The sequence below is a fragment of the Phoca vitulina genome, unplaced genomic scaffold (genome assembly GCF_004348235.1).
Source record: "Phoca vitulina isolate PV1807 unplaced genomic scaffold, GSC_HSeal_1.0 scaffold27, whole genome shotgun sequence".
NCBI lineage: Eukaryota > Metazoa > Chordata > Mammalia > Carnivora > Phocidae > Phoca > Phoca vitulina.
In genome coordinates this window covers 16,391,216-16,462,763 of record NW_022589730.1, presented here as the reverse complement: position 1 = coordinate 16,462,763, position 71,548 = coordinate 16,391,216, and the positions used below count along the sequence as shown (strand labels likewise).

The 71,548-nt window shown below is 46.9% G+C and overlaps 1 protein-coding gene across 1 annotated transcript; it reads left to right on the top strand.

Moving 5' to 3' along the window:
* Positions 1-32,313: 32,313 nt before the first annotated feature.
* Positions 32,314-62,654, top strand: LOC116643682 (O-acyltransferase like protein-like). The gene is made up of 11 exons (XM_032422593.1): positions 32,314-32,338; positions 33,667-33,846; positions 34,627-34,729; positions 40,309-40,410; positions 45,606-45,771; positions 47,380-47,459; positions 54,688-54,801; positions 56,559-56,691; positions 59,184-59,370; positions 62,059-62,201; positions 62,460-62,654. The coding sequence occupies exons 1-11, from the start codon at positions 32,314-32,316 to the stop codon at positions 62,583-62,585; spliced, it is 1,359 nt and encodes a 452-aa protein (XP_032278484.1). The 3' UTR covers positions 62,586-62,654.
* Positions 62,655-71,548: the final 8,894 nt, after the last annotated feature.

The following is a 71,548-nucleotide window of genomic DNA, read 5'->3' as shown; positions in this document are numbered from 1 at the left end:
GCCTTCATGGAGCTTCCAGGCTGTAGGAGAGGGGGACACAGAAGTAGACAGTTGGAGCGTGAGGAGGTAAAGAGAGTCTATAAAGGTGATGAGGGAGCACAGAGAACAGGCACTTCTCACCTACAGAGATGCCCAGGAGGACTTCCTGGAAAAGCCAACACCTCCTTAGAGCAGGAAGATAATGCCCAGGAGGAGGTGGGGACAGGGGGCCCAGCATGAGCAAAGGAACAGAGGTGAGAGATTGTGGAGTGTATGCAAGGAAGGGGGCTCTGGTCTGAATGTTTGTGTCGACCCCCAAACCCATATGTTGAAATCCTAAGCCCCAAAGATGATGGTATTTGGGAGTGGGGCTTTGTGGAGGTGATTCGGTCCTGAGGGTGGAGGCTTTGTAAATGGAATTTGTGTCTTTATAGAAGTGACCCCAGAGAGGCCCCTCCCCGCCTCCACCCTGTTGGGGCACAGGGAGAAGGCACTAGCTATGGCCCTGGAAGGGGGGCCTTCACCAGAACGCGACTGTTGGAGCCTTGATCTTGGACTTCCCGGCCCGGAGACCCGTGAGAAATGAATTCTTGTTGTTGATAAGCCACCCGGTCTGGGGTGTTTCGTTATAGCAGTCCCAGCAGACTCAGACCAAGGGGAGAGGTCTGGGATGCTGGAGGTTGCTGTAAAGCTAATGAGCGGGAAGTACAACTGAGTTACGACCACGCACAGGTGTGGATGTGTCCCGGCTGTGTAAATAAGGTTTGCCTCACATTTTAAATGTAGTTAGGGAGCTTACTATTTAAAGAAAGCCTTTCTGGAAGGAGGATATTTACACCGTGAGGAATCCAGAGCCACACATTTGATGTTTCCTTCAAGTAGATGAGCACCGTTACCATGGTCTTTCGTCGGCATCCTTTCCTTCCCAGGATGTGTGTCTAAGCCCCCACGTGAGGATGCAGGAGCTTATTTGTCTTACGTCAGAGCTGCCTCTTTCCGTGGGGGAGTTCATTACCTCCACGCCTCCGTGATCACATTCACGGCCGGAGGACACATTCACAGATGCATAAGATATCCAGGTGATCACAAAGAAGCCCTTCTTTGCTTATGATTTATCTGACTGTTTCATAGGTCGGATTCATAACGATTCTTGGAAAAAACCGACCATTGCCGCTTAACATCCTCCGTATATCTTTTAAACCCAGAAGACCATCTAGCTAGGGAAAATCCGGCCTACCCGTGGTAGGCGGCAGTGTTAATCTGCATGGCTAAAGGAAGCCAGGTGGTCAGCGGCCCCCACATTCACAGCGCGAGTTTAGTGAACAATCACAAGTTGTGTATAAATCGGTTTCCATGGTTTGTTCATCTCAGCTGCTCTGCAGGTGGCTGAGGACACACAGTTTATCTCTGCACATTATGGAATGAGCCATGTCACATTTTCCCCTAGCATATTAGACACGAGTGTTTCATAAATATAAGGCTCTGTGTCGAAGACGGGAGTTTTACCCTGACAGGTTAAGGGACAATGATGGTCCTGGCTTTATTATTTTGTCTTCTGTCTTTTCTGTTTCAATTACCTTTTGTGTTGCCCGCAGGAAACATTTCTCTCAAATGCATGCAAGACACCGATGAATTCCTTTCCGATTTGAATTCAGTGGAGCCCAAAGAATACGCTCTAAGAAGTAAGTAGGTTTTTCTGTCCTGTTGGTTAGGTGAACACAGGGCAATCTGAGCTTTGGGCCGGGAGGATTCTAGAAAAACTCTTGGTGATTAAAAACACAGAACCAAAGAGGGAAGGCAAAATGAGCCTCAACTTACAAATTGCTCCAGGGCTCAAGGAGGGAGGTGCAATTTTTATTGCACAAGAGCAAGAGAGGACGTGGTATTTAATTCTAGCCAGAAGGAATCTCATGAGGACCAACCTCTTAATGAGACGAGAACTGTTTATAAATTGTAAGATGCTGTTTACTATTATCGAACTTGGTAGCATTTTACTGTCGTATGAGATAACGTACTAATTTCTTTTTCTAGATGTTTAGTCTGCTTTTGATAATGAATTACTTCATTATTTAGGGAGCAAGTTTTACCCATTATGTACTTGACAATAAATTCTGAGGAGTCTGTTGGTGAAGGCCCTGGCCCACACCGGAAGAAGTTTGACTCTAGCCAAAGCTCTTTGCATGTCAGAGGCCGCCATAATTTATTTTTTGTTAGTTTCCCCAAATTATTCTCACAACTAAAGGGACACATACCTTCCTGCCAGAAAGGGGCAGGAAATCAGCGAGGTAACCTCTCCTGGAGAATGATCCACTGTGGATGCTGAAGAAAACCACTAACAAGAAGCAACGTAAAAACTCAACTCTTTCCAAAGCCAGAAAAACCGCCCTGGGGATTTCCATTTGCATTTGAACGCATGACTAATTTATTTTGTATTGGAAAACAGTAGCAAATACACATCATATAGAGAGACAAAAGTTTTTTTCTTTTTTTTTAAGATTTTATTTATTTATTTGACAGAGAGAACAAGTAGGCAGAGAGGCAGGCAGAAGGAGAGGGAGAAGCAGTCTCCCCGCTGAGCAAGGAGCCCGATACGGGGCTGGATCCCGGGACTCCAGGATCATGACCTGAGCCGAAGGCAGATGCTTAACCGACTGAGCCACCCAGGCGCCCCGGAGAGACAAAAGTTTTGATCTAATATGGGGGAATTCAAAATAGCACACACGATTGGAAGCAATTGCCACTCAACACTGGATTACACGTCCTGATATTTAATGAGACATTGGAAAACATATAAATCCAACTAATTCAATGGCCATCTTCAAATCCCATTTTAGAATTGATGATGTTTTGTTAGAACAATTGCTGAAACCAAACAGGAAACATGCTGACAAACCTGGGCCATACATGCTGGCCAAGAAAACCCCAGGGTTCAGGGACCGGCTGAGACCGCTGGTGATGAGGTGGTGGTGCATGTTGTCATTGTTAGTCACACAGCCATGCTGACACTCTGTTTGCCTTACAAGTTACTCTGGTCGTGTTCAACAATATTCTGTCGGTAGGGGCCTGGAAATTGAAAATCTTTTTTTTTTTCAGTGAAAAAAGTTTCCCAAAGGTGAATGGTCCAAGAAAGACTCAAATGATTTATATAAGTGGGATAGATGACCATTAGTTAATTTAATAGAGGAATACTACCTGTAGTTGTTGTCTTGATTTGCTTTCTAATGCACCAGAAAACACTGGACACTGTTGCTTTGACATTTTGCCTGAGAGTTTTGAGCACAGAGCGTGGTTCTGACCTTCCTTCTCAGCGTGGTTTTCCTGACACTCATGTGGATGGAGAAATGAGGAGTCGATATTTAGAGAGCACTTTTACACGGAGGACGGCTCCCAGCCTGTGCAAGGGTCGTCCTACTGAGTTCCAGCAGCCCCACTATGAACAGGGAGTTTTCTCTATTTTATAAATGAGAAAAGGGAACCACAGCCCAAAATAAGTGGGAGAGATAGGATTTGAGCCCAGGTCATAGGATTCTCAAGCTTGCACTTACAATCACTGCCTAAAATAAGCAACGAGAGAAACAAGAAAAAATATGGCAAAAAGGAATAAAGCAGAAGCACACGGGCCAATGTGGGGGGAATATGCAGAAAGAACATCAAGAAAGGAAGTTGTAGAAGAATACATGCGGGACATAAAGGGGTCAAACATGAAATTAAGGTGCTGTGTTGCTCAGGGAGACAGGCGTATGTCAGACAGACAGTGGAAAGAGATGCGTGAGAATGATGATCTCCAAATTGAGTTAGACGTCGCCTCCGAGTGGGACCAGCTGGTCAGGCTGGAGCTGCGATTGGGGTCCCGTCAGATCTCAGATGATGAGTCACGTTTCACTTTTTCAGCTGGGCGATAGGAACATAGGTGTTTCTTATTTGTGTCTTTTTTAACACATTAAATGTCATGTAATCGTGTGTTAAAATTCCATGCCCAACCTGAAGCCCAGAGAGGACAGCAGCAGGACCTCAGAATACAACGGGGAGAGAGGGTTCCGGAAACTCAGGCAGGGAGGTTTGGTGTTGTAGGAGGGAGCTGGAGTCGTGGCTGTTCAGGGCAGGGGAGAGACTGACCTTAGAGCCAGCCGTGGGTGAGGACTCCAGCTGTGGGGTGGGGGAGCTACGGTAACGGGTGTGGATGTGGCTGGAGGGACGAGTTTGGTGCCGGGACTCTAAACTGAGTTCCATCTCCCCCTTTCCATCATCCTTTTCCAGTTGCTTTCCAACACATGTCCATCATCTTAAAGGGAACAAAATCCATCAAACACTATTTGTGTGCTTTGATTTTTGCCACCCTCTTGGGTTACTGTCTGATTTTATCCCCCTTTTGTTGCTGAAATCCTCAGGCCAGTATTCTGGCCCCTCTCCTCCTTTCGTTTTTTTCTTTGTTTGTTTGTTTGTTTCTTATTTTGCTTTTAAACTCCATAATCCACTGCAATCTACATTCAGTCTCATATCACATACAAACCTCGCCCCCTAAAAGACCTCTGGCCTCCTCCCTCCTGGCTAATCATTTCCCCCCCTCTCAGTGGCCTTTCTCCTTGAGCACTCTGGCATTATCTGCCTTCCTCCTTACATGCACCCATTTCTAATTCAGAGGCGGCCCCCTGTCTGGGATGTCCCTCATCTGCGGCGATTGCTCCTCTCCTCCTTTCTCTCTCTATCCGACCACCTGCACCTTCCCACCTGCTTCTTTCCTCATTGTACTTTTCTGGTAAACAAGGCATATTTTAGAGGCAGGCTGCTGACCCACGGACACTGTGCTAGGCTGATGGTCCTGACGCCTGCGTCAGTCCAGAACCAGCTGTGCGCCTGGCCTCACCCAAGCGACGTTACTTTGCTAAACGACTTTCCCCACCTATGAGATGGGGAGGCTGTGTTTCTCAAACTCTGACAATCTGCAGCAGCTTTAAAGATGTGTTGATTCCTTTTGCCCGGGGGTCTGCTCCAGCTGGTCTGCAGGGGCTTGCAAGAGCCATTTGTTAAATTTTCAAGCTGGTTGTCAAACGCAGTTACTTTTAAGGGTTGAATCACTGAAATTGACAAGTTACGGTAAGAACAAAGGTAATGAATACTCAAAATTCACCACTTCCTTGTTCTTTTACTACTCATTACTCTTGAAGTCACTCGTGTCGGCTGTGCTGGTATGGTAGAAAGGGTGGAAACATGCTGCTGGGCACATCGTCTGCCAGCCCCGGGTTCAGGACTGTCAGGCTGGGAGCTGGAGGTCAGCCGTGGCTGAAGTGTATTCGCCACGGAAGTTGGCAATCACTCCAGATTGGGGCTTGATTTAGTGTTTTTTGTTGACTGTCTGGACGTCTAAGAAATTGATGGAGAAAATGTTACAAGTGCAAATTCAACTTGAAAGAGTCTTAGGTCTATGGCCATTACATTATAAATAGCACCTGAAATCTGTCATCCAATTCAGCAAAAACGTTGCTCATGTCATTGACAGTTGAGTGAAGTTCTGACATACATCTTTCTGGTTTCACATCTGTATTACTCATTAACGTGGACAAAAATAATCACCCGACATTCATCCTGGGACTACACTCATTGGTCAATGGAAACCAGAGGTTGGCTATAGATATGAGAGTTTGCAAACATCAGGGAAAGCCTTCTGGGAGAATCAGTTGGCTATATGTAGAATTTATAATAAGGAATATTATTGATTTCATAATTAATTTGTAATTTACGTGTGTTATGGGCTGAACTGTGTTCCCCCAAAATTCATATGTTGAAGTCCTAACCCTAGTACTTTATTTTAGAATGGGACTCTATTTGGAGGTAGGTCTTTAAGGAGATCTTAAATGAGGTAGAATGAGGTGATGAGAGTGGGTCTTAATCCCATCTGACTGGTGTCCTTATGGGAAGAGGCGATGAGGACACAGACACACTCACAGGAAGGACCAAGTGAAGACACAGGAAGATGATAGCCATCTATAAGTCAAGGAGAGAGGACTCAGAAGAAACCAACCCTGTTGACGCCTGGCTCTTGGACTTCTGACTCCAGGACTGTGAGGAAATCCATTTCCTTTGTTTAAGCCACCTCATCTGTGGTGTTTCATCATGGCGGCCTGAGGACCTTAGTACAGTGTGCCACACATCTTTTACATGAGTATAACTTATAATAATCTCTCTATATTGTATATATACACATTCTCGTTTGGGGTAGAGAGCAGCTTGTTAGACATTTACCACCACTGCCGAAGCCCCACCCAACTGCTAGTTGAATCTCTAGGAGCTGAACCTAAGAATCTGAATTTCAAGGAAGCTTCTTGTATGAATTTTGATAATTGTGATGGTTAATTGAAAATAGGGCCATTTACTGGTAATTGCCGGTAAAAACATAAGTCAGACAAGTTACCAAAAGTAGACACAAACTCAACCCCCTCATATTAGTTAGGCCTCCTGCAACAAAGTACACAGACTGGGGGACTTAAAGAAGAGAAATTAATTTTCTCACAGTTCTGGAGGCTGGAAGTTCAGGGTCAAGGTGCTGGGAGGGTTGGTTTCCTCTGAGACTTCTGTCCTTGGTTTGCGGATGGCCGATGACACCTTCTCCTTGGTGTCACTCTGTATGTACAAATATCTGTGTATATGGACGCTAGTCAGATGGAATTAGGCCCCACCCTAACGGCCCTGTTTTCACTTAATCACCTTTTATTATTTTTATTATTATTATTTTGAGAGAGAGAGAGGTGGGAGGGGCAGAGGGACTCTGAGGGAGAGAATCCTAAGCAGGCTCCACACTCAGGGCCGAGCCTGACGTGGGGCTCAATCCCATGACCTGAGATCATGACCTGAACCAAAATCAAGAGTCGGATGCTTAACTGAGCCACCCAAGTCCCCAACCACCTTTTTTAAAATACCCTAACTCCAAGGATAGTCACAGGCTGAGATGCTGAAGGTTAGGGTAACAAATGAATATTGGGGGAAATATTCAGTTCAGCCCGTAACACCGTGTAAAGTCCATTTTGGACTTCTAAACTCCAGAACAAAGCCACAAAGTTCTGGTAATTTGTTTTAGCAGCCATAGGAAACTCATACAGATTTGCAGGAAGCTTACTTTTATTAGTTTGGCCACACAGCTCAGTGACCACATTCCTTGTTGTTTGTCCTGTCCTTTTTCTCTATCACCATTTTCCATTCTATGCCCCCACATCTCTTTGTTTTTCTTGCTATGTTTTAAATATTGGACCATAATGTGGAATGGTGGATTTATAGAATTTAGATGTAGATGTATCTATATATCCATGTATCCCTTTGGGTTGTTCTTTTTGGGTACTTACTCCTTTTGGCTTTATATATGTTCTAGAATAGTGATTTCATGTCTCTTGTCCTGTCCTGTCTTTTCTCTGGAAGAAGGGCTCCTGGAAGCAAAGGCTTGTGGTTTATGCCCTTTCATATAGGCACTTGGTATATATGCAGTCAGATGCTCTACCCTTGACCTATAACCCCATAGGCACTTGGTATATATGTATATAATTTAATGAGCAGATGACCAGAATACATAATAGAAACTCTATTAAAAGGAGACACTGAAGTCGTATTATGTTTCTTTGGTCCTAGTAGACAGCTGATTGGTTATTTCTGCAGATCTTTTGCCATGGCCCACCAGGTTCTCCGACATCCATTATCCTGGGACCCCATCTCTTTATAAACTTATCACACCTACCCTGAGCACATGGCTGCTTCTTACCTCCAGGCCCACAGCATCCCCAACCAGTTCACACACACATCTTTGGTTTGGATTAGAATACCCTGGAGAGTGTTGTGGGTTGAATTGTGTCCTCCAAAAAGATATATTGACATACCCTAACCCCTGGTACCTGTGAATGTGATCCTATTTGGAAATAGGGTCTTCGTGGATCTGCTCAATTTAGGATGAAATCATGCTGGGTGAGGCAGTGCCCTAAGACAATGACTGGTGTCTTTGTAAGAGAGAAATTTATACACAGAGACCCACAGGGAGAATTGCCGTATAAGGACAGAGGCAGAGATCGGAGTGATGCATCTACAAGCTAAGGAACACCAAGGATTGCCAGCAACCACTAGAAGTCAGGAAAGAGGCATGAACAGATTCTCCCTCAGAGTCTCCAAAAGGAACCAACCCCACTGACCCTGTGATTCCAGACTTCTGATCTCCAGCACTGTGGCACAATACATGTCTGTTGTTATAAGCTACCCAGTTTGTGGAAATTAGGACAGCACTAGAAAACAAATACAGAAAACTATGGGCTCCCAAACACACTCTCCAGATTAAAAAAGTATGCATCTATTTCTGAGATGAAAAACAAAACAAACAAAACAAGCGGTCTCGGGTAGATCCTGGAACTCATTTTCTTCGAGATGTATCAGGCCCACCCATGACCATTTCATAAAATCCACCCAGACCATTTATAACACCGTCTGCAGCAGAGGCGTTTCAGGGGATGCTATTTATATGGAATGAAAACTGCTCAGCAGAGCGAGGCCCCCCTTGGGTTCACATGATGTCTGCATGTTCCTGCACTTAATTCCTCAGGGACGGAATGGGGGAGGGGAGGCCTCTGGTTCCCAAGCAGTCTGTGCGGCTTTTCATTTCCTGTTTTCTCTAATCTCATAACATCCTTGAAATCTTCCCCAAGCAGTTATTTGTGCTTTAAAATTTTTTAACCCCTCAAGTCCCTTCTCCCTGGTCCCCAGGTCAAATTTCTCCGCCCAGCCTGATGGCGGGGTTGCTGAGCTTCCTCCTCTGATAACTGACTCCCTCTGGCTTCATCTTTCATCTCTTGGAATAATTATTTCCTGTCTCCTCTCTGTGTGTCTCATCTTCTTTCCCGGAAGGCAAGGCCCATCGAGCTAGCTGGTCACTGGTCCCAGCTGAGCCTTTGTTCTCTTGTTATCACTGGAGGACTGACCATCAACTTGACTTGGATTCTCAGACGTTGCCTCTTTTCCCATCTGGCTGTCGGTCTGGAGGGTATTTTACGCCACGGGTACTGGAGCTAAGGACAGAAAAATTGCTGAAACAAATAAAATCTTCTAGTAGAGAAAGGGTGAAGGGTGGCATCCGCTGAAATCTCTGGATTAGGCTGGAACATGGCCCCCCAAATGACATTGACATTCTCGTTCCTGAGACCTGTGAACCTTACCTAATATGGAAACAAGATCTTTGCCCATATGATTAAGTTAAAGATCTTGAGATGGGGGAGATTATCCCTAAAGGTGATCACATGTACCCTTAGAAATGGGAGGCAGAGGGAGATTTAACACACAGAAGGGAAGGTGATGTACATAGAGGCAGACATCAGAGTGATGTGGCCACAAGCCAAGGGATGTCAGCAGCCGTGAGATGCTGGAAGGGGCAGAGAATGGGTTCTTTCCTGGAGCCTCCAGGAGTGTAGCCCTGCTGACATCTTGATTTGTGCCCAGTGATACTGATTTTGGATTTCTGGCCTCCAAAATTGTGGGAGAACAAATATCTGTGGTTTTAAGCCACCAAGTATGTGGGAATTTGTAATATCAGTCACAGAAAACTAATATACCTGCTATTCTTGGTCTCTGAGTCCAAGATTAATAGTTGACCAGACACAGGGGGACTACCAGAAGGTGTTTGTAAAAAGCTGCTTTAGGAACTTTGGATATCAAATTGGTAGCACACGAAGATCGCTTTCTTGCTAATAAGGAGATCTTTGGCAATAGATGGCTGGCATTCTATGTGTATGTCCTGTATCATCAACTATAGTGCAAGGACTATTCAATTCTCGTTTTTAAAATTCTCCAATGTAACACAGCAATCTGGGAGGTGCTTAGTAAATATTTGCTGATAATGCTGTAGATGATCATTACTTTCAGGATTTATTTGTGGCTTAGCATTCTAGAAGCTTCTGCTGCCTTCAGCTTCATGGTATAAGTGCATCCGTATTTTAAAATATAAGACCACTGACCAGGGTCTGTCTTTCCTCCTTTCAAACCCAGAAGTTAATCAACTCCACATTTTAATATCCACATATTATCACCACCATGTGAGAAAGCATATCTGTCTGCCAATTAGCCCAGCAGAATTGAAACGAGTTGTTTTTCATCTTTTGGAAATGAAAACCTGAAACAACGGCCATGTGATTTGAAGTAACAGGTGGGATTAATCATTAGTTTATCCTATGCGTCCCTCCCAAGACAATCATAATGTATTTTTATTTGGATAGCACCCATGGCCCAGCATCTCGGGCTCCTGATAGAAACCAATTAAGCAGGAGGCAAGAAAAGGGCAACTTGTCCGTTTGAGTTCATAATCAGAAAGGAAGCAAATGCAATTGAAAATTTGCATGCATCCAAAATAACCTCAGCCAGAAAACCATAAATCCAATCAGTTTACAAAGCAGAACACCAACTGGGAAAAAAAAAAAAGAAGAAGAATTTGATCTTCTCAAGTGAATAATTGGATATCTCTCTATACTAGTCCTTTAGAGTTTTATCTAAGGGTAAAGTCAGGCTCAGTATTGACATCTCTCTTGTTTTTATCTCCTAGGACTCTTATAGTTCCAGATCCTTAAACTTCAGGCTACAGCATTTGGGATACTCAGTGATAGAGAAAGGAATCGGGAATCATTTAGCTTATCTCTAATAAACACATCCAGTTTTTTAAATTGTTGCTGGTTTTCTTGACACACAGAGGACCTCAAAATACATTCATGGAGCTGGATTTGGGGCATTTAAGTTTAATTTTTTCAAGGTGTAATTCAATCCAGCAAATGTTTTTAGAGGTCCTCCTCTGAAATATCCATTAATGGAAACAGGACCCCTCCCTCACATGGGAGACAGACAGGTGAACCATTACATGCCTTTTAGTGTGATACACCAAGCAAGAGTCTAGACAGCTTCCCAGGGGAGACCACCCTTCTGCCGAGACCCAAAGGATGATTTAGCATTTTCCAGGCAGACAGGAAGGACATTCCAGGCAGAAAAACAGACAAGTGCAGGCCTGGTGAGTTCTGTATAATGGAGCAGAGGAAATGGGTGTGGGCGTGGGAGGATGAGCTTGGAGAGGCAGGTCCGGTCACGAAGGGCCTTTTAAACCACCCTCAGGAGTCTGGAATTAATCCTAAAGATCAGAACAATTGGGCCTGGCTGCACAGAGCATCACCTGGGAAAATTTAAAAAACCAGTTAATGCCCAAGCCACACCCTGACTTCATTCTTCATGAGGGTGAAGCCTGGGTCTTAGTATTTTTTAAAGATGCCCCAGGGGATTCTCATGTCTGCCCAGGCTTGAGCATCACAGCTCTAGGTAAGAGGTCTGCAGTTTCCCTCTAAAGGACCAGATAGTAAATACTTTGCTTTTGTGGGCCACACAGCCTCTGTTGCAACTACTGAACCCTGCCTTTATCTAGAAAGCAGCGTTAACAACACGTGAGCAAATGAGATGCTATATTCCTATAAAATTTTACTTACAAAAAATAGGGCCACAGTGTGCCAACTCCTACTCTAGATGATGACAACTGAAGAATTTATTTTAAATATACACTGATTTTTTAAATTTTTAATATTTTATTGTTTATATATTATACTTACTGAATAATATATGAATCTATTCTCACTGTAAAAGAATCAAAACAGCACAGACCAAGTTTAAGTAGTTTTTTGTTCCCTCATTTAATTCTCAGTCCCCTTCTTGGATGACAGTTGTTATCAATGGGTGTATATCCTTCTAGAACTTTCCAGAACCTTCTTGCATTTTTGTGTATATATATCTACTAGAAAGATATTGTTTTGGGGCGCCTGGGTGGCTCAGTCATTAAGCATCTGCCTTCGGCTCAGGTCATGATCCCAGGATCCTGGGATCGAGCCCTGCGTCGGGCTCCCTGCTCAGTGGAGAACCTGCTTCTCCCTCTCCCACTCCCGTGCTTGTGTTTTCTCTCTCGCTGTGTCTCTCTCTGTCAAATAAATAAATAAAATCTTTTAAAAATATATTATTTTGTTTTGTAAAATTGAAAAATATATTTATTATTCTTTTTAAAGAAAGATTTATTTATTTGAGAGAGAGAGAACACTCGAGCAGGGGGTGGGGCAGAGGGAGACAGAGAATCCTCAAGCAGACTCCCCACTGAGCATGGAAGCTCACCAGATAGGAAGGCCAATGACCTGCTGAGCCCGGGTCTCTCTGCCAGTTGGGTCCATTCCGCTGCCACCCAGCTGACCACCAATAGAAGAACGAAGCCCAAGGTTTGCTTTGGGCCTTGACTTACTCCACACTAGCACTGGGAGCGGTTGGACCTCATGTCACACGGAGTGGGAGGGTAGAGTGACAACAGCTTCCTGGGACCCTGCCAACTTCTGTGGTGACAGGAAAGAGCACCTTGATTTTCTGTCAAGACTATGCACAGTTGGGGAGTGGTAATTCTCCAGCATCTAGTTGCTGTTCCCAGGGACGATAGCTTCTAGGAGCCCAAACGGAGAGAAGCATTTCTTCATATTCTTACTAACACTTAATTCCATCAACCTTATAATTCTTTAGCCATCAGATGAGTAGAAAAGAATGGTGTCTAACTGTGGTTTGCTGGGGAGGCTGAACAACTTTCTCAGATTTATTGGATCCTGGGATTTCCTTCTCCAAGAGTTGCCTGTTCACGTCCTTTGCAGATTTTAAATTAGCTTCTTTGACTTTTAAAAAATTACTGATTTGTAAGGGTTCTTTATATAATCCGAATGCAATGCTTCATCCAAGTTTTTAATACGGTAAATATGTCCTCTTCTCCGAGAGTTACATTTAACTTTGTTCATGGTGCCTGAGAACAATGGTAAAGAAGGGAGGGACGTGGTCAGTCTTGTAATTCAGACAGTTTAGCTTAAAAGATGGTTGCTGGTTACAAATGACCAAGTGAATGCCAGCTCCAAGGTTCTGCGTGTGGTCGGAGATAGAGAGTCATACCCAGGGGAGGGAATAAGGGAGGCTCAGTTATTGTCATTACAGCAACAACCTGGAATACTTAGAATCATTTAAAAGAGGCCAGTGATAACAGACCCCTGCTGGCTGAGCCCAAGAAGCCTGAGCAGCAGAACTGGCCAGAAGAGTCAGGAGCACATGGTGAAAGTCAGGTTACCCCGGATTGCTCATCAAGGAATGTTTGCCTAGTTCTGGCAGGGAGGTTTTTAAAATCATGTATTATTATTATTTTTTTTAAAGGCACACATGCAGCAGAATGCAGTTCCTTCCATCTGATTTTTAGGTTAACTCTCAGAAACCCAATTGTTAGTAAAGACAAAGACAGAAACGCAAGAAGAGATGCATAATCTGCCAAGCTGTATGTGGAGTTTTTCTCCCCACTCATTCTAAGGACTATCATTATCTTTAGTTATATATAAGAACTTATATACCAAACTGACAAACAAAAATGGGGTATTTTTGTGTATTTTAGAGGGCAAGAGGCTATGGGTTCAGGTCAAGATGGATTTGAATACATAGCTCTGATCATTACTAGCTAGTTTAAATACCCAGCTCTGATTCTCATGAGCAATTAAAAAGGGGCAGATTTATATTGCTGTTTACATTATTTACCATCTTTTGCCTCCATTTATGAATCTGTAAAATGGAGATTAAAATGATTACTCATAATCTCATAGGATTGTGTGAGGGGTAGAAGAGACAATGGACAGAAGGCATTCAAAACAGTGCCTGGCACCTACTAGACTCCATATGTTGATTGTTGTTGGCATAATGTGAGGATCTGGCTCTGGCAACAGAGGTCATACCAAGTAATTTTAAGGGAAAGTGATCAACTGGACCATATTAATCAAGCTTAAAAGAAAATCCAACTGTATCCTATTTACTATATTCTCGAAGCTAATGACAGTGAATTGAACAAATATGTATCCTACATGAAGCTGAATTATTGGAACAGATGGTCATCAAAGATTTAAAATAAACACAGTAGGGGAGCGTGGGTGGCTCAGTCAGTTGAGTTGGTTTCCGCTCAGGTCATGCTCTCAGGATCGTGAGGACGAGCCCCACGCTGGGCTCTGTGGTCAGAGGGGAGTTTGCTTGAGATTCTCTTCCTCTCCTTCTCCCTCTCTCTTTCAAATAAATAAATAAATCTTTAAAAAATAATAAAAATAAATACAATAAATAGAATCAGAGAGCTAATGGAGAACATTGGTAACACAAAGTGTGAATAAGAAATCATAAAGTCAAGGGGCGCGTGGGTGGCTCAGTTGGTTAAGCATCTGACTCTTGATTTCAGCTCAGTCATGATCTCAGGGTCCTGGGATGGAGCCCCACGTGTGGGCTCCATGCTCAATGGGGAGTCTGCTTAAGGATTCTCTCCCTCACCCTCCACCCCTCCCCCGACTCACGTGCATTCTCTCTCAAATAAATAAATAAATCTTTTAAAAAATCATAAAATCAAGAGGGACTATTAGAGTAAAACTAGTTGAAATAGATAAGTAGCACAATAAATGGGATAAGTAGTAAGTAAGGTAGATGGAGGCCAAGGACCATGAGGAGCTGGAAGATTCATTTAGGAGAACTCTGCAAATATAGCCGGAAGGGATAAAGAGCTGGGAAACAAAACACTGAGAGATTTTGGGGCCAGAAGTGCCGTTGAAGGAGAAATGTAACCAAACAAGCAAAAGGAAGAAATATTTAACAAATAATAGCAATATTTTTTCCAGAATTAAAAGAAGATAAAAGACGTCAGATTGAAATGGTTTACAGAGCGCCAAACAAGACTGATAAAGAAAATTCACATCCCAGCGTACCCGTCAGGACCCACCTAAACTTAAGAACATGAAAAACAATGAGGAAATGGTAAAAATTTCCAGAAAGAAAGATAATCAGACACATGACTTCGAAACAACAAAGGCAGAGCTAAAAGAGAAACGCTACGTGTATGGAAACTGAGTAACATGTTACAGAGAACCCCTGTGTCACAAAAAGACCTGATAGTGGAGGGTTCACAACATGCTCACAAAACACTTAGAACGCTGGGTGACAGTGAAAACACCAGCTACCAAAATTAAAAATTCTAAAAATGGAAAAGCTGCCCAACACTCTCTAATAAATAAATAAAATCTTTTTAAAAAATAAAAATAAAATGAAAATGCTATCCAGGTGTTTTAACTTTCATTTCTCTAATTACAAAGAACTCAGGATATTTTTGTTTGTCAGCCAGCCATTGAAGTTTTCTCTTCTGTGAAGTACTGTGTGTATCCTTTGCCCATTGTTAATGGATTTGCTCTTTGATGTGCAAGAGCTCCTTGTTACTCTAAATACTGGTCCTTGTCTACCTGAGTCACTGAAAACATTTAGACTCAGTAGGTTATCTGTGCGTTCCTTATCCACAGCGTCCTTTTTTGGGCAGACATCCATTCTTCTGAGCCTTCACTTTCTGTTCCAGTCTTTCGACAATCTTTGTTCTAGTCAAGACTGGCTACATAATTGGCAGGGCTAATGCAAAATGAAAAGGCACGGCCTCTTGTTTAAAAATTATTAAGAATGTCGAGATGGTGACAGCAGATCACACTTAAAGCAAGCGTGGGGTCCGTGTGACTGCACAGGTCACATGCCCATGAAGCCAGTCCTGGTTCTAATACCGGAACCATATGGTTTTTATTATTATGGATCTGTAGTATATTGCCTATCTGCCTTTAGTCTTCTTTTGTTTTTTGGGTTTTTTTTTTAAGATTTTATTTATTCATTTGAGAGAGAGCACGAGCTGGGGGAGGGGGATGGGCAGAGGGAGAAGCAGGCTCCCCGCTGAGCTGAGAGCCCAAAGTGGGGCTCTCGATCCCAGGAGGCTGGGATCATGACCTGAGCTGAAACCAGACCCTTAACCAACTGAGCCACCCAGGGGCCCCTGCCTTTAGTCTTCTTGTCAAAGTTGAGCTAGTTAATTTGTAGACCATTAAGGATTCATACAAATTTCAGAAAATTTGTATTCAGAAAATTTCAGAAAAAGTTTATTGAGCTCCTTGGAATATCCAACTAAAATATTGATTGAAATTGCTTCAAATTTATAGATTATATGGGGTAAGTTGACATCAGTTTTGTATTAAGCCATCATTGGATGTCATGCAAATTACTCCAGTCTTTTTTTTGTGTCCTTACGTGAGATTTTACATTTTTCCTTGGTAATCTTAAATCGTATAAACAATTCCTATTCTATTTTTACTACTTCCGTGTTTCAACTCTATACAAACTTTTTTTTTTTTTTTTAAGATTTTATTTATTTATTTGAGAGAGAGCGCACACATGAGCAGGGGCAGAGGGAGAGGGAGAAGCAGACTCCCTCGCTGAGCAGGGAGCCTTTTATGGGACTCAATCCCAGGACCCTGAGATCATGACCTGAGCTGAAATCAGACCCTTAACCAACTGAGCCACCCAGGCGCCCCTGGATAGCATTTTAACTTTCTTTTTTTTTTCTTTCTTAAATAAGCTCTACACTCAATGTGGGTCTTGAACTCATGACCCTGAGATCAAGAGTTGTATGCTCTACTAACTGAGACAGCTAGGCGCCCCTGGATAGCATTTCATATCCATTCATTGCCAAAAACATGAAAGCTGGACGATGCAAAGAAGAAATAGGCATTGGCATCTCTGGGGAGGGTAATACTGGGGGAGTCCCTCTGGAGCACAATCTGGTGGGATTTACCAGTATTTGTCTACTTTATGACTCAACAGTCCCACTCACGGTTGTATATCTGGTGTGTGTTATCTGAGCGAAAGCCTCACGTAGGTCTGTATGGAGACGTTCGGGGTGTTTCTGTGGGTTGGAGGCCATCTCTGTGTCCATCACCCGGGGAATGGCTGAGTCTAAGATTCTGATGAATTATTACAAGTAGTTAGAAGGTCTGAGCATAGTAACACCATAAATATAGCATGAATAACACCACAGACGTAGCCCTGAGTGACATGTGTAGAAACAGGAGATCCGAAGCACAAATTCATTTATATAAATTATAAATACACTTACACAAAACAAGAACACCTACGAATGAGAGGACAGATGTCAAACGTAGGGGGTGGGGGTAACAGGGAAGGGAGAGAGGAAGGGAGAGATGAAGAAAAATGAAAGGAGGGGCGCCTGGGTGGCTCAGTCAGTTAAACGTCTGCCTTTGGCTCAGGTCATGATCCCGGGGTCCTGGGATCGAGCCCCGCATTGGGCTCCCTGCTCAGTGGAGAGTCTTCTCCCTCTCCCTCTGCCTGCCGCTCCCCCTGCTTGTACTCTCTCTCTCTCTGTGTCAAATAAATAAATAAAATCTTTTAAAAAAAAGAAAAATGAAAGGAAATGAATTCTTTAAAGTGAAGGACCCAAGAACACATACGAACATAAACAAAAGAGCTTTGTAGGACCAGGGTGAAGAGTGCCATTAACAGGGGAACGTGGTGACTGTTCTACTCCTGAAGGAGCAAAAAAAAAAAAAAAAAAAACCTGTCTAAAATAAGGTCCCACAAAACTGGATAAAAAATGTTAAAGACTGAGTATTTTCTCCTGGCTGTATGGGAGAGAAAGAAAAGCTACCAATTTTTAGCTACGTCTTTTGACTCCCTCAAAGCATTTATTATTTAAAAGCATTCATATTCCTAATTTTTTTTCAGCAACAGACCAGGCAACCAACATGATAACATACATCACTGTTGTCCCTCAGTGAAGACAGGGGCTGTGGATACAAGATGCGGGCTCACAGAGTGGCATCTAGATGCATCTGTCTCTCTTCTTTTTTCCGTCATTTCAGATTGATTGCTTTAGGAGGTGGAACTGAGTGCCTATAAATTCATTTGAAAGTAACAGAAAGAAGCTAACCTTGCCTACTTCTTTTGCTTTGGAATTCAGTGTACGACTCCGTCGGGAAGCTTGGGAGCAACGTTCTTCACGGAAACGTGGACAGGCTGGGATCGTACAGCGAGTGCCTCTCCACGCGCGCTCCGTCGGGGGGCTTCCGAGGGCGGTACTGCAAGGTGCATGTCCTGCAGGTGAGCGCGGCGGGGGCGCACTCGCGCTCTCGGGGGACGGCTGAACTGCGTGATAGGGAACCCCGTACAAGCCCGTCGCTTGTTTCTCTTAATAAAAAAGCCCAAAACTCTAAAGATGTTTGGCAAAACGTTAAAACTAAATTGCAAACGGCTGCACTTGCATGTTCTGAGTGCGGGACGTTGCAGGAGGCGGTTGTCCACAAACCGCCTGGGCCTTCAGACATTCCTCCCGCCCCATCGTATGGGGCAAACCTTCTGGACAACCTTCGTGTGGAATCCAAGGTCAAGTCCCAGCCAATGTTTTTGGCCATTAACTCCTGACTCACCATCCGTTTTTGGAATACCAAAAGGTATCTAAGAGCTCTGAGATAGGAATTTGAGGTTATTTTAGCAGATGGGCCCAGACTTCTATGAACATCACTGCATGTGCCTGAGGTCACAGGGCTTATTATCTTCAAAGCATGATAGTTCTTTTACTGCTGGAAAATAAAACCAGGAGCAACCCAGCCTCCTGTTAAATACAAAAATAGACTTTATGACATCACACCACACTAACATAAAAATAACGGGTTGGCTAGAAACAGTCACATAAAATAGCAAGAAGAAATCCAAGCTCTCTAATATAAATGCTATAAAACGGTCTTGCAATGGTTAACCACTGGAGATAGAGAAATTATCACCCAACTCTACTTGTCCCACTGAGGGTTATGATAATGATTGCTTGAGAGTTTAATCAGTGTGTACAAATGTTGTATCTTATTTTTGAAGCAGATTAATGGTTTTGATATCAGAGCAAAAGGTCAGGCCTACACAATTATGTAAGTTACATGTTTAGAAGAAGCATTCCCGAAATTTTTATTTACGATTTGATCTTTTCTTTATTGGGACAGGCATTCTAATCACGGGCTTGACTGATGAATAAAATCTTTACTTGAGATGTTGTGTCCTGTCACAGAGAAATCGCCACTTGGCAATTCTGTTGGAAATCGTAGGGCCGTCAAATCTTAATATGACCCGTTCCGGGGGGGCAAGGGGGGGACAGATGCATGGGGGCAGATCCCACACTGGTGGTGGCTTTGTAAACAATCAGCTGCGAGCTTTGATTTCAAGATGAGTGCATCTGATCTTCTGTAAATTTAACTCGAACCACTCTGTAACGGGACAGCCATCTCCAAAGACGTCAGCAAACTTCTTTCAATACCTTTCTCTCCTCTGTCCTAATCTTAATTCTCGGGCAGCCCACAGCAGAGGCCTTAGAAAAGATGGTGCACGTATGCTCTGAACATTAAAATGAAAGAGCGTTGTGGCATTGTGTTTTCCAGGACGGAGCCGAATACAGCGTGGGTGTGTGTGTCCCTGATTCTTGCGCCGAAGAGGATGTGACTGTGATGTCTCAGTTGGGTAGGTCCGAAAGATACCCAGGGAAACTATTGTCTTAGCATAAAGTTTGAAGACTCCCAACTCCTTGGAGCCAAGAAAGGCCATTCCTTCAGGAATGACCAACCTTTCATCCTGATAAGTCCAATACCCAGAGAACAATGGCATTTTGGGGATTTGGGAATGGAGGCCAAGGGATAGGAAAGGAGTAGGTAGGAAGGAGGAGAAAGAATAAAGAGAAGGTAAGGGCTGAATCTTCACACAATCAAAGTTGAAATGTAAACAATCTTCCAGGTGCCCACAGTGGCCCGGTTAGGCCTGAAGAGAGCAGGTGGGCCGTGTCGTGTGAATGTTCTCTGCTGTGGCCCATGTGTGGGAATCTGTCAGGTGCCAATTCCAGAAGGCCGTTCTGAACTGGGATTGTGTGCAGCTGATGTGTCGTCATGGATTAGCGCTAGGAGCCCCGCATTTGGTCCTGATTGTCACCTCGCAGCTGTGTGATCCTGGGCAAATCACTTAATCTCCCCACATTTTAGTCACTTCCTCTGCACGGAGAGGGGTGGACCTGGAAGTTCAGTGTGGCTCCAACTCCCTGCGGCCTTGCAGGCTCTTCTGACCTTCGCCTCACAGAATGAATACACTTCAGTTCACATGGAAACTGGTTTGGTTTCCTCTAATTCTTTCAAAATGTTCAAAGAAAGAGTTCTAAAGCCCAGAAGTTTTACTGCTAGCATCTTTTGTATTTATTCCGGTCATCCAAATAAGAACCGACACGACACATTAAAAGGAAGACACTGGTTCTCTATACTGACTGGACACTTCTGACACTAAATGTGTGTGTCTCCCCCCCTCACATTCCCCAATTCTGACACTACCTAGAGAGAGTGCTGACCCCACAGGTTAAGGGCTCATTCCCACAAGACTCTCCCCCACTAAAGACACCAATCCCAAGTAGTGGGTCCTGAGGTTACCCACACTTCTGTTTGACGTGGCTACAAATCAGGGGTTCCCATAGTATCTTCCACAGGTCTGATAATTCACCCTCATGGTTCACAGAATGCAGAGAAACAGTTTACTATTACTGGCTTATTATAAAGGAAGAGCCAAATGGAAGAGATGCACAGGACAAGCTATTGGGAAGGGACGCAGAGCTTCCTCACCCTCTCAGGGTGACCCTCCAACCCAGCACCTCGATGTGTTCACCAGCCCAGAAGCTCTCAGAACCCCTTTGTGTAGGGTTTTCATGGAGGTTCCATTATGTAGGCACAATGGATTAAATCACTGGCCATTGGTGATTGACTCAATCTCTGGCCCTCCCGGAGGTGGGGGATGGGGCTGGAAGTTCCAATCTAATCCCAGGACTGGTTCCTCTGTCAACCAGCCCCTTCCTCCTGGAGTCATCTTGTTAGCATCAACTCAAGTCTGGTTGAAAGGAGCTTATTATGAATAAGAGCACACCCTCCTCCTACCCCTCTCACTCAGGAAATTCCAAGGGCTTTATGAGCTCCATGCCAGGAACCCAGGCTGAAGGCCAAATATAGGTTTCTTATTATATCACAATATCACACACGTATTAAACGTCTTCCTTTAAGTGTTGATATTGCGGTTAGTTTTCAATAACCTGACACTGTCCTCTGAATTTATGATTATCCCTCCAGATTCGGGTCCAGTCTCTGTCTCCCTAGACAAATATTTTATGTGCTGTTAAAAAGAAAACCAATTGCTATGAATTAAATCTCAATTTCAGTTCTGGTTGGCGAGGCCATCAATATCCTAGCAACGAAGATGAATGTGCAAAGTTGTTATTAGATTAGCATTTCAAGTGAATAAGTGGCTCACTCAGTCTGAGTTAATGTTCATTATTATTTAAGAGATTTATCAATTAGCCTCATTTTTTCTGGCTAATGCTAAGCTGATTAGCCAGAGTTGACATTAGAATAAAGTGGAAGGTGAGACGCTATTATCAATACAAAGATATCTTGATTGTCTTTGAGGACCTGGGAAAAGGAAGGGCCCTGCCTGGGGCGGGCCGGGCTGACAGGGGTAGATGTATTAGGGGAGCTTCCTCGGCCGTTCCCTAAAGCTTTTTGGTGGAGTTGCCATTATTTCCTTTACAGCTGTGGGGACAGCCTGCCCACCTGTGGTGCCCTGTAGCTAGCTGTCTGCAGGCCTCGCTCCCCCAGAGCAGGAGAGCAGGGGCTTCCCAGGTGGGCACCGACGCAGACAGGCCTACAAGAAACAAGCCCAAGGGGCGCCTGGGTGGCTCAGTTGTTAAGCGTCTGCCTTCGGCTCAGGTCATGATCCCAGGGTCCTGGGATCGAGCCCCACATCTGGCTCCCTGCTCAGCAGGGAGTCTGCTTCTCCCTCTCCCTCTCCCCCTGCTTGTGTTCCCTCTCTCGCTGTGTCTCTCTCTGTCAAATAAATAAATAAAATCTTTAAAAAAAAGAAATGAGCCCAAGATTGCAGAGAGAGGAAAGACGATTCTGGGCAGGGCAGAAGGTATTACTTCCAGGCAAAAAAACTGCACCGTGTGGTTGCCATAGGATCTTATAACATTTCAGTCACCTAACTCGATGTGAGTTCTTGAGAATGAAAATATGTCACACGGGGGTGTTGAGAGTGTGGACCGAAAGGAAGCCAACCTCAAAGTAGGTTAGTATTTATTCGTTGTCTTCCTGAGGACAGTGGCCCAGGAGACAGTAACTCAGGTTGCCCCGAGGAAGGGCTCCGAAGCCCGTCAGCTACAGGGGATTCTATGCGGGAAGCAAAAGGGGGACGCACGCTTGCAAGCAGTTCTCCAAATACGTGTGAGTCACAAGGCATAATTTGTTCAGTTGTAAAAATCAAGGTTTTCTGATTTCCACAGGGACACGTGGAAATTTTTTTTAAATTAATTTATTTATTTGACAGAGAGAGACACAGTGAGAGCAGGAACACAAGCAGGGGGAGAGGGAGAGGGAGAAGCAGGCTTCCTGCAGAGCAGGGAGCCCGATGCGGGGCTTGATCCCAGGACCCTGGGATTGTGACCTCAGCTGAAGGCAGACGCATAACGACTGAGCCACCCAGGCGTCCGTACCCTTAAGTCATCTTAATACATTATATTTCTGGGGCGCCTGGGGGGCTCAGTCAGTTAAGGGTCTGATTTTGGCTCAGGTCCTGATCCCAGGGTCCTGGGATTGAGCCCCGCATCGGGCTCCCTGCTCAGTGTGTAGCCTATTTCTCCCATTGCTCCTCCCCCCTGCTTGCTCTCTCTTTCTCCAATAAATAAATAAAATCTTTTAAAAAAAAAAGACATTATATTTCTATCATATCTGATTGTTCCAAAATATCGCCTGCATGCCTCTGCTTAACTGGTTTTCTGGTTCTCCTTATTTTTGAGATCTCCTGGAGGCCACTTGAGAGGGTCAAGAGGCTGACAGTCACCTACCGAAGCTTTAGTGCATGAGAGTCTAGATAAAAGGTGGGTGTGATGACCACAAATGCAGTTATCGGCTGGTTCCCCGACAGCTCACATCGCGGTATGTCGCCTTACTTGCAGTGTTCTGTTTGGCTCCTGGAACAAAGCGCCACACACAGGGTGGAGCGTCCCTCCCGTCTTTACTTCTGTGGCCCCAGGGCATTCCTCCCCGTGGGTCTCTCCGTTTCCAAATTTCCCTCTGTGTATAAGGACACAGGATTTAGGGCGCACCTACATCCGAATCTAGTAAGACCTCCTCTTAAGTTGATTACTCTGCAAAGACCCTATTTCCCATAAGGTCATAGTCACAGCCCCGAGGGGTTAGGGCTTGTTCCCTTTGGGGGTGGGGGAGGGAGAGACACAATTGAAGCAGAATTGTGTTCAACCCAGAACACTACCTAATGCCTTGTTCCTAGTTTGGCTAGATATCAGAGGTCCTTAAACACGGCAGGGAATCGGGAACATGGTGACTCACAGCCACAAACCCTGGGGCCCTACACTTAGAATGTGCTTGAGAAACATCAGGCAAATCCGCCTGGAGTTGAATGGAGAGCAAACAGTTGGCTCTGGTCACAGGGACAGCACAGAGCTGGAGAAGAAGGGGCTGGGGTAAGGGTCTGTGAACGCCGAGTTAGCAAATTTTATCCAGACTCAACTTTGAAGGGCTACGTATTTCCATTCTTAAGGACTCACTCTCAGTCTGTCTCCTGTCCTCATGGAAATTTTATAACATTATATGGCGGCCGCCCTGTCTCTGTTGGCAGTGACCCAAAGCAGTGAGAACCGGGCTGCCTACCATCAATGTGTAACCATCCCTGATATGTGTCCTTTTTCCTGTGCTGTTAGGCTAACTTCATCTCGCCCTGCCTAGTATAATCAAGATTACCAGGCCTACATAGAACAACAGTTCTAGCACTTCGAGGGGTGACTTCTTCCCCCACCCCTGTCTCGCAGGGATTCCCTGAGCGCTGACTGAGAAAATGGAGCTATTTTATTTTATTTTAAGATTTTATTTATTTATTTGACAGAGAGAGACACAGTGAGAGCAGGAACACAAGCAGGGGGAGTGGGAGAGGGAGAAGCAGGCTTCCCGTGGAGCAGGGAGCCCGATGCGGGGCTCGATCCCAGGACCCTGGGATCATGACCCGAGCCGAAGGCAGACACTCAACTGACTGAGCCACCCAGGCGCCCCTAAAATGGAGCTATTTTAATAATGACTCCCTGAGCTACCCACAGAAGCGCCTCAAGAGGAATCCAAAACATGTCACGGAATACCATGTTGTGTTCTCAGTTTAATTCAGGAAATATGTCCCGAGTACGTTTGCCTTTGGCCTTTGTGGGAGATCACATGTGTGTGCAGAGGCGGGAGAATCGAAAGCATTGGGAGTCACTCATTTGGGGAACCCTCCGATTTAGTGAGTAGGAAAAGGCCGTGTGTGCCCGAAGTGAGGGGTGGTCAGGAAGTACCCACGGGAGCTCCCAGGGAGAGCGTGGGACAGGCGGTCGTGAAGGGGAGCTCTGGGGAGCCGCGGGGTTGGGGGCAAGAGCCACACTGGAGGGGGCAGAAGGGGACGCGCGGGCCTGAGCGGGCCTGCGAGAGCGAAGGGGCTGCTGATGGCGCGTGGCGAGATATTGGTGGGAAACGGATCAGAGATCCCCTATTCCCCTGTATAGACCTAGAATCTGGCCGTGTAGACACTTAGCTTCAGTCGACTGCACACAGGCTGCCAGCTGGATTTATTAACTACGGCAGGATTCGGCACAGGGTGTTGGCGCTTCCCCTCGGTGCTGCTAGGACCGAGGACATCGAGTCCGGTCATTTGGTGAGGGCGGCCGTGCCCAGCAGACCCAGCCGTCCACAGGCAGCCCCATCCCGGAGTCTCGGCTGGGTTCCCGGGCCCCGCGCTGCCTCGGCCCGTGTCGCCACCTGGCGGGTCTCCGTGTTTAGGTGGCTAGGGCTGTCCCTAACAAAATACCACAGACCGGGGGGCTTAGCACCAGAGATGCACCTCTCCTGGTTCTGGCGACTGGAAGTCCCGGGTCCCGGGGGGCGGCTGGGCTGGTCTCTCCCAAGGCCTCTCTCCTGGGCTTGCTCGCTGTGTGTGTGCTCACACGTGTGTGTCCAGTCTTCCTTTCATACAAGGACACTGGCTGGATTGGATACTGTGATGGCCTCGTTTTCACTTAGTCACCTCTCTAAAGGCCCTACCTCCAAATACAGTTGCAATCTGAAGTCCTGGTGCTTAGGGCTGCAACGTAGGAATTTGGGGGATGGAAGGGGGCACAATTCAATCTGTAAGAGTCTCTTCCCAGAGGCCCTTTGATTTTAGGACATCCAGGCCCAATTCTGTTCTACTCACTCTCTTCCTCTCCTGACGCTTGGCTCCCCGGAGTCCTGTGATCTCCCCTAGAGGAGGGTAGGCGCCTTGGGGGTGGGGGGAGTGGTGCCTGCAGTGCAGCCCTCAGACCTAGGCCCCCACTTTAGGGACCACTCCTCCGGCTTTCCGCTGGCTGTGTCCTCCCCGATGAGATGTCTGTGGGATCAAGGGGACATACCCACCTTCCCCTTCTCTTCCAGTCACACTCTGAGTATCTAGAACCCCAGAATTCCCTGCCCAGCTGGCTGCCAGCCCCCCTCTAAGGGGGTGCTGTGGGAGAGGGTCAGGCAGGTGGGGCTTAGGTTGTCCACACTCTGCAGGTAAGGCACTTGGTGGTATAGGAGCAGGGAGAAGGTGGGAAGAGAAAAGTGGTGGGCCGGGAGCTGGAGGGGGCCACCCTGCAGAGCCTCCCCACCATGTGTTCTTACCCCTGAGGGAATGGGGGGGATAGGCCTGAGTGTCTGGAGGCCAAAGCTGATGATGACTTGAGTGTAACCAAGTTTAATTCTTTGGTTACCTCCCCCAGCACACACACACACACACACACTTACACACACTTACACACACAGCATCGTTCTGGCTTCTTGGCTCGGCCAGAGCTATCCCGCGGTTTACAAGTGTAAGTATCCAACCCCCTGGAGTATCTTTGGGGTCACGAGGGCAGTGTTAACCCTCCTCTGTCCTTCAGGGTCTGGACACTGTTGCTCAGTGCTTCAGACTCCATCCAGGGGCAAGCACTGACTCCGGAAGGGATTCCCCTGAGGCGACGGAGGTGAAGTGGGTTGTAACTTGCTTTAATAGGCTTTGGGGCCTGTGAGGCAGCCCCCCTAGGATTCAGATGCAGGAAGATGATCGTTGGAGACAACTGGGAACATTTTCTGGCTGCTATGAAGCCTGTGCTTCTTGAGACAGGAAGAGTCAGACCTAAGGAAAAGCAACTTTTAAAAAAACAATGGAAGATGAAGGAAGTGTAATCTGGAAGGCCAGACATACACGTTATCATTCTGTTCCTCATTCTGTTGTCTTGTACTTCTTGTTACATTCAGGGCCCTAAGTTACATTTTTTTAAAAAGGTTTTTAAGAGTGTAGATAAACTACGAAGCTTTTTGCCATCTTGATTTTGGATTTCCCTGTGGCCCCCAGTACGTGCTGTGCAGTTAAGGCTGACAAGGAAGGTTCTGGCTGCTGTGGTCTCCAAGGAGGTTTGCAGGTCCCCGCAGGGACGGAGCTGGGCTTTGCCTCGTAGGTCTGGGAGGTTGACTTTCTCGGGGCGTCCGGAGTCATCAGGCTGGAGGGCCTGATTCACACGGCCCGGAGGCTCCGGAGTGGGTCATGGATCAAACAGAAGGCCAGTTGATTCCTTTTAAAATTCCAGCGAGGACGGACATGGCGGCTAGTCTATACGCTTCTGTTTCAGTGGAAGAGTTTATTTGGTAAATTCAAGTACAACCAGGCAGTAGCTGTTGGGAGGGGGTGGGGTGGGCATTGATTCAGAGCAAATGGAATCAGATACTGAGGAAACTGCCACCGTGTCCCCTCTGGGGACCTGCTTGATGGAGCACCGTCACCGTTGGCCAGTGCTGACGACACGTGGACAACCCCTCCTGCCTGTCTCCCCCCCTTAACAGGTCACGATTAAGAATCACAATTAACACATATTATTAATCTTGTAGTGACCTATTGGGACATTTCAGAAACCCTCAGGTCACACTCATGGAGGTAGAAGGACCTTAGAGGACACCGTGTCCAACCCACCCTTCCTCATTAGCCAGAGGAGGAAATGAGACCCAGAGAGGTGAAGTAACTTACCCAGGGTCACACAGCAAGCAGGCTCAAACCCAAGCCTCCTGAATGCAAGTCTAGGCAACGTGTTGTGGTGAAATGAGGTCGCGTGAGGAAATCAAAAGACTGCACTCTTCAGGTTCACACAGACCTGAGTGGGTTCCGTCCCTGCCACTTAGCAGCAATCATAGAGACAGCGATGTTTATTGAGCTCTGACTGTACCAGGCACTTCCTAAGTGCTTTATAGCTATTGCTGCATTTGGTTCTCACAACAACCCTATAAGGAACTGTTGTCTCCATTTTACCAAGGGGGAAACTGAGGCATGGAGCAATGAAGTCACTTGTCCATGGTCATATTATAAAGAGTAGATACAGGCCCTCAAACTGCAGAACCTGTATTCTTAGCCACTTAATACTCATGCTTACGTGCACGAGTATCCGAGGAGAATTCTCCTTGTCTATAAAATAAGGTAAATAATAGTTTCTTGTAGGTTGTTGATGGATTAAAGATAATGTCCAAAACATGTCTCATACCTAATGGGCACTTAATATTTTATTTTTTTGGTATTTACCATTGCCACTCCCCAGCATTTGCCGAAGTTCTGGAAGCTCCCTGGTCCTGTGGTGCTCAGTGTCTGTGCTCTGATCCGCAGCACGAGCACCTGGTTTCTTGTTAGAAATGGAAATTCTCAGGTCCTACCCAGACCTACTGCATCAGCCCGCAGGGAGGGGAGACAGGGAGCAATCTATGGAGCAACCCTCTAGGTAATTCTGCGGCATGAGAAAGTTCCAGACCACGGTCCTCATCTTACCACTAAAATCCCTACCAATTACTTGCAGTGACCATGAGCTGTGCCCTGAGTTGGTGCTTCTGAGTTTCCATTTTAAACTGCACCTTTCCCCAGCCTGTGGGCTTCCACCGTATTTTTTCATTTCATATTGCATTTATCTCTCTCCTGTGGGAACCTGTTTGCAAACAGATTTGAGCTGGCCATGGCACCTTTTAGCATTGTCCTTCCCAGTGCTGTGCTGGGAGAGGATTCGAGAGTCTGGGCGGGCTACAGATTCTGGAGAGCATGGTCCACATCGCGCTGGGCTGAGTTCCTCCTCCTGTGAATCTCAGCATCTTCGTGCCTTATTTTCCCCATCAGATATGTGAAAAGCCAGCTGCCCTGTTTAATGTCAAAGTTTTGTTTTGAAATAATAGATATGAAAGCTCTTGGAAAAGTTTATTTATTGCAAAATAAAGTATTATTAATACAATCTCTCTTTTTTTCCCTTGGTAGATATTTTAAGATTCAGAAATACTTCATTTTTGGCCCCTTCTCTTTCTCTCTTTACAATAAATTCTTCCTCCTCATCTGGCGTGGTTGTGGCTAGATGCGCTACTGGAATGTTCCCCTTCGACACCTTTGTTGCCGTGTGTCTGTGAGTATGGGCATCTGGGGTATCTGGTTGGGATGTGTATGTCGGGGCTATGTTATCAACTTCCACTCACCAACGACGCATAGTCAATTAATTTTCATTCCTGAGTGATGTCTGGCCAGCGTTCCATGGGAGATCACCGTGTACCTTAAACGAGAAAATTCGGAAATGTTCAAGAGGAAGGCTGACCACACCCACATGGGATTGGGTTTCAGAGTCACTGAGAAATGTATCCTGTCCCAAAATAGTCCTGTTCCTGTCATGTGACCTCTGAAGATTAATTTCTTTTATTTGAGGCATGGCTTCTCCCACAAACACCTCAGCAATCCTGCCTGTTCCTTTTTGTTTGCATCATGCATTGGTCCTCCGGACAAGCTAATAGAATTGCTGGTCTGTAGCTGGAATAATTGGTGAGAGGCTTTCCTGAAAACCTCACTTATATAACTGCCCCTCCTGGGACACGTCCATGTCTTTACCACCACCCCGTCACTCGCGTCAAAGGCTACCTTTATAAAAACTAGTACCCATTTGATCCATTAAATAAATTGGTTTAATGAACATTTTAAAAAATTGGTAACAAGGAGTTCTTTCCCCCAAGTTTAGCTGCTATTCCTACTTTTCACTCCTGTTTCTGTGCATGTGTGTGAGTTGGGTTCTTATTCATTTTGAAACTATATAATTCAGGTGAAAGATAGGAATCCTTAGTCATATCAGCCGCAAGTATCTTCCTCAGTGTTTGGGTTGCTTCTGTTTATTTATTTATTTATTTTTTACAATTATAATAAGGAATTTAGTGAAATCCATTCATCTTTGCTTTTATCATTTCTTTCATTATTTATTCTAGAACGCCACTCCCACCCCTTAAAACTGTTAGATATTTATCTGTGTTTTAGTCGGGGGCTGGAGTGGTTTGTTTTTCACTGGGCTCGTTTCTCTCATGTTCCCGTGGCATTGGTGTGAGGTGAGGCTTGGTCACACCTGTCTTCTCCCTGCAGGTGCCTCACCTTGCTGGGCGTCTTCCTGCCCCTGGCCGGGACTGTCTACGTGGCATTCAGGGGGAGGGGGTCTGACGACAGGGCGCCACCCGCCCCTCCGGCCCCTGACAGGAGTCTGCCTTTGAGAGAGACACAGAGGACTGAACCGAGAAGCAGAGCGGGTTGCCCGGCCCATCTCTCACTATCAGGAACCCCAAGCAGAGGAAAAAGTAGGCATTTTAAGAAACTAACACCACTCATGAGAGGTGACTCAGATGAGTCGCAGTTGGAAAATAAACCCTACGGTGCCGGAATCTGGTGAATGCCCCACGGCTTCTAGATGCCAGTGTGGAGGTTGGGTCTCTGCTCTTTACAATGCGGTCTTTGTTTGCTATCAGAGTGTTAAGGCGAGGCCGCTGGAAATGCTGCTTTCTTTCTCGGGGACAATTATCCAGTGTGTCTTTGTGCTACCCAACGACTAGGTCAGAGCAGAGCTTGGCTTTCACTGGAGTAATCCTTTTGAGAACAATTCCATGATCCCAGTGTCTATTTTCAGTGTCGCAACTACGCAGATGACTCACAGAACCCCTCTGGCATCGCTAAGGTAAAGGATTTACGTAGAAATCGAAGCCAGGGGGTAAGTGCGCAACTGGCTAAAGGCGGGCGGGTAAGATTTACGTAGAAATCGAAGCCAGGGGTAAGTGCGCAACTGGCTAAAGGGTAGCTGAGCCAGAGCGAGATACCCCACTTAGTGAAGGGAGAGCTGGACGGCCGTGAGCGGTTGGTCACCTTGGGTTGTGTTTCAGGGACAAGTCAAGAGCACTTCCTTTATTTCTGCCTGCCCATATGGCAAGGCAAAGACCCCCCCTCCCCACTCTGAAACAAGAATAGTGTCCTCGTGCAAACACCTTTAGGACGTGGGGAATCATGTTCAGCAGAGCCCCTGCAGGGTCACAGAATTGGCCTTCCCTTCTTCCAACTAAGGGGATAAAAAATAAGACACAATTTCAATGAATGGGCCGCAAGATTATGAGTATGTGATCAAGTAGCTTCGGGGAGTATGTCCCCTGTGGAGGGCACAGTGATGATTTTATCCGATCCTGTTTGGGATATTCAGGCAAAACCAAAAACAAAGGTACCACCACCACAAACTCCCAACAGCAAGGAAAGCAACACAAAGCGTGTTTGTGTCAGGATGATGGAACAGAAGAGCTGAGAACGCTCGCCCTCCTTCCCAAGCCAGAAGGCGGTCCCTCTGCACCCATGGTCATCGTCGTGGGACGCGTTCGTTGTTCAGCTCCTGCGCAGAGTCAGTCCCTGCTGCTCTGTAATTTCTACTCACAGGCCCTCGTTTGGCCCTTCGACTTGGTCTCTTGTTTCTATTCCTCCACATCAGATACTGGGGACCAGTTATGATGGGCTCCCACAAATCTCAGAGCCCATCAGTGTCTCCTCATGTGATGTGGTTCAAGAACTCGGCTGCCCGGCTGCCACAGAGAAGGTTCCATGGGCATGGCAGAAAGAGCCCATGCTTAGCGATCCCTGGTTAGACCTGCCTTGGTTTCTAACTCTGCCCTTGGTCAGGTTGTCTGACCTCTAGGAAACTCAGTCTCCACCTGCGTAAAATGGGGGCATACAATGGGATTTGTTGAGGGAATTAAACAAGATAATGTGAACTGTCCTCCTCCTGATTCGTTGCTCTTTTCCTCATTCTCTTCCCTTAAGCCAGAAGCGGGAAAGGGGAGCGGCTTTAATTGGTCAACCCCTCTCGCTAACACTGACCTTGCTGAGGTCAGCTGGGTTCCAGGCACCTGCCGCATGCTTCTAGTTATCAGACGGAGGGTGAGCCTGCAGTCCCCAAATTTACCTTTGCCTATTATTAGTTGGAAGGCTGAGCTTCAGAGCTTGGCATTTTAAGGCCAGATCGCAGGATTTTAGGCAGACACACCGGGTAGGGAGTCAGCAATCAGCCACTGAAACATTAGGGTTTTAGCCCAAAATAAGACTCTCTATGATCAGGATACGAAGGTTATGTTAGCTTTTTCAGCAGCTACACTGAAGTGTGGCTTCAGAAAGGTGTATGGGGTGGGGGGGTTCCATGTTCTGTTGCTGTAGCAATTTTTTTGTATTTAATAGCATCAGTAAAATATCACATCCTGAGTGGTTGGAAATAAAAATCGACATGGAGAGAGCCCCAGGGTCAGCATCCTTTTTCCTTTCCACTTTTCCACTCACCAGCGAGTCAAATCAACTTAAGACTACCGTGTACTTCTAGAAGTTTAGAGCCAAATTGGGTATTTCAGATTCCTGGTTCTTTATCCTCCAAATAATCATTGCATTCGCTCAGAGCGGTTTCCTGTTACATGAGCCTGTCCTTTCCTACTTAGATGAGAAAAATACGAGTGCATGTTTGAGGAAGTTTCCATGAACTAAATAGCTGTGGATTTCAGCCTCTGGAAGTCAGGGCTTTTAATCTGTGTTTGGTCACTTGAAGTGAGCTCACAGTAATAATCACTGAGAAAATCCAAAGGGGCCGCAAAGTTTTCCAAAACACCGTCACACCCTGTGGTTCTCCAACTTCGGGAGCCTCAGAAGCACCTGGAGGGCTTGTCACAGCCCAGGTTGCTGGTCCTGACCCTCAAAGATTCTGAGGGGGTAGGTCTGGCATGGGGCCTGGGACTGTGCCTTTCTAACAGGTTCCCGGGTGATGCTGAAGCTGCTGGACTGGGGACCCCCGCTTTGAGGACCACTGACTACATGCGTCATTTCAACCGATCCTCCCCATGCCCCTTCGGCTTCTCCTTTCCATGTACAATTGAGTACAAGGGGCTCAGAGAGGCTGTCCTCCCCAAAGACCAGTTATTTTCAGACAGTGTTATAAGCTGCTACTAGTTAAGTTCACCCACAAGCAGAATTTAGCTGGAAAAAAAATCAAATGGTAGCAAAATGTATTCAGTACTCGCTTGCCAAGGTAGGCGTCAGGCCAGATGTTTGACAAATGTGTTCAAAGACTCACAAGAGCCCTGCCAAGAAGCCTGCTCAGTTTAAAAGTGAGGGAAGAGGTCCTGAGAGGCGGAAGAGTGGGTGAAACTGGGCAGAGCCCGGGGCCATATCTCTCCACAGTGGCACGTGGCTTCTCGGGAGCCGAGGGGGGCCGGGACTCAGGACATAGGACACGGCTGATTGTGCCATGCCAAGTGCTGGTGAATGAAAATCCCTCTGTCGGGGTGAGCTCCGTGCCTTCAGGCAGGAACATCGGAGAGTGACTCCGAGGGAAAAACTCCTATTTACAGCTGGAGACTCAAAAAGTTTGGCAATTACATTCTCCCATTTAAGAAACTGAGTTAGAGTTCCAGCACCTGGTTATAAGCCAGATCTCATTTGTAAATAGGTCTCAGTTCTGCAACCTTGCACCTGCAATGTGGAAGCGCCAAGCCACACCCAAGAGAAAGTATGAGTCCCTTGGAGCGGCTTGAGCCTTCCTTTGGAGGTTCCCGGTTCACAATTCCAGCTCTCTGGAATTAATCTAAGTGAGTCCAATTAAAATTTTTTAGAAATTAGAAGGAATAAGTTAAGTGGAAGGGATTAAAGCTATAGGGCTTAACGAGTGAGTAGATCAGCTGTTATGTCATCTCATTGGTTCTTCATGCGAATCCTAAGATCGTAAGATCTGCTTTGATTCCCATCTCGTAGATGTGGAAACATAGGCACAGAGAGGTTAACTCACTTGCCAGAGGTTGCAGAGCATCTAACAAAGGACAGCCAGGTTCAGAGCCAGGAGCATCTACATAGAGGGCCAGCCTCCTTAACTGCTGGGCTACGCGCCCCTCTGTTTTCATCCCTGTACTTGACAGCTAAGGATGTGGTTTGCAAGTAGTTCAGTCTTGGGAGGACAGAAGGAATGCCATTCCAAGTGGAATGCTGGCTTTATGGAGCATGTGGTTTCTGAATGATGTCTAAGACCCCCCCCCCCCAACTTTGTAAAACAGGACTGGGGTCAGGGGTTGGCATCCCTGGGGCCTGAGCTTGGGCAGGCAGTGTATTTTGGGCACCGACCTCAGAGCACGCATGTTAGGGCAAGTCAAGGTTTACAGCAGAGGGAGACCCCATCCGAAGGTGCACAGATAGATCAAGAGGGGACCATGGAGAACTGGGTTGAGCAGTCCAGGGTCACAGCAAAGGAGTGTCTGTGTGACAACCGAGATCACCCACGGTGTGTGTGTTTTGACTCGTTTGTGGGGCAGCGTGTGGATTGATCTGGCTTTCAGGGTGGACGGTAACACCTGCGCTCTTGTCCAGGATTTTTAGGAGCCGTGGAGCATGCTCTGACATGCTTTTCTTGGCAGAAGAATGTGCCGGCCGTCTGGACAACAGAGACTCCAGGGAGCCCGTGCTCTGTGCTGAACGGCATCCGGGTTCTGAGTCTCCTCTGGATCATGTCGGGGCACACCAGTCAGATGACTGCATGGCTGTCTTTGGGTGAGGAGAACCGATGAGTCCTTACGAGCAGTTGAGGAAGAGAGCTTTCCCGTGAGGGGAGCCTGTTGGGGCTGCAGCCTTCCCCAAGAGCAGCCTTCCTTCTGTTTCAGAGAGACAGCTATGACCTCTCACAAGTGACTTCCCCAGGCCAGTGCCCAGCGGTCGCTTTACCTCCTCCCGGGTGTGAATCAGGCCCCTATGAACAGGTGAACAGTGATACCTGAGGATGGCATATTCCTTGTCCAAAGAGCTGGATTCCTCCTGGTAATGATGAATGAATCCAGAAACTAATGTTTCCTTCTGGAAAAATAGTCAAGCGTAGATAAATATCGTGCACTGGTGTTAAATGAGCGTTTCTCGGCCTTCTGCCTGTGGCCTCGCCCCCGAAGCACCGCTGGAAGGAGCCGCTCTTTGTAAGCGGGGCCAGCCCGTGGGGCGGAGTTGAGGGGAGGGGCTGGACCGGGGGGGTTTGGAGAAGCCCCCCGGCGATCTGCACCAGCCCGTGGCGGCCGGGTGACGCTGCCGAGCCCCTGAGCTGTGGGCACCGGGAGGGTAGGAAGCGGCTCAAAGCCTTGGTTACGGGTCCCTGGTAGGCACTATCAGGTGCCTTTGTCACCATTTCTTAAGCCGATCTACCTTCTCCTCCCAAGTTGTGGGGCTGCACGACATCCTCTTGAAGCTATGAAAGTTGAAGGTGGTTCCTCTTGCTTGTTCTGAAAACCTAAATCACAGGACTTTCTGCTGGGAAACAAAAAGACACGGTTTTCACGTTTGTTGCAGATAACGTGCTCGAGTGGAAAACCAGAGTGCCTAAAAACCCACTGTACCTTTGTTCTCGGAGCGGCCCGTTCTATCTTGGGGTTGACACATTCTTCCTGGTCAGGTAATATGGTGTTTTCTCCGCTGTTGTGCACATGTTTGTCTGGGGCTGTGTGCGTGTGTGTGATGCCGTCATCGCTCCAGTGAGAAACACTGAATGGCTCACACTGATTTACCCCCCCCGACCTTTGCTTCTGTCCGACTATAGATAGCACTGTTGTCATCAGCTCCTCTCTTCTGTATCTTCAGTTTTTTAAGTGAGGTAGGATGGCTCTCTAAAATTTTTTTTAAGATCTTATTAATTTATTCGAGAGAGAAAGCGTGAGCTAGAGAGTGAGAAAGAGCATGAGCAGGGGGGAGGGGCAGAGGGAGAAGCAGGCTCCCCGCCGAGCAGGGAGCCCCACGTGGGGCTCGATCGCAGGACTCCAAGAGCATGACCTGAGCCGAAGGCAGACGCTCAATCGACTGAGCCACCCAGGCGCCCCTCCAATTTTTTTTTTTTTTTTACAAAAGGTGATTTTATCTGAATCAAAGTTGTTTATTTCAGTGGTTCTCAAATTCTGGCCCATGGACTGATGCAAATCTGTGATAAAGTTGCCGGTTCTCACTAGAGTGAAGTGTGAACAAATCTGAAAATGGTGTGACATTTCAGAAAGCTTTCTCTATTTAAATGAACTACTAAGAGGTACATTTTCTTAATTGTGTGATACATGTCAGGCACTGTGTTAAGTGCTGCAGCATTACCTCACTTAATCCCAGCGATGTCCCCCTAACAGGGGACCACAACATCCCCATTTTCTTCCTTTTTTGTTGCTAGGGTGAAATTCATAACGTATCATAAAATTAAGCCCCTCGAGTGAACAATTCAGTGGCATTTAGTACATTTCCAGGATTGTGCAACCACCACTTCTAACTAGTTCCAAAACATGTTCAGCATCCCCAGGGGAGATCTCGTACCCATTAAGCGGATCTTCCCCACTCCCCCACCCCCCAGTTCCTAGAAATCTGCTCTCTGAATCTGTGGATTTACCTCTTCTAGGTATTTCGTATAAACGGGCCACAGAGCATCTGGCCTTTTTGTGTCTGTTTCTTTCACTTAGCGTGATGTTTCTGAGGCTCATGCACTTTGTGGCACAATTCAGTACTTCATTCCTTTTTATGACCGAGTAAGATTCCATTGTATGGATGGACTACGAAATCTCTACTTTAAAGGTAACTGAGGGAGATAGTCCTGGCGCTGACCTACTACCCAAACCCGGGCAGGCTGACTCTGGAGCCCGTGTTCTCTGTCACCGTGCGGACCTGCCTCTACCTCTTTGGGGTTAAATGTCTCTTCCTTCACAGAGAGATGGTGACAGTAGACGGCACTTGCTTCCATCAAATGCTAGGCATTCATCCATCCAACCATCATCTACTGAATTCCTGTTTGCTGGGCATCGTTCTAGGCCCTGAGGATACAACCATGGATAAAACAAAGGAGAACTTCTTGTGGTCCCAAGACTGTGTGTGTGTGTGTGTGTGTGTGTGTGTGTGTGTGTGTTTGTCCAGCAATAAGCAAACAAACAAGAAAAAATGTGGTAGTAATAAATACTAGGAAAGAATAGAACAGTGGTTTGTGAGAGCGAGTGGGTACCTGTTTAGAGTTGTCAGAGAAGGCTCATCTGTTGAGGGGCTGCTGTTGGGTCTGAGCGGCAAGAAGGAACCGGCCATGGGAAAAATCCAGGACGGAAAAGCTTCAGGCAAACCGAGCCACTGGTGCAGATGAGCTAAGGGGAGAGAGAGAGAGAGAGAGCCCCGATAAAGGAGCAGAAAGAAGGCTGAAGCATAGTGAAGGTGGGGAGAGAGGGAGGAGAGGAAAGAGAGTGAGCCACGCAGAGCCAGACCACAGAGGACCTTGTAGCAAGACTCAGGACTTTGGACTTCTGTCTCTGTGGAACAGGAAGTGGTTGAATAGCTTTCATTTGAAAAGCGATATCATCTGATATCTTATTTTATTTTTTTATTATATTTTTAAAAAAGATTTTATTTATTTATTTGACAGAGAGAGAGATAGTGAGAGCAGGAACACAAGCAGGGGGAGCAGGAGAGGGAGAAGCAGGCTGCCCCACTGAGCAGGGAGCCCGATGCTGGGCTTGATCCCGGGACCCTGACTGACTGTGGGTGGGGGGCCTGCACGGATGGCAGGGTATGGAGGGGCTGACTGTGGTTGGGGGAGCTGCACGGTGGCTGGGGATCAGGAGAGGTCCCAGTCAAGAGAGGGGATCCGAGAACACGTCTACATTACATGCTGGGAACGACCAAAGAGGAGCGACATGGGGATGGATGCTCAGATTGTTGTTGGCCAGACAAGGGAGAAAGCTCTGATGAGTGCCTCCTAGTTTTTTTTCATTTTAAAGTCTATGACATGCCAAAGCGTACGAACCACTGACCCACCAGATTAGGAGAGAACCAGCTCGCAAACAGAAGCCACAGGAGGCTGAGGATGCCCATCATGCCTGCAGCACTTACTTCCCTGAGCCGCTGCGGCTAGCCCCCTCCTTCAGGCGCTTCCTCAAATGCTGCCTTCCCCCCGCACCATGCTCGTGCCCCCTGTTTAAAATGGACCCACCGGCGCTCTTAACTTCCTTTTTCCTAATTTATCTTTTCTCTTTATCTAACATACCTAGAGATGCCACTTACTTATTATTTCTGTATTTATTGCCCGTGTCTCTCCACTGGAATATAAGGCAGGACTTTCTTCTGTTTTGTGTCCTGCTGTCCCGCCAAAAACAATGCCAAAAGTATAGTGTTGCTCAATAAGTAGTTGTTGAAATGATTTCTTTCTTTCTTTTTTTTTTTTTTTGAAATGGTTTCTTAATTGTTTTAGCTCAAACCTCTGGTGTGATAGTTTCTTGAGGGAATGCAGAGAAAGTAGGGTACAGAATGAGCTGAGACCTGGTCGCCAGGGAGGAGCTCATGGTAGGAGGTGGTCAGGGTGACTGTCAAACAGACAGGCGAGGGTCAGAGGCCACCATCTGCAGTGATATGGGAACCAGTAGGTACCAGACTTTCCAAGAGGGCACAGCTGGGCCTAACCAAGGCAGGCAAAGCCCAGCTGCGGGGGACCTGGGCCGGCCCCTGGTGGGTGGGGAGGTCTGCCCAGGGGACAGCATTCAAAGTCCAGAACTCTGTTCCCTGCAAGAGGACTAGTAAGAACAAGGCAAAAGAAAAAAAAAGACACCAAATGCTGGATGGGGCTGATTGGCAGAGCTCCAAACCGTGGGAGGGAAGCTGGCAAGGCCAGATCGGGATGCTGGAACCAGAGCCAAAACTCAGGCTGGAGGATTGCCACCAGGAGGGAAGAATGAAGGCCTGAAGAGCCACTGGTCATGCCTGGACTATCGGTGCGAATCTCTGAGACAATAGGGACACCACCGGGTCAGTCCTGAGATACCCACAACACAGGCCAAGGCTATGAAATTTCAGATGTCCAAGAAAACGACAAATAGGCGTCCCTTTATAATAAAGGCTACATATCTGACCCCAGGCTCGCTCTGGGGCCTGGGGAGTGCCGGGCCTCTTATCAGTGGTTCTCAGAGTCTAGTCCCAATGCAGTTGTACTGGCCTCGTCTGGAAGGTTGTTATAAATGCAGATTCCCAGGCCCACTGAATCACAGCGTCCTCGGGGTGCTGTTGCCTCCTGCTAGAGTCCGTGGACCACTGTGTGAGCCTCGGCATAAGGAGCTGAGACGGCGGAGTGGAAGCGAGTAGCTCCTGACCTGGCCTAAGAGACCAAGACGTCTGTCTCTTTTCTCTTTATCCCTGTTTGCTTCTATTTCTCTTTACCTGTCTCAGTAACTGTTTTCTTCCCCTCCAGCATTCATTTTGTTTACTTTAGAAAGTGCACATTGGGGCACCAGGGTGGCTTGGTCGGAAGAGCAGTCGACTCTTGACCTTGGGGTCGTCGGTTCGAGCCCCACATGGGGAGTAGAAAGGACTTAAATAAATAAACTTAAAAAAGAAAAGAAAGTGCACATATTCTCTTAAATAAAATTTTCATTTGGACAATGGAAATATTACTAAGGGATGCCTAGTATCGCCGTCGTGCTAAGAGCCTACAATCTTTTATTCCATATACAATAAACCCAGGAAGTTAGAACGAATATCATGCCCGTTTTTATAGCTGGGAAAGTTGCAGAGATGAAATAACTTGCCTCAGTCTCCGCCCCCCAGCTAGGAAAGTTAGAATTAGAACTGAAACATTATGTTTGTTTCGGGCCCAAAGCCTGTCTTACCCACCGTGTCACTCATATTTTACATAGTAAAGCCAAAGACCCCTGACTATCGCTGGGGAGGGTCAGGGATCCCTTTCTACCTCTCCGGCTGACTCCGCACAACTCTACGGCAGGATTGCACTCTTCCCCCGTGGGGGCAGGTCTCTGGGTCTTCCCAGCCTCCGACAGCAACTTCTCCTGCTCAAGGCCTGTTTTCTCTGCCACCTTTCTCTTTGTCCTCCAGACCAACTGAACGGCGGGCTGGTGCACGCCCGCACACAGAGACAGACCCCGATTCATTCTTTCCTGAAATGAAGAGGAGGCCGGAATTGGAATTGGCTGTCTCACTTCCACATCTCCGTGCCTTTCTACACGTCTCTATCAATTGTGTTCCTATTCTAGTGACTCCAACTTGCTGCGTTTCAAAAGAAAATCGTGCTGGCAGAGAACAAAGACGTTCTCTAACCCTCCCTGATCCCTTCCAACACACACACAGCCTTCTTTTGCAATAGGAAATGCATTTGTTCCTTAGGGAAACACCCACAAGGATCATTGGCATCCAGGTCAAAAGGTCAGGAAACTCCCTCCCAAACTTGCTTATCATCAGGTTAGAACTCAGAGACGTAGCCTGTTTCTTTAGCTGAGCATTCCGGGTAACAAATTTGTCATCAGGATATGTTGGTGGAGAATCTTGGGCAACCCACTGAGTCCTTGCGCTTCAGTATCCCTATTAGGTAAGCAGGGATAGTAACATCTTCCCTTTTACCAATCACTCGCTCAACAAACATTTATTGCAAAGGAGTTTGGTATTGCTCTAGAAGCAAAAGCAACACCGTCAGCGAGAGTACTTTGAAAACGAGGTGGTACCATAAACGTGGAAGGCTTTGGATGTTATTATTTCAAAAGGCTAATGTGGTAGCTCATAAAGTTGTTCACCAAATATTTCTGGCTCTCTTCCCTCCAGGCCCTTGGTAAGAGTCTACTTCCTGGCCCCGTGGCGATTGGGTGGGAACTAGTCTGGCCAATGAGGGGTACCTGGTGTTGCCAGTATGCTAAGAGCTTTAAGCATGTCACTTCTGGGCTAGAGCATTTAATTGTTGGTTTGAAGCCCTCCAACACGCTTTGTTCTCCGCCAGGATGGCTGGTGCTCCTTCAGAGAGTGGCTGCAGCCTCAGCCTGGGTCTCCTGGTGGGGAAGATGCTGAGCTCGAGGTGACTGGCCGTGGGCACGCAGCATAAGCAAGAAAGAAAACTATTATTGCTTTGGTGTTGGAGATAATCTTGTTCCTACAGTATCACTTACTGTACCCTGATAGAGACAACCACGTTAATCATCCGATGAAGTGTATCATGATCAGTAATTCCTGTGACTCATCTTCTCTCTCTCTCAGTGGCTGGTTAAGTGCAAGGTCGTTTTTAAAGATACATCAGAATTCAGACAAAGGAACAACCCTCAGCGTCATACTCAGATACGTCCTCAGCCGCCTTACAAGGTAGGTCTGTTTGTCTCATCTCTTAATTCATTATTGCTGTGTAATCATTTATTACTCTTTTGAAATAATTTTCAAAGAAAAATAAACCGAGAGACATGGTTTTCTTCATAAAGTTGATTTTTGCTGGCTTAATGGCTTTTGCCAGTAGAAGATACCAATTTTTGTGGCATTTATCCTAATAGAATTTGAACTATATTAAACCAGCAAAAACATCCTTATTCCTCAGCTGATGGGCCGCAGATTTCAAGAAATGTACTGTTAGGTTTCCCTGGAATGTGTATCCAATGGGAGAAGGTGCGTGGCTTCTATAAATTGGTAGTAATTGGGTCCTGTAACTCAGAGTACTAAGGGTAATGATAAAAATAAAATAAGATATAACAAGGAGAGGGGCAGGTGATGCTTGAGACAATGGTGCTTCTGCTCAGAGGGAGGCGGGGAGGACGTGGTCCTTGTTACGAACGTGTGGATGGTTGAGGCAGGGGGGATACGGTTCTGGGACGGAGTTTGGGGTCAGCGGGAGGGCAGACAGGTTGTGAGGGAATGAGACCCACGCTCTGCTTAGGCAGAAGAGGAAATTTCAACTCACGTAGCCCAACGTTCCTTTTGGACCTTCTCTAAACCATGGCTTGTTGCTGGCTGAGCGGGAGCCAGCTCTCATTGCTTAGGGCCCATGCCTCTCTTGTCACACGTCGTTGTCATGGAACAGGAAGGAGGGTCTTGACCCAGTCTTCTGGGCTAGTAAAATGGAGTGCGTAAGATCTGACTGTAGTTGGTGTGCCTGGGCTTGCGTTCTGTCTCAATCCTCTGCCAGCTGCGTGACCCCGAGGAGGTGTCTCAACCTTTCTGCGCTTGAGTTTTCTCATCTCAGAAATGGGAAGAATAGTGGCACTCACGCCACTGGACTCTTGTGAGGATGAAACGAGAGAACATGTGCTAAGAGTAGAAACGTGTGTGACACGTAGTAAGCTCAAGCTGCCATTATGAACTGTTGTTGCTGCTTACACCTTGTAACTTTTCCGGTAAATAGGTTAAGAATGAGTCTGAGCCAGGAAATAGACCTCTACTGATGTCTTTTCACCATGACCTTCGTGGTTTCTTCCAAACACTATTAAATCTAGCCCTTGTCCTGCCCACTTGACAGAGTGCTTATTCCTTCAATATCTTCTGGGTAACTCGGCACTGGGGTTAGCCTATTCTACCCTGTGGTCTTCTGTAGAGGGACTGGTGTTAATGAGAGATGCTGATGGGTTGTTAGGGGGTGGGGCGTGGGATCCCCTGGCTTGGTGGGTTCTGCCTGGGAAACCTGCTTCAGAAGAAAAGTCCTAGAGTGGGGGACTGAAGAGCGGGAAGTGTTTTAGCGGGAAGATAAAGCAGTAGTTGGGGCAGGAAGAGTGTGTGTGTGTGTGTGTGTGTGTGTGTGTGTGTGTGTGTGTGTGTCCTTATGGGGCAAGATGGCTGCGAGGATCCCATGAGTAAATTATTGCAATATCTGGGCAGGACAGCAGATTTGGACTGGTGATTGGCATTGGGAATGGAGAGAGGGCAAATCAAGGACACTCAAATTTTCCAGCCTGAACGACATGGTGGATGGTGGTAATGTTCTTGAGATAGGGAGCTCTGGGAAAGTGGCAGATTGAAGCCAGGAAGAGAGTCTACAGTGGGACAAAACTTTGTTGAAAAATCAGAGGAAGCATCACCAATCGAGTTTGAACTCACTCTCTAAGGTAAACCCAGTGAGAAAGCAGCCATACTCCTAGCCACTTTGATGTTCTCATTCTTGTTGGCAAAACCCACTGTTATTACTCAATTATAATTGATTGCTTGCCTCCTTACTTCCAAGAGGACTGGAAGTAAGATCATTTGTTCACTCACTCTTCTGTATTTGTTGAGGGACCCCTGTGTGCCAGACACTGTTGTAAGCTCTGGGGACTCAGCACTTAATCACCATGCAAATGCCTTCTGGCCTGGGGGTTATGTTCTAGTGAATAGAAATAGACAATCAACAAATAAATATGCAACATTAAGCTGCAACATGCAAATACATTTCTAACAGGTCAGTGATGGTAAGTGTCACCAAGTGTTAATTGGAAGACTGAGGCACCATGCGGTCTTCCTCTGGAAGGGTAGTCAGGGGAGATGACATTTGTCAAGGGAAATAAAAGAAGGTTCTAAGCAAAGAGAATGCTGTGAGGGAAGAATGGCCTATGTGGGGAGTGGGTGCAGAGAAGGGGACACTGTTGGTGTGTTTGGAAGACCGCAGAGAGCCTGCTGGAGTGGAGGGAGCGGTTAACTTGGAGAACAGAAGGGAGTGAGTTCAGAGAGGTGGGCCTGGAGTGGAGCTCCATGGCCCGGGGCATACAGGACCTGTTAGCGGCCTTAAGGACTTTCTATTTTCTTTGGAGACCAGAAGGCTTTGGGGGATTCCCGGAGGGGAGTGGCACGGTCAGATTTACATTTTCCAAGAATCACTCTGAGAATAGACAGCAAGAGGACAAGGGCAAGAGTTGGGCGACAGCTGGGAACTATCGTGGCTTTAAGAAAATGCAAAAACCCAGCTTCCAGGGGTCAATCAGAACAAAGATTACGTAATGAGAAACAAGGGGAGTAGATGTTCCAGACCCTTAAAACTGTGATTATTCCAACCAGGAGCCACATTTTAAAAATCAGGAGGGTTTTTTAATAGGTAAAAAAATTACTGGTAAAAATGTCTAACTGTAAAACTAATGATGTAATGTATGGTGATTAACATAACATAATAAAAAAATGTCTAACTGTAACAGAAGGCTATACACTAAAAGTAAGGGTACCCATTCCAGTCTCACTCCCCACAGGACACCTTTGCTAACGGTTTCTTGTGAATTCTTGCAGATACTTTCCGTGTATTTATATGCATTAGGATTTTTTTTCCCTCATGAATAGGTTTATACTATATGCCGCACTATTTTGCATGTAGCTTTTTTGCACTTAATGATTAATGTTGGCATGTCTCTCTCTCTCTGCATGAAAGGACTTCACTGACTTCAAAGGTTGCCTGGGATGGTGATGTGTGGGTGGACTATTAGGAGTTTAACCTGTCCCCATTAATGGGCATGGTGGTACTTCCAAGTTTTTGCTATCCTAGACAATAATACAGTGTCTATACATTTTTGTGCACTGTTGTGAACATGTTTGTGGGTAAATTCCTACAAGTAGAATTGGTAGTTTGGTGCATCTAACATTTTGATGGACGTTTTCCGATTTACCTTCCCGCCCACCAGGTATGAGAATGCCTGCTTCTCACACCTCTTACAACAGCCGAAGTTGTACTTTTTAATCTTTGAAAACCTTCACTTTAAATCTTCCAGAAGCTTGGACAAAATGAAGAGCATTTACATTTACCTGATGCTTTCGATGTTTCCCACTGTTTTCTTACTGATCTCATTTGGTTCTCAAAAAATCTCAGGAGGCAGGAATCATGAGCCTCCTTAAAATAAGGAATTATTATTCCCCCTTTTCCATAGAAGAGGGAAGAGGGAAGTGATATGATGTTCTCAGTATGAAAATTTAGATAAAACTAGAACGCCCATTTCTGTAGCTTTGCTCCTCAAGGTGAGACCCACCCCAGCAGCCTCTGCCTCGCCCCCGCGGGCCCCAACTCAGAGGCTGCGCTGGGGAGGACGATGCCCGGACCCTGCTCCCTTCTGAGGGCATCTGACCTGAACTGTGGTTCTGAGGGGAGCAGGGGGTTGACTTACTCTCCCCGGGGAGGTGACAGATGGTGGGAAGGGAGGCTTGGGAGGCCTGTGGGAGCAGCTGCAGGGCAGCCTGGTCAGATGGCTAATGTGGCAGGGCCCAGGCCCGGGGAGGGCTCCATGGCTGTTGTCTGAGCCGATCGGGGGAGACACGTCTTGGCACCATCGGCAGCCCTTTCTGTCTGACTGTGATCTGCAATTCCCACCTGCTGCCTGTGTGCCCACAGCCCTCCAGCCTACCAGACGCGTGCTAGGAAGGATGCTATCATCGTGGGGAGGACGGGAGGCCAACAGGCCCGGGGCCCGCGCAGACCAGAGGCTGGGTGCTGTCCCCGCCCCCCCTGCAGTCCTACCCTTCCCATCTGTCACAGCCCACCCCGCACCCTGGTGCCCCCACTGAAACGTTCAGAGACACTGCTGGGCCATGTGCTCTGCTCTGAATTTCTAAATGTGTTCTTTTAAAAGACGGCCGGGGTCCTAGCTCACCCAGAATCCATGCCAGGACCGTGTCCCTCTCCCCGCTACAACCTCACTTCTGAACTCGAGGCCAGTGAGGTCCCATAGGTAGCCACCCGACAGGTGGCCCACGGACGTGTGGGCGAGTAGTAAATGTACACACCGGATTCGAAAGATGTAGTCAAAGAAGAAAGGATGTTAATCAGCTCACTAACTTTTTAGATTGATTACCTATTGAAATAATATTTTGGATACATTGAGCTCTATAAGGTACAGTATTAAAATTCATTGTAGCTGTTTCTTTCTTTCTTTTTTTTTTTTTACGATTTTGTTTATTTATTGGACAGACAGAGAGCGAGCACAAGCAGGGGGAGCGGCAGGCAGAGGGAGAAGCAGGGTCCCCGCCGCGCCGGGAGCCCCGTGCGGGACTCGCTCCCAGGGTGACAAACGTGGCTGCTAGAATGTGTACACTAGGTGGCAGGTGCGGCTCCAATTCTGTTTCTAAAAGACACCTGTGCCTTTTTTCCCATCATCTTTGTAGCTACTTCAGGTCCTGCTCGGGACGAGGTAGGGTATGAAGGGAGGGAGGGAGAAATAAAGAACAGGAACCGATGTCTGGTCTCAGCACTGCGGTAATGGCTGGGCCACCTTGGACAAATCGCCCACACTTAGAGCTCTAATTTCCCCACCAGTAAAATGCACGTAGTATTTCCCTGAAGGAGTGTTCCGAGGGTTAGAAGTATCTGAGAAGCTCCTAGCACAGTGGCCAACATGCTCCACTTGCTCAATGACTAATAGTATTTTTGCATCCACAGCACCGGAGCTGGCTCAGGGTTGGGGGCTCATGATTTTTTACCCAGGAATGTGGGAGTGTTTGCGGTGTGGCCGGGGAGCTGGTCGCCCACCCAGTACAACCTGGTTTGGAGCATCTCTCTCGCTCACTCGCCCAGGGGACCGAATGGAACCACTGTGGAGAGTCACCTTCTCTCCCCCGGCTCTCCCTGCCAGGTTGCAGCCTCTCCACCTGTATTCCGTGTGCCTGTTGGTTGGCTTGTTCTCTCTTGTTCCCTGGGGACCTGTCTGGGACGTGCCCAAGTTCCACCTGGATAACTGCCGGCAGGCGTGGTGGACAAATCTGCTGTTGCTCAATAATTTCCTGTCGGTCCGAAACGCGGTGAGTCCCCTGTTAGGGGCTAGCGACAGGCAGGTGGGCAGGGGCAAACGCCGGGTCTCCCTTCACGTGGTTTGGCAACCTTTCCAAGGGCCAACCTGAGTCCGATGCCCTTTCTTCTGGCATATTCTCTGGAGTAACAGCGAAGCCATAGTAAGGTGGGCTGCGGGCGGGGAGCCTAGCCCCTTAGGATGGGTGAGCGTTACCAAACCAGTCCTGGCAGGGAGGGTTGCTGCGACAAGCGGAGGGGGGAGTAGTGGGCATTGCCCACCCACCATCGAGGTGCCTGTCCCGGATGCAGCCGGCCTTGCCCCGTCAGGTTCCTGTTCCAGCCCGTGTCACGCCATGGAGAAAGGACACTTTCTTCACCTATAATTGGGACGGAGCACTGCGCTGCACCTTCGCCGTAATGAATTCTTTTCCATTTCAAGCCACAGCCTCTGTATACGTGGGTGGGGGCTTCCCCAAAGCCCTCCTCTCCTCATAATGACGTTGGAGTAAACGCAAGTGAAATTGCTGTAATTAAATCATGTCCCTGACGTTTGCACATGCCTGGAAAGCAAGGCTGACAAGAGAATCGCTAAAGCGTGACTCATCTCTGCGCGTAACTACTTACCAACGGGGAGGCTGCCCTCCAACAGCCAGTGCCCGGCGGCTCGGACAGGGTGTCCGTCCCAGCCTAACCGCCTTCGGAGGGGCCCATGTCTGGGACAGGGCCCATGGAGGACAGGCCGGCCCGCTCGCCCAGATGCAGACTGGCTGGGGCCGTGCGTGGGCAGCGGGGACAAGGACACGAGCCAGCCCCTCTTGGAGGCAAAGCCTGCCTCAGGTCCCTGAAAGCAGAAGTGTGAGGCCTGTCAGGCCTTGAGTCCTCACAGATTTGCCCATCCCGGGAACTTCTTTCTAGCGGGGACAAGGAAAGATGTCACTTGCCCTGAATAAGTCTGGTGGGGGATTGGAGGGAACAAGGAGCCTTTTATCTCTGAAGCCCTGGAGAGAATTGCCCCGGGAACCTCCTCACATTGAAGAAGAAATACAGGTAACTGCCTCCCTCCACACAAAGGCGGACAGCCTCTGCAGCGAGGTGGCTTGGGCCAGAGGACCGCCTGTCAGGCTCTCGTGGGAACTCTGGGCCTTCCCAGAAAAGCTCATCTGGAGCCAGGCCTCCATGCTAAGTGAGCACACTCCTCCCCTGGAGGCCAGGAGGGCCGGCAAGGCAGGGAAGAGGGCACAACATGGACTCTGACGACACCAAAACCATGGTTGTTCCTTACATTCGGGTCACGGGATGGCATTGAGCTCCCACGAGGGTGCTGGGAGCTTAGCTCTTATTGCTTTTTTTCAACAAGCGAGAACACTTGCCCGCATTTCCATTTTGTAAGCTGGCAATAATAATCCCCACCACCCAGGCTTGTTCCCGGATTAAATGAGATGGGGTACCTGAAATACCTGGAACTCAGAATTCCTTTCTCTTCCCACGGAAATCCACCACCTGCTCCCCACCCCCCCGCAGCTGCCCAGTGAATTCCTCCTCCAGCTCCAGAAAGGTGAGACAATGTGGGGTGCCCCATGAGCGAGGGAAAGGGGTCACCTCTGCTCCTCTCGTTTCAGTGTAATGGCTGGACGTGGTACCTCGCCAACGACTTTCAGTTCCATCTCACCACGCCGGCGATCGTCCTCATCCACGGAAAGTGAGTTTCCCCGGGACAGGTGTGTCTCCCCGTGGGGTGTCTCCCCGTGGGGTGTCTCCCACGGAACTCTCAGCGAGTCCTGCAGTTCTGGGCACAGCAGCCTTTACAGTTTAGGAAACAAACTTTTCAGAACAGTCTGGACACCACATCCTCCACTATTTACCTTCCTCCGCATCCTCCTCTGATCTTTGTCCTACTCACATCCCTCTGTGTTTTTGCAGAGTTGCAATCCGTGTGTATTAATATCCTGTCTCAGCTTTTTCCACTTAACGGTCTTTGTAAACATTGCCACATAGCGACACGATCTGCATACTTGTCAGTTTCCAGAGTCATAAACCATTTTTGTGGTTGGCCATCTAGGTTAGATCCAGTTTGTCGTGACTCCAAATGACCCCTCGATGACTGTCTTTGAACATACTACGTTTCCACTCTTCTTCATTTCCGTGGGGCCCTATTTCAAGGTGGAATTACTAGGTCAGAGCGTAGGCACAATTTGGGGGTGCTTGTTACATATTGTGTGATTATTCTCCAGAAAGAGGGAGGTAATTTACAGTGCCCCAAGCAATGCATCAGTGTACCTGTTCCCCACATCGGATATTTATTACCTTAATTTTTGTTAGTTCTAGAAAAGCTTAAGGCCTCAATAATTCATGAGGAGACTTATAGCTTGGGGATTATCCATGCCATATTTTATTTTTTTTAATAATTTTTTAAAGATTTTATTTATTTGTTTGAGAGAGAGAGTGAGAGAGAGAGAGAGCATAAGCAGGGGGAGTGGCAGGCAGAGGGAGAGGGAGAAGCAGACTCCCCACTGAGCACGGAGCCTGATGTGGGACTCGATCCCGGGACCCTGGGATCATGACCTGAGTTGAAACCAGACGCTTAACTGACTGAGCCACCCAGGCGCCCCTCCATGCCATATTTTAAAAGATGTTTCTTTTTTTGTTAAAATACATGTTCTATTTAAGAAACATTGGAAGGTAATAGGATGAAGAGAGGGGAAAACCATCACCCTCAACCCATCCCTCGCTCAAGGAGAAGTGAATTCCATGTCAATATCTTCGTGTTTATTTTTCCAATCTTTTTTTCTGCATAGCTTTTTATATATGAAAGGATTCTGTATCTACACATTAGTATCTTTCTTTTAATAGTTTTATGACATAAGCAATTTCTTATATTATTTTACTTCTAAGTAAATATAATTTTAATGTGTGCATCACATTCCATTCCATGAATCAACTCTAGTTTACTTATACCTTCCCCTATTGTTAAACACTTGGATTATTTCTGATTTTATGCTTTTATAAATAACAGTCTGATCAATATTTTCATGGTAACCATTTTTCTCCAACTTTGATATTTCTTTAGAATGCATATCTTAAAGGGGAATTACTAGATCAGAGAGCATGAATGTGTTCTAGGCTCTTAAAGCATAATGACAAATTGCTTTCCTTAAAGGTCTATCAATATTCAGTCCTCTGGCCATCTAATTGCACTGTTGCCAACATGGAATGTTAATAATAAAACAAAACAGGGGCGTCTGGGTGGCTCAGATGGTTAACCGTCTGCCTTCCGCTCAGGTCATGATCCCAGGGTCCTGGGATCGAGTCCTGCATCGGGCTCACTGCTAGGCGGGGAGCCTGCTTCTCCCTCTGCCTCTGCCTCTCTCTCTCTCTCTCTCTCTCTGACTCTCATGAATAAATAAATAAAACATTTAAAAAATAATAATAAAACAAAACAAAATACAAACCTTGTTATTTTGATATGTAAGAAAACATTCATTTTTCACATCTAACTTGCAAGTCTTCAATTACTAGGGGTGCAGCTGAGTTCCAAATATGTGTTGACCAGCTCTGCATCATGGTTTCCTGTTAATGCTCTCTGTAGGACAGACCTTTAAACCACAGGCTGACCCAGGATGTTGCCCATTCCAGCCACATGTGAACATTCATGCATCCTGGGCAAGGGAAATGCATTCTAATTTTTTTAAGATTTATTTATTTATTTATTAAAGAGTTTATTTATTTATTTGACAGATTGAGAGAGACAGAGAGAGCACAAGCAGGGGGAGCAGCAGAGGGAGAAGGAGAAGCAGGCTCCTGGCTGAGCAGGGAACCTGATGCAGGGCTCGATCCCAGGACCCTGGGATCATGACCTGAGCCGAAGGCAGACGCTTAAAGATTGAGCCACCCAGGTGCCCCAAGAGTTATTTATTTTAGAGAGAGAGAGAGAGAGAATCCTAATTTTAACTTAATTAAGAATTAAGCACCTAAAAAAAAAAGGAAAATCTGCTTTTTCACATATCTTAAATACACCCTGCTTTCTAACTTTAAATGCAAAGAGGTGTTTGTTTGTTTGTTTTACTAATCATTAAAAATGTTCCATGGATTTCACTAAGCACAAAGGCAGTTTGCTGGGATCGTGAGTTTGGTCAAAAGGTTCAAATCATGACTGGTAAGTCACTAGCTAGGGGACCTAGGGTAAGTTGCTAGACTCTCATCTTCAATTTTTGTCTCTATAAAATGAGCTGGTAGTGCTTCACATCAGGGTTGGAGGACAAAGCAAGATCATACACATGGGAACCAGCACAGAGCTTGCCTGTCAGTAATGTGCGACCACATGTCACTCAGCTACCTGTTATTTGAGATGCCATGTCATCGTCATTGTCCCCAGCTGCTGTCCCCAAGCAGGGGCGGCCCCTTGCCCTCCCAGTCTCGCAGGGACTGGGGGAAGGGTAGCTGGATAAGCCACTGTGAGTGTCTGTTCCTCCCCTAAACCCATTCAGGGGTGGCCATCTCCCTATCTTCTCTGCACCATCCCTATTCCACAGAGGGTCCCCTTATCTGGGCAATCAGTCCCCTTCTTTGGCTTCTCTAAACACCCTTTCCAGAAGGTATTGGCGTGGAGCAGATGTTAACAAAGGCCTCCCACATTGAAGGGTCTGAGGTCCTCTTGCTTAGCCTCACCCCTTCCTCCACACTTCATGTTTCACCCCTTCTTAGTTCCACTCCTCTGAGGTGGGTGAGAGGGTGTGGAGACATGAACAAATGCCCGATGCTGGGGGGGGGGGGGCGTGTGTGTCTGTCTCTGCGTGATTGCTGTGGGGAGAGCAGGGAGGTCCAAGTGCTCCCCCACCCAGTCTCCTGAAACAAAAGCATCTGAATCAAACGGCCTATTTTCTCAGAGTGGGGGTTGGGGTGTGGGGAGTGCAATTTTTGATAGCATAACAGAACTGATACAAGCATATGAGATTGAAATAAAATCTGGTAATGAGATGGAAATGAGATCTAATAATCACATTGCTATTTGTTTTGGAAATGGAGATTTAAAAAATTAACTCTGAACATCCTCTGGTAGAAAGACCTACCACTCGATGCCTGCTTAATTGATACTCACATCTCCCAGGATGAAATCACTGAGGGTGGTGGGAATTAAGAATTAGTGGGACCTCCTCCCCTCACCCTACCATGGATCAGGCAAGGAAGGTGGAGAGGAGGTAAAGGTGGCTTTGGGATGCTGACCAAGTCTCCACCCCCCGCCCCCTCCCCGGCCCCTTAGAAAGGGTGGCCTGATTCCCGGAGCACTCCTGGGTCACTGATCTCTCCTGCTGCTAGGGGAGGGGCTCTCTGAGCAGCAGCTGAGACCTGCTCAGGCCCACAGGGCCTCCCCTGGGGTGGACTCTCCCTCCCACAAGGCAGTCAAACCCTGAGAGCTCCCTCAGGGGAGGGGGAGCTGCTGGGCCCAGCAGAGCCGGGCTGACCCGTTCTCTGTTCTCTGGTGCTGTCACAGGCCTCGGCTCTGTGCTGGACTGTGGCTGCTCGAAGGGCTCCGGAGTCCTTGGCAAGTGCCTGCAGGACCAGGTGGATCAGGTGTGAGGCCTCAGCAGGCCCGGCAGCCCTGGCAGAGGAGAAAGGGCAAGCCTCTACAGGCTTCCTCAGGGTGGCATTTGCAGCAGGATGTGTCCAAGTATTTAGTGAAGAAAGAGCAAGAGAAATCCTGTAGGGAATCCTGGCCAGGATGCTGGGGGCTGACAGGCTTGCAAGGAAGACACTCTGCCGTTCTGCTATTCCTTCCTCCTCTTGGGCTATGGCCCCTGAATGGACCTTTTTGAGGGACCATCCCTCTTGAGAAAATGGGGATGGTGGTCAGTGCTTGAAGCTCTGGGACTTTCTCAATCCCGCTGGCCCAGGAGTAGTCCCCTCAAAAAGCCAGAAAATATAGCCACTAACCTGAGTTGGCAGAGGGAAGCCTTTGGCGCTGGGCCATTTGTGCTGTGGTCAAAGGCCCTGATTAGCGGCTCAGGGCTCTGGAGGACAAAGGACTAACAGGAGGTAAGGCGGGGCATGTGTCTGTTTTGGCCCCTATGCGTATTCGCTTGCTGCGGCTGCATGACAAAACCATACACTGGGTGGCTTCAACAGAAATTTATTTCCTCACGGCTCTGGGGATTAGAAGTCTAAGATCATGGTGTCAGCAGGGTTGGTTTCTTCTGAAGCCTCTCCCCATGTCTTCACATGATCTTCTCTCTGTGGTTGTCCGAGTCTTAACCTCCTCTTCTCAGAAAGGCACCGGTCAGATTGACTGAGGACCCATCCCAATGACCTCATTTCACCTTAATTATCAATTTAAAGACCTTATCTCCAAATAGAGTCACATTCTGAGGTGCTGGAAGTTGGAATTTGAGGGGACACAATCCAGCCCATAACAGTCTAGGTCAGGACACTTTATTCGTTTTATTATAGCGGTGGTTTGCCAGGGGAGACTTGTCTGACTCCTGAGAGGAGGTGCCACAGATTGGGCTCAAGTCCCCCAGGGAGTTAAACAAATATTACTTGAGTGGATGTGGGTTTTTTTTTTTTATAAATTTTTTTATTGTTATGTTAATCCCCATACATTACATCATTAGTTTTAGATATAGTGTTCCATGATTCATTGTTTGTGCATAACACCCAGTGCTCCATGCAGAACGTGCCCTCCTCAATACCCATCACCAGGCTAACCCATCCTCCCAACCTCCTCCCCTCTAGAACCCTCAGTTTGTTTTTCAGAGTCCATTGTCTCTCATGGTTCTTCTCCCCCTCCGATTTCCCCCCCTTCATTCTTCCCCTCCTGCTACATTCTTCTTCTTTTTTTCTTTCTTAACATATGTTGCATTATTTGTTTCAGAGGTACAGATCTGAGATTCAACAGTCTTGCACAATTCACAGCGCTTACCAGAACACATACCCTCCCCAGTGTCCATCACCCAGTCACCCCATCCCTCCCACCCCACCCCCCACTCCAGCAACCCTCAGTTTGTTTCCTGAGATTAAGAATTCCTCATATCAGTGAGGTCATATGATACATGTCTTTCTCTGTTTGACTTATTTCGCTCAGCATAATACCCTCCAGTTCCATCCACGTCGTTGCAAATGGCAAGATCTTATTCCTTTTGATGGCTGCATAATATTCCATTGTATATATATACCACATCTTCTTTATCCATTCATCTGTTGATGGACATCTTGTCTCTTTCCACAGTTTGGCTATTGTGGATGTTGCTGCTATAAACATTGGGGTGCACGTAGCCTTTCGGGTCCCTACTTTTGTATCTTTGGGGTAAATACCCAGTAGTGCAATTGCTGGATCATATGGTAGCTCTATTTTCAACTTTTTGAGGAACCTCCATACTGTTTTCCAGAGTGGCTGCACCAGCTTGCATTCGGTGGATGTGGGTTTTTATTGGATGGCCTGACTGGATGACTTACCACCTGCCTAAGACAATGAATTCTTAGTACTCCCCAACTCTAGACCTACTGGGGACTTACTTGAATGTCCTTGTCACTTAGGAGCCCTGGCCCCAATGTCAGCATCTTTCCTAGAGGCTGTCGTGGAAGACAGATTTCAATCCCTCAGCTAAAACCCAGCCCTATCCAAGCTTGCCGCCATGCAACTAGACTTAGCTTCTAAATGGTGGGAGGTAAAAAAGGTAAGGTTTTTCTTTAGAGAACACACTCATATAGAATGCTAGTAATTCAAGGAGGGCAGAACTAGATGGTCCGGCAAATGGCACAGTAAATAGACAGCATCATTGTCGTAACTTCCCAGCCCACGCTCACAGCAGACATTACTAATCAATCAGAGCACCACTGAGCTAACTAACCTTTCTCCATTCCAAGCATTAACACTAAACTAGAATTGGCACCCTGGATTAAAATCGTTTGCTCCCTGCATCACTCATGATATACGAATGGTACCTTATCCCTTCTGCATGAAGAACCATGGCAACTTCAAGCAGTGGAATGGGCTTGTCAGAGGCATCATCCAGACAGGGTTGTGCCTGGACAGTCTTGCACCTGTGTTTGACATTTCTTCTCTACCACTGCAGATCGTCTTGGTCCCAGCCCTCACAATTCTGAGTAGGTGCAACCAGACATTGCCTTGCTCTGAGCCTGTGTCTCTAAATCTCATTCCCTGCCCCAGAACCTCCTACATACTACAGCTGGGACTCCTTCAGGACTTCTCTTGGCCTTAAACATGCGTAGTCCCTAAGTGTGACGGCATTGACATTTGTGGGGCCACCCTTGACCCATGGGGGATAGAAGACACTAGAAAAGGCTTCTTTCTTTCATATCCCAAGACAGCTTTCAGGTGCATTTCATAAGGGTCCATAGAACATTCTGGAAGAATGGAGCGTTAGTCACTTTCATAGTGCATCCTTGTATTAGCTTTCCCTGCTTCCCTGTTCCACACCCCATCCCTCATTCCTAACCCCCTATCAGCTACCAGCACCCAGATATTTGTCTCAGATTGCATCTGGGTGGGGGAAGAATCCCTGGCCCCCCCTTATGCTATTCCCCTCCCTGCACCCCCCGGGCCTGACAGTCATTTCTCTCCTAAATCAACCACCACTTATATCCATATAGTGCCTCGTGGGTCGCAAGGGACATTCCCAAGCATGGTCTCATGTTGAGCTGCATGGTAAATTTCAGGGTGAAGATGAGGACATTCAAGTTCAAGGTCCTGCCGAGGGTCGCACAGCCAGTAAACGGTCAAGTCTAAAGGCTAACCCAGTTCTCTAACGCCAGCCCACCCTGCCACGGCTGCCCCCACCCTGCCACGCAGCCTCTCTCAATGGCAGCCCTAGCAGGAAGTGCCTCTGATTGCCAAGCTTTCAAATCTTTCGTGGCCACAGATTTTGCGGTGACGGAAACTGAAGAGCGCTTCTGTCCATGCCCTCTCTTTGCAGAAGTAAACATGTCCTTGTCCTCCTCGGGGCCATGCTGTTCTTGGCGTCTTTCACCGCCACAGCTCTGCTCACACTGGCTCATAGCCTTCCGGTCGCAGCTCCGTCGGAAGCAAGGTAACCCGCAGTTCCCAGCCTGCTGCTCTCGGCTCGCCTGCCCTCGGAAGGGCCAGGACCTCCCAGGGAGGGCTGCTCAATGAGTGCCGGCCTCTCTGCGCTGTGTGCATTGGCTCGTGGAAAAACTGGGGGGGAAATGTTCAGCCTGGATGGGAAAATTGATTGCGTTTTTGTTTCCAAACTTCCGAACCTTTCAACTTGCACAGGGGCGGGGTGGGGGTGGGGGGTGGGTCGTTCTCTGAAAGTACGGGGAACACACACGGCTGCCCATTGAGATGCTTCTTGGAGGAGAGGAGCGCCCCCATGTGGCCGTATTGGGTTTCTCCTTCAGTGGCGAACCTGTGCTTGGAAGCTCTTATTATTGGCTGGAGAGACGGAAATTTAAGGAAGTTGGGGTTATCCCTTGAAAGTCACAGGGCCGGTAAGCGGCACAGGTGTGAGTGGAAGCTAGGATCTTACCCACTATGCTCTTTGGCCTCCCCAGTGAGGTATAGATAACGATTCTTCCTTATAACCACCCTGTGTATCACATGCGGAGAAGTGGTCCGATTTCCTGCTAATCTCTTCCCAGCGCAGCAGGCAGAGTGATAGAAATGGCCATCAGATCCTGTCAGTCACCTTCTCAAATTCCTCCCGTGGCTGCCCAGTGCTATCAGAGTAAAATCCCTGTCTGACCTCATCTATCACTCGCCTATGTGCTGACTCTGGACCAGCCACACTGGCCTTCTTACCTCCACACACCCAGCATGCTCCCTCCTCAGGCCTTTGCACTTGCTGTTCCCTCACACTAGAATGCTTTTCCTTTAGGATCTAGATCTTGGCGGGGCTTTCCTACAGGTGTCAGTGCAAATGTCATTTCTCAGAGCGGCCTTCGCTGACCTCCCGATGTAAAATAGCCCTGAGCCATGTCTGGTACAGTGCTTACTATGTATTTGTGAGGGGAATGAAGGAATGAATGCATGCATGAATGAATGAAGACACCTCAGGTTTTTTGATCATGGGAGCACCAGGCCCTTCCCGCCATGTCCTCGTTTTCTGTGGGCGCTGCCAGGTGACTGAGGAAGAAGCTCATTCCCGTCTAGCCCAGCGGTTCTCAATTCTGGAAGCACATGAGACTCACCCGGGGAGCTTTTAAATCCAAGGATGCTTCCAGCAAGCACCATCTTAGACCCCCTGAATCACAATCTCCAGGGACATGGCCCAAGCAACCGAATTCTGTAAGAGCTTCTACGACGAGGTTCACTCCTGAGAACCAGATTTTTAGAACTATCCTGATGTACCAGCTACCAGAAACAACTATTTAAAAGGAACATGGTCATCATATTTCCTCAGGATCCAGGGTGGGGGGGCCCAGGGGAATTTGGAATTTTAGCAAGCCAGCTGTGGTCTAAGGCGTTACTGTTTGTGGATCATTAGTGAGGAAATGAACAAATGTACCCCACATTTTCTTTCGGACTTGATGATTGCACCAACGGACATCTGAGAGATTCCTTTTTTCAGGTCCAAATCAAACAGACCCTTCTGCCTTCTGTTCTTGTGTTTTGTTTTGTTTTTAAGATTTTATTTATTTATTTGAGAGAGAGAATGAGAGACAGAGAGCACGAGAGGGAAGAGGGTCAGAGGGAGAAGCAGACCCCCTGCTGAGCAGGGAACCCGATGTGGGACTCGATCCCAGGACTCCAGGATCATGACCTGAGCCGAAGGCAGTCGCTTAACCAACTGAGCCACCCAGGCGCCCATGTTCTTGTGTTTTTCAGTGAAAATGTGACTGTGTTGTATTTCTCGGAGTATTACACTAAGCCCTACTGCAGATACGGGCCATTCCTCGTGGGCCTCTTTCTGAGCATTTTCATGCACCAAAACCACCAGGCAAACATTCTTAAAACCAAGGTAAGCTTGCCCCGTACCTCACTGTAAGGGCTGGGTCTGCTGGGGACTGGAGTGGCCCATTTGGCCAGGCTCGTCAAAAGCCATGGGCAGGAATCAGACTGCTCAGTACTTTATTGGGCTGTGGTGTGTTAGCAATGTTTCTTGGTGCCAGAGAATAAGAGAGACCTTATTTTCTTGCCACAGCCTGATTCTCTGCTTTCCTCACTGAGTGCCTTTAAGAAAGCTCCAGAACTGAAACACAGTGGTGTTCCATCCATTGGAGTCTCGGTACAAACCCAGAGAACTCACTGATATGGGAAAAACATGCCCAGTGAGTTTTTGCAGCGGCAAGGCCCTCTTCTGGAAGGGCATGGTTACTTTTTAATAGCACATGCTCCTTGGTTTCTATAGACAGGATTCTTGGTCAGATTCAATGGCTCCATTGGGCATCAAGACACAAGGTGTCTGAGGGGAAAGAAGCTGTCACTTTGTCTTCCAGGTAAAATTGCTTCCCTGGCTCCTTTGTGGGTAATCATTCTGGTTTGCCATCCAACCTCATTACTCAAGCCGGAAGCCTGTGTTCATTTTGACACGTCCTCCTCATTGACCTCTCCTCCCAGGCAGTCCTTCACCAAGCCCCCCTATTGTTTCTTTTGCTGTCCTCTTAGCCTGTCCAACTAACCTCACTGAAGCTCTTCTCATCTCTTGCCTGGACTTCTTGTCTTGTCCATCTCAAATCCACCCTTGGGGCAATCTATTTAAAACACTACCTTGGTGTTGCCCTTGAACTGTGCAAAAGCTCTTCATATGGCTTTCATTGACCCATAAGACCTTGAGGGTAGACTATGTCTTACTTATCTCTGAATCCCCAACATCTGGTTCTGAAATCACTGAAGGCACTTAATAGATGAATGAATGAAAGATAATGTGCTTTTCAATGGACAAAGGGCCAAGAATTCCTTTGCACTATTAGGGTACAGTGATAGGCCCAAATCTTCTCTGCTAAACCCTACCTTTGTTTGCCTAGGTCTTGTGGGTACCTCACCTAGATGCTTCGGAGAAGAGGCCCTTGTCTTTGGAAAATCTTGTGTTGCTCACGGTAGCAACAGGAGGAGATAGGGCTTCACTAGACAGAATGGATGTACAAGGGCTACATGACTTTTCCTGTAGGTTGGAGTTTCCCCTAAAAATGCACAATTCAGTTGTAGATTACAGCAGAGTGCCATTATGTCATCCAGGTTCCAGAGTGTCCAGGGAGCAGAGGGGAAACCTAAGACGATGACAGAGCATTTGCGAACACTCCAGAGGTTGAGTCAGGACCAGGGAATATGAAGCCGGAACACAGGTCAAGCTGAGCTGGAGAAACAAGGTAGAAGGGATGGGTAGACCAAAATTAAACCTCTAGAAGCCAGAAAATAAGAACACAGAGTCCAAGCTTGAGGCAGCTGGGGGCCAATGCCCTATGCTAGGAATGAGACGAGGTAGGGTGCATTATCAGTGAAAGAGTGAAGGGGATCCTAGCCTAAAAGAGGGGGCTTGTGGAGACCCCCCAAGGAAATGCCTTTACTCCCATGTAGCCAGAGCCTAGCACAGGGATCTGAGGCCAAGGAGGGGAGAGCTTCTCTTTAGAGACTAGACAGTAGACTGATAAGATGCTAGTTCATTCATCATAGCAACTTGGGAACTGGAACAGAGAAGCAAGAGAGATTCTTGGAAGACAGGTGTGAGTCTAAAAAGGTCAAGTGAGGTGACATAAGATCTAAGATCTTGAACTGAACCCAATAATAGAATTTAACCCATGGGGCTCTTCTCTGAGCTGGAAAGTTCTCCGTTCTCCCATTCCTGCTGCCATTTTATGAGCCCAGTGACTAGGGTGCAGCCCAGGGACAGACGTGTGCCAAAAGCCCTTGCATTGCTGGTGGGCACGGAACCAATGCAGGAGCCTTATTAGGTTAAGGAACAGAATGGGAGGTCAGAGGTGGGTCAGAACATTATCTTTTCTTTTTTCCCTTCTAACTTTCATTTAATAGTTATTTGAGATTCACAGCAAGTTGCAAAAATAGTACAGAAGGTCTTATGTACCATTGACCCAGCTTCTTTCACTGGAAACATGCAACCAAGAAATTGACATCGGCACAATCCATAGGTCTTGGAGCCACCAGTTTTATGGGCACTGAGTTGTGTGTGTATATAGTTTGGGGCAATTTTAGCACATGGAGAGTGGTGTAACCACTACCACAAGCAAGGTACACGACTCTGCTGTTACCACAATGATCTCCCTTGTGCTAACTCTTTACGGTCACGCCCCCCACTCTCCCCTACCCCACCCCAACCCTAGCCCCTCATAACCACTAGTCTGAACCCTCTCTTTTAGTCAAAGTTGGGCACTGATGGAGGTTTACAAATAGATACCTGAAGTGACACTAAAAAGAGAAAAAACTGAATTAGTGCAAAAGGAAGTAAATATGCCATGTCCACAGTGGGCTTGACCCACGTCTCTCCTTTCCCCGTAGGTGCAGGCCACGCTGGGGTGGATTTGCTCCCTGTCTACCCTGTTCATAGTGGTCGCCCTGGCGTACGTGGTGGATGACGCCCCTGCCAGCTCTTCGCCGGCCGCTGTTCTGTACCAGGCCCTCCACCGGACCCTGTGGGCGGCGGCCGTGGGCTGGGTCATGCTGGCATGTCGGGAAGGCTACGGAGGTATGATGCGGCGCAGGCTGTTGTTCATGGGCTCATGCTGTGTCCCTTTAAAGGCGACAGACGTGAAAACATGGCGTACACAGAGGGGCTTTTTTATTTGCTGGAGTGGTTGGTGAATGACTGATAATTGACTCAAAAACAGCAACTTGTTTATGTCCTGGGGGAGAACTGCCCGCATATTCTGTTTTAGATTTTTACCCTGGTTTATGTACAAATGCAGGTTCTGAAAGAAAAATCTGCAGCCTTTCCAATGAAGCTAGTTTCGAAGCTGGAGGAGGAAGACAGGGTCACGTAGTGAGAACAAAATACCAGTGCTGGAGACCAAAGTTCTGGTCACACTCACCCTGGGCCTCAGTTTCCTTACCTAAGGCTATATAGACTGAGTAATTCCCAAGATCCCCTCAGCCCTTTGATAAGCGGGGAAACTGTCTCTACTGAGTCCGGCTGTCAATGTGTGGAGAAGTCAAGCAGAAGGGGCTTAAATGGAAAGAAAGGGATTTTCTCCAGATTAGAAATGTCTAGTTGTAGAAAAATTAAGTCAGCAAAGAGCACAGGTAAACCAAACACAAAAGAACATTCCTAAAGCAAACAATATCCTGTTCATGTTGCGAGCTACAATTTGGCTCCAGCCAACTACTAATCACATTGACTTAATGTTGTTAATTCAGATATTATTGGTTTTATAGTTTTATGGTCACTCTATTATCTTTTTTTAAGATTTTATTTTTAAGTAATCTCCACACCCAACCTGGGGCTCGAACTCACAACACCAAGATCAAGAGTCACACATTCTACCGACTGAGGAAAGTGGTAGTCAGGTCATGCAGGGTCTTCACGGCCATGGGGAAAAATTCGGATTTTATTTTAAACGTCATGTAACATCATCTGACCTGTGATTTAAAAGATTACTTTAGATGTTGCATGGAGACTGTAGGACAGCAAGAAGGAGAGCAGAGAGACCAACAGATCCGTTAGGAAGCCACTGTAGCGGTCCGTGGAGGAGGAATCCATGGTGGATTTGATGAGGGGGTTTGCGGAGGAGATGGGGAGAAAGGGTTCAATTTGAGATAGGTAGTTTTAAGGATAGATTGGCAGCGCTCTGTGGGATATGGGAGAAAGAACAGAATCTGGGATGGCACCAAAGATTTTGTCCTGAGCAACTGAAACAACTCGAGATGAGGTTCATGGAAAGGAGAGACAGAAATTTTTTCTTTTTCTTTTCTGTTTTCTTTTCTTTTCTCTCTCTCTCTCTTGCTTTCCCTCTTTCTTTCTTTTTTTTTATTATTTATTTTCTTTTTTAAAGATTGTATTTATTCATTTGAGAGAGAGAGAGAGAGCACATGAGAGGGGGGAGGGTCAGATGGAGAAGCAGAGTCCCTGCTGAGCAGGGAGCCCGATACGGGACTTGATCCTGGGACTCCAGGATCATGACCTGAGCCGAAGGCAGTCGCTTAACCTACTGAGCCACCCAGGTGCCCTTTTTTTTTTTTTTTTTTTGAAGATTTTATTTATTTATTTGACAGAGAGAGAAATCACGAGCAGGGGGAGCGGGAGAGGGAGAAACAAGCTCCCCGCTGAGGAGGGAGCCCGATGCGGGACTCGATCCCAGCACCCTGGGATCATGACCCGAGCCGAAGGCAGATGCTTAACCATCTGAGCCACCCAGGCGCCCCCTTTCTTTCTTTCTTTTTCTTTCTTTTCTTGGCTTAAAACAACAGAAATTGATTCTCTCATAGTTCTGGAGACTAGAAACCCCAAATCAAGGTGTTGGCAAGGTCCTTCCAGAAGCCCTGTGGGGATCTGTTCCGTGCTCTCTCCATCCCCACCCCCCACCCCCATGGCTGCCGGCAAGCCCTGAATTCTCTGGCCCGTGTGTGCATCACTCCAATCTCTGCCTCTGTCTTCACATGGCCTTCACCCAGTTCCTCTCCTTTGTGTGTTTGTGTCTCCTTTTCTGTCTCTTATAAGGACACTCATTTTTGGATTTGAGGCCCACTCTAATCCAGGATAATCTCATCTCGAGTTCCTTACCTTCATTTCATCTGCAAAGACCCTCATTCCAAATAGACCAAGGTTCCAGGTGGACATAGCTTTTGGGAGACCACTCTTTAACCCACTACAGAGAGCAGGAAGTCCTGTGCAGAGAAGGACGTCTCATTGCACTTCATTTGAATTAATTTAAATTAAATAGCCCAAAGTGGGTAGTGGCTACCATGTGGGACAGCACAGTTCTAGAAGTTATAGCAAGTTACAGAATATTTGTCCTGAAAGGGACTAGAAGCTGGCCAAACACAAGCTCCTCCATAACAGATGACAAGTCCTGGGCCTGGCAATGTCACTGCCTTGTCCCAAGGCCCAGCGGATCCTGTGCTGCATCTGGAGCCAGAACCGAAGCTGGCGGAAGGACTTCGCACCTCGTCTTACACGTGGCATGTCTTGTGTTCCGGGCGACTCTAAACTCTACATTAGCATCTCTTATTTTTTTCATACTCCCGCAAAGGGAAGTGTTTTTTGTTTTGTTTTCTTTTGTCTTTGTTTTGGGCACATTCTCTTAAAAATGAGAAGAATAAAGACCTTCTTAGAGGAGGTTCACACACTCAGGAGTGGGGCCCCGAGGGAACGGGGATGGCCCCGTGGAGCCAGAGAGGCGCCTGAGGCTCCGTAAACCACGCTGTCGGTTCCCTCCAGGTCTGGTGGCCCGGCTGCTTTCTTGCCGGCTCTGGACTCTCCTGGCCAGCATCAGTTACGCTTGCTACTTGGTGCACCCTATCCTCATCATGCTCTACAACGGGCTTCAAGAAACGCTGATTCACTACACTGACACCAACATGGTGAGTCCCCGCTCTCGGCTCTGGTGTGACTCTGCTGGAGCCACAGAGCCCCTGGCTGGGGGAGTAGTGGGTTCTGTTGTTGTTTCGAGGAGCCTGTTGTCCTTTGTTTTATTTGAGGGAGCGCTTCAGGATAATATCTTTCTTTGATTGTATTTATTCTAGTTTTAATGTTCAGGGCACTCTGTCTTACAGTTGCATTTCATACAGCCAGGAATCTGGTAGTAAGATTGCATCCACTCTGCCCCTTTTTCTCTCCAGTTCTATCTTTTCTCTGGACACTGTTTGCTGACCTTCGTCACTGGGCTGGCCCTGACACTGTGCATTGAGAAACCATGTCAGGAACTGAAGCGGCACCTGCTGGGACCAATGCCGGCAGGGCCATGAATGTTCTGGTACAACCCGGAAGAATGGATGGGTTCATTCTGCGGGTGATGAGCGAAAGCAGGCGTGGCCTCGTTTATGTAATGGATGTTGTCCCCCCGGCAAGGGGTGTGAATCTGATTTTGTGAATGTTTAAGATGTACAACTTCTCTGTGCTTAATACATGAAAGAGTTCTGAGTGTTTACTATATAAAAGGGTTCTGTGATAGCCTACCTAGTAGCACAATAATCACCCTCTGATGTACCTTTTCAGAAAAAAACAAAAAAAAACAAAAAAACAACCTGGATTTTTGGGGTCTCGCCCTCCGTGTATTTTCTATACCGATGATCATAGGAAAACCGTAACCTAGCAAATTTAATGCAATTTCGGTTATAATGTTCACTTTTCTTGGTAAAATCACAGTGTGTAGTTTTTCACATTGTAATTGTCTTTGTGTTATCATGATACCCTTGTAGACTTGTAACTTTACCCTGGCGCCTCAGGATTGTATGACCCACTGGCGTGCACAATTCATGAGTGCATAGTGACAGGCCTTCCAAACATTATATATTTTACAGTGTGGTCCCTGTTAGGGGTTGAATGTGTCCACTGAAAATGATACAAAGTCTGAATCCTCTAGTACCTTAGAATGTACCCTGTTTGGGGGTTGGGGTTTTACAGAGGTAATCAAGTTAAAGTGAGTTCATGGGGGCAGGTGGCCCTAATCCAATATGACTGGTGTCCTTATGAAAAGGGGACATCTGGACATAGAGACAGATCTGCACAGATGGAAGAAGGGGTGAAAATGTACAGGAATAAGGCATCCACCCACAAGCCAAGAAACCCCAAGGATTGCCAGCAGACCCAGAAGCCAGAGGAGGCAAGGAAGGACTCTCCCCTGGAGCCCTCAGCGAGAGCACAGTCCTGCCGACACCTTGAGTTAGGACTTCAGCCTTCCAGAACCGTGAGACGATACACATCTGTTGTGGTAAATCAGCCAGTGTGTGGTGCTTTGTTACAGCAACCCTAGCAAAGGAATACAGTCCCTCAACAAAACTCCCAGTGGAGAAGCGGGAGACCCGAGTGAATGGCTTCCATCCCAACCCCTCCGTTTGCAGCAGCGAGGCCTAGAAATGGAGAGATTTATAAGGCCAGGGTGTCCCAGCTGGCAGACATGTGTTCCTTCCTGGGTGTGTGATTTCATGTTAACCATCCCTACTCACATATGCTTATCACTTTTAACAACACTCTCGTGTACTTGAGAATCAAAGGATTTATTGACAATCACAGGGAGCTACAAGGAGCTAATTAGCACAGAATGCTCCCCACATCTGTATGTACTATTTCTCTCCAAGTGGATCTGTTAGGAGGACCACTGGGGGGTGGAGAGGGCTGCTAACCTCAAATCCTTCAAAGGGCAGTTGACAGCTAACCTTGTCTTTTTCCAACTCATCTCGGGGAGCCACATCTCCCGGAGGCCTGGTCTATTCTGCTGGTAGAATCTGCTGGGAGTGAGGAGACAAGTCCCCGCCTGGCATGTTTACGATCTGTATTAGAATGCACCAAGTTGGATCTTTGGGCAACCCCAAAGTTCATGGAATTCTTGGGAGCCCCCTGATGGCTGATTTGGCACCTGACCCCTCTGACTTAGGCCTCAGAGAGGATCTTGAGGGTGGGTGGCATTTACAGGAGGAACACTACAATCCGACGGACCCCAGTGGGAAATGACTCGCCTGCCAACATTGCTGGGCAGTCAAATTGCCAAGGGCTTCTAGTTATAAGGCTAGAAACCTGGGGCCCATGGAAATGGCTTTCATAACTACTAGTGACATTGCTTTTGATAGGTTTTTTTAATAAGAAAAAAATACCCTCTCCACTATTGCAATTTCATAAAATATAAAGTAGGGATAGAGAAATCCAATTTTGTTCTGGCTTTTGTTTCGATCCAGAATTCCCTAGGAGTTTAAGATTTATAGAATATGGGGACCTCCTTTGGATTCAGAAACAAACTGTAAAAAAGCATATGACATTTATGAGACAGTTGGAAATTTGAACACCACCTGGCTATTCGATGATATTAAGGACTTATTAATTTTTTAATGTGATCATGTTTTGGTATTGTGGTATTGTGGTCATGTTTTTTTTTTTTTTTTTAACAGCCCTTATGTTTTTGATGCATACTGAAATATTTATGGACAAAACGATAAAATCTGGTATTTGCCTCAAAATAATATCAGGAGGAAGTGGGATAGATGAAACAAGATTGGGCGTGTAGTGATCATTTTTGAAGCTGGGTGATGGGTATGTGGGACCTCATTATACTGTTTTTTTTTTTCCTATTTTTGTGTATAATAAACTCAAGCAAATATAATTATAAACTTGTGCAAATTTATAGAGACAGCAACATCCGCACAGAGTAAGCATCAACTGATGGGTCCCTCCTCTAATTCTCCCTAAATTCTGAAATCCATGTTTCATCCCCACATACCAGCCCATGGATAAAAATAGGTCATATTGACCCTATAGTCACCCCCAGCAGATCTAAAGGAACTCCAGCCCTCCTTAAGTTCCTCCTGACTGGTCTTGGGAGAGTCCGGGAATGTCTCGCTTGTCTTATAAACACCCGGACCCTCCTAGCTCCTTTTTTAATGGTGCTGGCTCTCCTTAGAGCTGCGCCCTCCCTCCATCCTGCCCTCAGACTGCTGAGAGCTGCTGGTCGGGCCAGCGCCTCCTACACCTGCTGTCCCCGCTCCACTCTTCAAAGCATGCCGCCTTCTCCTGACTTCTCTGGGCAGGGGTTGGGCTGGGCTGGTTGGGTGCTCAGGCCACCGTGTCCATTCACAGCACAAATGATCTCCACAAATGGCACAGAGAAGTCCCCTCTGCCCCCCTTGTGCCATCTGTGTTTTCTCCTTCAGGCTTTGATGCGGGGCTGCTAAGTGCTCCGCATGTTTTTGTAGAAACTGCTCTTGCAGATTTTCCTTATTTTAATAGGGGTCATTCTCCCTTGGATATACTATGAGTCTATGGGCGCCAGGATGGAGGGTGATCAGAGTGACAATTTTTTCCTCTTCACATTTACACCCTGTTCACCGCTAGCCCTGACCTGGCACCCAGCAGGTGTTCAATAAATGGCGGCTGAAATAGTGATGGAATCAACCCCTTCTTTTTTTAGGTGAATTCTTTCCCGGGAGCCTCCTCATGCATACAGGTAGGCACCTCTCAACCAGGTCTTCGATATGTTCAGTTTTTGTTTTTAAAGATTTTATTTGACAGAGAGAGAGACAGCCAGAGAGGGAACACAAGCAGGGGGAGTGGGAGAGGGAGAAGCAGGCTTCCCGCCGAGCAGGCAGCCCGATGCGGGGCTCAATCCCAGGACCCTGGGATCATGACCTGAGCCGAAGGCAGACGCTTAAGGACTGAGCCACCCAGGCGCCCCTAGATATGTTCAGTTTTTTAAGAACCTTTCCCCCAAATGGCCCAACCAGACCCCCTTCCAGGGAAGGTCAAAGTTCAGATGCGCCAGAGTACTTAAAAGGATGAGAAGCCTTTAGAACTGTATTTCCTAGACCCCAACTGGGACTTAAAGCAATGCTGTGCTAATATACACTCAGAGACAGCCATTTTTGGTGGTCCACCCACCTTCAAATCCCCCCCCCGCCAAACAACTCTGACGTTCTGGCATCAAGGCGCCCAGACAGAGGGTGGAATGGTCCAATGACTCATACTCAGTAAAAGCCACTTTTGTGTCCTTTGGTGCTTCTGCCGATGATTGGGCCAAGCGTGGTCATGTGACCCAGCTCTGACCAATGAGACTAAGCAGAAGTGTGCCGGGGACTTCCGGGAAAGACTGTCCTCGCTGAGACCGGCGGGGATGGGGGCGTGAAGCGGGAAGCCCGTCTTGTCCTCCCCTCCTGCAGTCTCGGGAGGGTGTGGTGCCGTTGGGCGTCGTGGCAGCATCCTGTGAAAGGGAAGGCGGCAAGGCCGACACACTGAGACTGATGGCGGGCCTGAGGGCTGCCCGGCACAGCTGAGGATGAAGACAGTCTACGACAGCACGGTATCTGGATCTGTGTGCTGAAGCCTCCCGAGCCCCAGCACGCAGATCGCCACTCTCCAGGTGGGAGACCGGAAGTTGCTTCTCGGAGGATTCTGACTGGCCTAAGATGAAACCCTTAAAAATATTGACATAAGAGCTGTCCCCAAAGTGTCCTCGCCAGGTCCCTGCCAGTGCAGCTCACAGTCGACAAGCTCAAACCATAGGCTCAAAGTAGGGTGGCCACCTCATCCCCGTTTGCTTGGGATTTTGTCTATTTTAGCACCGAAGCTCCCCCATCCTCACACACCCCTCTGTCCCGGGCAAACAGGGATGGGCGGTTACTGAGCTCATGTCCATCAGCTTTTTATTTTATTTATTTATTTTTAAGATTTTATTTATCCGAGAGAGAGACAAAGAGAGTGGAGGGAGGGGCAGAGGGAGAAGGAGAGGCAGAGAATCCCAAGCAGACTCTGCGCCGAGCCCAGAGCTCCCTGCTGGGCTCCATCTCACCACCCTGAGATCATGACCTGAGCAAAACCAAGAGTTGGAGTCTTAACTGACTGAGCCAGCCAGGCACCCCTCTATCAGCTTTTTAGTTCCTCACTCTTAATGGTGAGCAGAACAACCAAGGTTCCCACACACCTGAGAAAAGTCTTTAACATCCGGAAGACTGAGTCTAAAATGAACGCACAGAGCAAAGGATTTTGGAGGGAAAAGGTTATATGGGGAAAAGTAAAGCTACCAGAACTATTGCTGTCCTTGAAGAGATGAGAGAAGAGACTACCTCCATAAAGATGCTGAGACAAAGTGATTCTTCTTTCTTTTATTCAGTCATTCAGTCAGTAACCAAATATTTCTAATAATCACCTATTTATAAGGACTTTAGGACTATTAATGTGAATGTCAGAAATCCTGTTTTGAAGAGGCTCTCATCCCTTAGGGCAGCCAGAGCTGGGAAGAACGGCCTGGGGCTGCATTTTGCTTTGGATTAAGGAAGGGACAAAGTGCTACATATTTTAGCAGATTGTGCAGTATAGATAGATCCTTATGTTTTTATTACTTAAAATGTCAATTGAATTTTTAAAATGTATTGATTATGACTAGGAATGTATTAATATATGCTTTCAAATAACAATAGAATTTTATGTAGTATTTCATTTTTTATTAGATAAGCTCCCAAAATAATGTCTAATTCTGCACCTTTTGCTCCTGTGCTTATTAGATGAATTTTTTCTTTTTTTAATTTTAATTTTTTAAAAGATTTTATTTATCTATTTGACAGAGAGAGAGTGAGTGGGGAGAGGGACAGAGAGAGAGGGAGAAGCAGACTCCCCGCTGATTAGGGAGCCCAATGTGGGGCTTGATTCCAGGACCCTGGGATCATGACCAGAGCCAAAGGCAGACACTTAACTGACTGAGCCCCCCAGGCGCTCTCTTTTTCTTTTTTTAAATTGAGGTATAATTTATAAAAATTTATAAAAGTCTTTTGTGAGTTTTGACAAATGCATATAGTCATCACCACCATGACCAAAATATAGGATTCCATCACCCCTCAAAATTTCTGGGGCTCCTTAACCTCTATACTTATCCCCAGCCCTTAGCAACTATCTATTTTTCATCCCTATAGTTCTGCCTTTTCCAGATGTACTTATTTTTTTAAAGTTTATTTTTTAAAAATATAAAATATTTCAAACATTCCAGCAAGTCTAAAGAAATGAAACCATTGCTAAGCCCACATATCCATCATCCCTAATAAACACAGGGTAACATTTTGTCATTTTTCTTTTCTTTTCTTTTCTTTTTTTTTAAAGATTTTATTTATTTATTTGACAGAGAGAGACACATCGAGAGAGGGAACACAAGCAGGGGGAGTGGGAGAGGGAGAAGCAGGCTTCCCGCCGAGCAGGGAGCCCGATGCGGGGCTCGATCCGAGGACCCTGGGATCATGACCCAAGCCGAAGGCAGACGCTTAACGACTGAGCCACCCAGGCGCCCCATCATTTTTCTTTCTAATGTGTTTCTGTTTTAAAAATAAAACATTGTAAACACAATTGTAGACCTCCTGCATCCCATTTCCTTCCTCTCCTCTTATCCAAGTTTCATCCATGTTTTTATATTTTTACTAATAACATGCATATGTCTATAAATGTTATATAGTATGTTGTTTTTAAGCGCTATGTAATTGGACCCATGCTGTAGTATCCTTCAGAATACAATTTTTCCCATTAAACATAGTCTGTATAGCTGGCAATTCATTTCTAATGTTCATTGTGGGGTTTTTTTGTTTTCTTTTGTTTTAAACATTTTATTTATTTATTTGAAAGAGAGAGAATGAGAGAGAGAGCACATGAGAGGGGGGAGGGTCAGAGGGAGAAGCAGACTCCCCGCTGAGCAGGGAGCCCGATGCGGGACTCCATCCCGGGACTCCGGGATCATGACCTGAGCCGAAGGCAGTCGCTTAACCGACTGAGCCACCCAGGCGCCCTAATGTTCATAATGTTTTACTGAGTGCATGTGTGCCTTAAATATTTATCCATTCACCAGTTGGTAGGTAGAATTTGGTTTTTCATTTTTGCAAACATAGTTGTAACGAACTCCTTGTATGTGTTTCTTCATGGAGATATGTTAGTTTCCAGGGTATATAGTCAGGAGAGTAATTGCAGGGTTATCAGGTGTATGTATATTCTGATAATACTACACAGCTTTCCAAAGTGATTTTGCCAGTTTATGCCTCCACTAGTGGAGGAGGAAAGTAGATACCATTAGTCAAGACCTTCCCCAACCCCTGGTTCTATCAACCTATTAATTTACTGTTAAATCCCTGATGAGTGGTAGGGTCTGATTACTTCAATTTTCATTTCTCTGTCTACCAATGGGGTTGAGTGTTTTCCATGTGTGTAATGGCCCTTGGAGCTTCTCTTTCAGAGACTGGCTACCATATCCTTTGCCCATTCTTCTATTAAGTGTTTTTCTTGTTATTATTGATTCAAAGATGTCCTTTATATATCCCAAAGACTAATTCTTTGTTGATTATTTGTGTTGCAAATACTTTTTCCCAATCTGTGGCAACATTGTAAGGGATAAATGCTTTTATCATCTATCATCAATATTTTAATGCAGGCAAATTTACCACTCTTCCTTTTGGCTTGTGAGTTTTGGGGTTTTATTCATGAAACCCATAGAAATATTTTTTAATATTTTCTCCATAGGGGATAAGGCTCCAGTAAAAATTCCTGATCTAATGCTAAAAGTCCTTTGATTCATTGTAAGGTGGATTTGTAAGGTTAGATAAACAATGTAATAAATTTGTAAGGTTAAATAAATAAATAGTGCTCAGCGGGGCAGAGAGGACGATTTTGTCTTTCCAGGGGAGGTTTGGCAAGGTCTGCAGATGTTTTTGTTCTTCTTTAGTGGGCAGAAGCCATGAACGCTGTTCAACATACTACAATGCAGGGGCAGCTGGGTGGCTCAGTCGGTTAAGTGTCCAATTCTTGATCTCAGCTCAGGTCTCTATCTCAGGGTTGTGAGTTCAAGCCCCACATTGGGCTTCATGCTGCGTGTGGAGCCTACTTAAAAACAAAACAAAGCAAAACAAAAAAACCCAAACATACTACAATGTGTAGGATAGCTATCCCCTCCCGCCTCGAGGAATTATCTGATAAAAGCCAATAGTGCCCAGGTTGAGAAACTCTGAGTCTGGAATGGGATCGCTTTGATTGCTGTGTTCTCACAAACCAGGAACACTCAGGTGCAGAGCCCCTACATGGAGGGACTTGGCATTGTGTCTGGGGCCGTCAGCACTTAGACAAGTAACACCGGATCATTCTGTCTTGAACTTGGCAAATACACCCCAGCCAAGTGTGGCGAGTCTACTGGTGGAAACTTGGCTGAGTCTGCCAGACACCCTAATGCCTTTGCTCAGATCGCAATAGGAGGGGGACGGGGTGCTGCCAGGGCTCTCTCATCAGGGCCTTATTGCCATGCTAATGAACCCCAACATGCACATTATTTGTATAATGCACTGTTTCAAAAAGCATACCCTATTTTCTGGTCCCAACCAAATTATGTTTACTTCCTTGTTCATTAGAAAAATCATGCTATGCATCTTGACATGGTGTCAGTGTGCCTCTGCTTCTTTCTCTGTAAAATGATGGAATTTGGCAACAGGAGAGGTTCTCCGATGCTGGTCTATGCAGGCTGCAGAATCACCTGAGGAGCTTTTAACAAATACACGTCCCCAGGATAAACTCTGGGGGATTTGCAGGTGGGGTGGGACTCAGCAATCTATACCTTTCTCAAAAATTCCTGAAGGATTCGGGATGCCCGGGTGGCTCAGGCAGTTAAACGGCTGCCTTCGGCTCAGGTCATGATCCCGGGGTCCTGGGATCGAGTCCCACGTCGGGCTCTCTGCTCGGTAGGGAGCCTGCTTCTCCCTCTTCCTCTCCCCCTGCCTGTACTCGCTCTCTCTCTCTCTCTCTGACAAATAAATAAAATCTTAAAAAAAAAAAAAAATTCTTGAAGGATTCTAGTAAGTAGCCAAGCGTGTTTTTGAACCACCAGACCCACTGAGTGATGGGATTCGTTCGACGTCACAGAGTCTGAATTAATGACACTCATGTGCAAACAGTGACTTTTCCAAGACATGCACAATCTTTGGCTCATAGTGAGCTTTCTCATGCCCGAAGGGACTCTCTACAAGGCTCCCTTTGGGAGTCATAGTCAGTCTGTCAAGCCACCAGGTATCCTTTGGCCAAAGATGTCTTCCATAGTGAGTTTATCAAGGGATATGGGGGCTCTGGCTCCCTGAGGCTGCCTCCCTTCATGCTTGGATGCAGGGGGGCACTCACTCATTCCCTCACCCATTCCTGTGGGAATTATATGTCAACAAGCGTTTACTCCCTCCTGCCACGTGCTAGGCCCTGCTAAGCACTGGGAATACAATGTTGA

What these genes read in the sequence shown, in the direction of transcription:
- LOC116643682 (XM_032422593.1), top strand. Translation starts at nt 32,314, where the DNA reads ATGTATTCAGTACTCGCTTGCCAAG. An exon ending in TTCAGTACTCGCTTGCCAAG is followed by an intron (nt 32,339 to 33,666) that starts GTAGGCGTCAGG and finishes GCTCTTGTCCAG; the next exon opens with GATTTTTAGGAGCCGTGGAG. An exon ending in GACTGCATGGCTGTCTTTGG is followed by an intron (nt 33,847 to 34,626) that starts GTGAGGAGAACC and finishes CGTTTGTTGCAG; the next exon opens with ATAACGTGCTCGAGTGGAAA.